Source organism: Ascaphus truei, chromosome 9, assembly GCF_040206685.1.
Source record: "Ascaphus truei isolate aAscTru1 chromosome 9, aAscTru1.hap1, whole genome shotgun sequence".
NCBI classification, from domain to species: Eukaryota; Metazoa; Chordata; class Amphibia; order Anura; family Ascaphidae; genus Ascaphus; species Ascaphus truei.
Window position 1 is genome coordinate 3,896,856 of NC_134491.1, and position 72,089 is coordinate 3,968,944.

Consider the following 72,089-nt stretch of genomic DNA (forward strand, 5'->3'; position numbering starts at 1 on the left):
AACTTTTGTTTATTCAACTATTGTGTCCTGTCTAGTGATATTGATCCCGGTGGTAAAGGTGTTAAAGTTCTGGTCTCCCGTGACACAGCATAATTAATATTTAGACTAGAAATCATCCTGTCTTCACATCCCCATCCCATTTAGTAAGGAAAGAATTTGGCATTCTTCTGCAAACAAGCACAGCACTGTTGTATCTCATCAATGAGTTTGTATATTCTGTCACCCCTCCCAGTCCTGTGGGCTGCCTGTGTGTTCTCCCCAATCTGACACCTAACCTCAGCCTCATGACTCGTGACCATCCCGGGTGTGGCTCAGATACATCGATCCCCGCCGTACAAGCCAAGCTCGGAGCACCAATAAATAAAATGTTCTTCCATAAAGCAGGCTGTAAACCTCACTGATTCTTATGTGTGAGAATTATGGTTATTTATATTACTGTTGTCAAAAATACACTTTCTGGAATTGAAAAACAGCCGCTGGCGAGGGGGGATTTTAACCCCATCAAAGCCAATGATGCCAGCTACGCACACACTGGGGTGAACACAGGCACAAAAACAGGTATTATTGTGTTGTGTTTATTTATATAGCGCTAGCCAGTGTACACAGCGCTTAACAGAGATAATATACAAGACATAATACAGGGAACATTAATATTAATACGTTTATAATATATAAAAGGAAACACTGGGGAAAGGAGTCCCTGTCCTAAAGAGCTTACAATCTAACTGGTGTATTGGAGACCCAGAGACAGAAGGAGTACATGCAAGTGCCAGGTTCATAGTGCAAGTTCAGGAGGGTGTGAGCTTGTGCAGGTGGTCAAGTGGTCCTGGTACACCACTATGGAAATGCTTCAATGTAAAGGTGTCTTCAGGCGGGTCTGGAAGATAAGGAGGGAGGGATGGAAAGTGAAGGGGAGAGAGTTCCAGAGGATGGGCGCAGCATGAGAGAAAGATGTCAGGCGAGACAAGAGGGACAGAGGAGAAGGAGCAGATGGATACCGAAATAGGAGAGCAGAGATATAAGGAGAGTAGAAGAGGAGATAGGAAATATCATGGGAAGCCGGATAAGGAATATGAGGGAGAGGGAGAGTAAGATATGGAGAGAGGGAGGTAGAGACAGACCTTCGAGAGTATAGTATCTATAGGAAGTAGTGCCGTACCCCGATCCAACATAATGTAGACCATCATTTAATAGCAATATCGAGGAACGGGTAGAAATACTCATCTGTGAGTGAATCACATCTCCTTGCTCCCCATGCTTCTGGCTGCACTCGGGTTCCGCGTCCTGTGGGTATGATGCACTGCAATGCCGGTGTCTCCCAAGGCCTTCCTTCAGTGCAGGTATGAAGCTGCAGCAACCACCATCATAAGGACCCTATACCTAATCATCACTTTTATATTTACCACCATCATCATTATTTTACTTGTCATTTTATATCACGTTTTATGGATTATTCATTTATTTTCTCAAACATGATCGTACCCATCAGTTACAAGGGTGCTTTCATTTCTATTGTTACAGATCTCAGAGAGAAGTACAGTGGTTTCCAACCTTTTTTTGGTTAAGGAACCCTATAGTTATATTGTGAAATTCTGCGGAACCCCAACTCTCTCTAATATCACGTATGAGATCTGATGCATTGAAAGGAACCCCAACCCTCTCTAATAGCGTCTGAGATCAGATGCATTGTAAGGAACCCCAACCCTCTCTAATTGCGCGTCTGAGATCAGATGCATTGTAAGGAACCCCAACCCTATCTAATAGCGTGTCTGAGATCAGATGCATTGTAAGGATGCCCAACCCTCTCTAAGAGTGCGTCTCAGATCAGATGTACTGTAAGGAACCCCAACCCTCTCTAATTGCGCATCTGAGATCAGATGCATTGTAAGGACCACCAACCATCTCTAATAGCGCGTCTGAGATCAGATGCATTGTAAGGAACCCAAACCCTCTCTAAAAGCGCGTCTATGATCAGATATATTGTAAGGAACCCCAACCCTCTCTAATAGACTGTCTGAGATCAGATGCATTGTAAGGAACCCCAACCCTCTCTAATAATGCGTCTGTGATTAGATGCATTGTAAGGAACCCCAACCCTCTCTAAAAGCGCGTCTATGATCAGATATATTGTAAGGAACCCCAACCCTCTCTAATAGACTGTCTGAGATCAGATGCATTGTAAGGAACCCCAACCCGCTCTAATAATGCTTCTGAGATCAGATGCATTGTAAGGAACCCCAACCTTCTCTAATAATGCATATGTGATCAGATGCATTGTAAGGAACCCCTTCTTCTGTATTTGGTACAATTTTCAAATTACCTGAACATTACAGGGGACCCTTTAGGGATGCCCGGGGAACCCAACGATTCCTAGGAAGCCAGGTTGAAAAACGCTGGAGTAGTAGGATTCTTATGTTTCAGTACAAAGGACTGTTTGGAAAGTTCTATACCAGCCCATTGTTTCTCTATGGGAGTCGGCAGCACAAATATACTGTGAGGCTACCAGCAGCATGCTAATAACATTCTCAATGGACATGCTTCATTATAGAGCAGTACTGAGAATGCCATGTGCAGTCCCAGCGGCTTTTGCCATCTCCCTTCTCTGCTCTTTATATAGAAGCAAGTTTAGCAAGATTTTGTATATAATGCAGTATATAGTGTAGTATGTCATGCGGTATGTAACCATACTCTCTTTATTACTGCATACTGTCATGTCTCACAGTTCATTGTACTGTGCTGCCCAATATGGTGGCTTATTATCTAGTATATATGTTGGAAAGTTGTTTGTCTGGTCGCTGTGCAGCATTTGGACACCTCCTAAGATTTCGTAACAACATTTTGCACGATGGTTCCTGAGATCAAGGAGCATGTTTTTGTTTGTTTGGATACAATCGGACACCATTTTGAATCAAGATGGCGGACTGAAACTTTCAAAACTGCACTGACTTTAAACAAATCCGGCAGGATTGTATTATATATACTGTATATACAGTGTATACATAGGTTTCATGGTCTTGGAGCTAAGGCTCTGACAGATGGGCTCTTTTATTACCATACATATATACCTTATACACAGACACACCATACACACAGACAGATATACTTACATATATATTCAATTGAAAAACGTTCAAGTGTAGGTAAGGTTTGTAAGGCAAACCCTTCAAAGTCTGGACATGTCGCAGTTAAGGTGACACACATCCTTTACTCCCCCCCCCCCATGCTTTGCTGATGTCACCATACATGACATCACATATGACATCAGAAATGATATAACTGATGACATCACATAAGACATGATCCCACCAAATCAGGGATTGGAATCCCACTGAACTTGCCCACCTCATCGAGCTATTAAATAAGTAACAGTCAAAATAATAATACCGCACCATTATTAGCATGTATGCTAATAGTATTCTTTAACCCTTTCAGTGCCACTGGCTCCGGCAATGCAGAGAGGGAATATTTAGGTTATTTAATTCAAGCGCTTGAAGAAAACAGTGGGTTACTTTTAATGGCCAGAGGTAACAGGAGCTGTGAGACCCTCATCTTAATACAGGGGTGGGCAACTTCAGTCCTCAAGGGCCACCAACAGGTCAGGTTTCAAGGATATCCCTGCTTCAGCACAGGTGGTGCAGACATTCTGACTGGGCCACTGGTTGATCTACCTGTGCTGAAGCAGGGATATCCTGAAAATCTGACCTGTTGGTGGCCCTTGTGGACTGGAGTTGCCCATCCCCTGGGTTAACCTATTCACTGCCCTTGCATGCAGCTCCTTAACAACTAGACTGACTCATTGTGTACAATGGGCTGAGCCCAACAGGACCTATATTTGATTATTTACAGGACACAGGCTGGTGCCCCCATTGAACGAAGGAAAGCTGTGTCAGTGGGCCCCGGAGAGGGGGAGATGTGCCGTGTCTGGGGCCCCTGGCCCCCCGGTGGGCAGAGCTCGCAGAGCAGCTGTTCCTGGGGACGCAGCGATTAGCGGGCTGGTAATAAGGATGCAGCAGCTTGCAGGCATCCTGCAATGGATGTGGGTAATTATAAAGATCCCCGGGGAGAATAATGACACCAGACAGGCGCATCTCTGCAAACTGCGGGGGCATAATTAAAGCAGTGGGGGAGGCTCTTAATGAGGGTAAAGAGAAGCAGATTTGGGTTCAGATGGGGGAATAAAACAGGGTCATATGACGGAGGGATCACCCCCCCCCCGAGATCACCCCCCCCCCCCTCATGCAAAACACCAATGGCACCCAGATTTCCCCATTTCCTACCTGCAGTGTTTAAAGGGATGTATACAGTAGGTTAGAGAGGTGGCACGGTGTAGTGGTTAAGGCATTCATCTTGCACACTTACACTCTCTCTCTCTCTCTGTCTGTCCCCCTATTGGGTCTCAAACTTTTCTATACTGCAGCCCACTTAAATTATTCGGAAAACCATTAAACTCAACATATTTTATATATTTGCAGCCTTTAGTGCACAGACGGGGGATGGGGGCACAATCTGAGAGCCACTGCCCTAATATTGAGCAAAGTGTGGTATAACACAGGTGCATCGCTACACTTCTCCCTACAATGCACAGAACGGGTGTGAGCCTTCCTCATTTATCTCCCCATCCTCCAATTCCGTGGGTAACTATCGCCCCTCTCTGGAGGCTGCATCTTTGGTTTCTTGGGGATAACAAAGTGTCTGAGTGTCATTTCTTATCAGGGAATGTGTCGGGTACCTGGTTGTAAATTCAGCTGTTTCTGCCAGAAGTGTCAAGGTGAGGAGGTACTTCAATAGCAGGTGATATCCTTCTCATTTGCACTTTTTACTGAGTCCAAGTACAGGTAAAAAAGACACCAAAACGCATCACCTATAATTGAAGCATTCATTCAATATCGTACAATTGCCCCCAGGACTGACAGCTACCAGAACCTATTCCATGCAGAACATTGTCCTAATAATGCCAGTGGGACGGCAGATCCCCGCTCCCTCCTGGGCTGTGCTGCTGTCCAGCGCAGGAGACCCGAAGTGAGAACACTTCACATGTTCTCGCTGCCAGCGGGGAGCTTTCAGCGCTGCTCGTTCAGCATTTTTAGAACAGCTGGAGGCCTGAGGATAACATTCCTCCAGTGCCACTGTATGTATTTCATACGGGATATGGAACAATATAGATCCTGAGCTCAGCTTGATGGGAAGTCAAGAGTGTGGTGTTTCATGAGGCAGAATATGACTCCAGATTATCAGACACAGACTCAGACAGTCCTGGGTTTATATCTACTGTAGGGTGACCTCCATCATGGACAGGCTCAGACAGTCCTGGGTTTATATCTATTGTAGGGTGATTTATTGACTGCAGATTACCAGGGACAGGCTCAGACAGTCCTGGGTTTATATGTAATGTAGGGTGACTTCTTGATTGCAGATTACCAGGGACAGGCTCAGACAGACCTGGGTTAATATATAATGTAGGATTTGAAAATCCACCCCCCCCATGGCACTTACATGTGGTAGCTGCCTCCTTGTTGCCGCCCTCCTTCTCGATTCGAATCCCAGCGTCACGGCCCCACATTGCCATGGTAACGCAACGTCGCGAGACGCCGTGTGACGACACTTTGGTGATCTCTGCGGTGTCATCTAGAGCTGGGATTCGAATGGAGAAGGAGGGTGGCAGCAAGGAGGCGACTGCCACATGTAAGTGCCTTCCCACCAGGCCCGAGACAGGGTTGCCTGGTGTCCGGTATTAAACCGGAGTGCCCGGTATGTGGTTACTCTGTTCGGTAAAAAATGAGAGGTAATGAGTGTCACAGTAATTTATGACAAGGTTATAATATACACACCAAAAATATAACTGGGTTGAATTGAACACGACTTAGATATGATAAATTAGAGTTTTATTCCTTAAAGAAGGTGAACACACAAGATATACAAAGAACAGGCAAAATATAGACACTTACTTAGGGTTGGAATGGGGATGATGAAGTAATCAGGAGCCAGGATTAGCAATTCATCAGCAATCACGAAAATACACAAAACACGAGGAACACTGAGGATAGGCTGGACACTGGTTTATATGCAATCTCCAGGCTATACCTTATTATTGAGTTCAGGCTATTGGAGAACAATTACCTGCACCCAATCTCTCCTTACCACCTCACCTGAGGGGCACCTTAACACCTGCCCACTGGTGGGTAATATTCTAAACAGGGGGCTTACTTCCTCAGCCCCCCTCCCACAAGCCTAGCGTCTTCCAGTCTAGCTGGGCCAGGATACCCTTTGTTCCAGGTGTGAATTACCACAATTAATCTCAAGCACCCATGTCCTGCATTCAGTTGTGCTTGCATACACAAGCAGGGTGGGGGAGTCTTTGATCAGGAGTTTTATGATCGACCATTTGTCTGCCATCCTGACCTATTAACATAGCAGATGGGCTCTGAGTTCTCAGACCAGACCCAAAATACAATTCATAGTTTAATATCTTCACATATCAAAATAATCGGTTCTGTTGGGCCCAGTGGGCTGATACTTTCCAATCCCACATGCCGGAGGGGGTTCTACATAGTGGCCAAGTTTCTGCTCCCTGCGACCCCCAGAACCGGAGATACACCAATGCAGGTTAAAACACTTTTTTTAATACAGGATTCTTCCCTTTAAAAATGAATCTCTGCTTTTCACTCTTTCCTCATTGAAATCAACGGGCTCCGCAGCCATAGACGTTCAATGGAGCAACTCCGCCGTTGAAGTCAATGGGTTCCGCCGCCATAGACTTTCAATGGGGCAACTCCGCCATTGACGTCTATGGGACTTCTCCGCCATAGCCTTTCAATGGGGAAATGCCGCCATTGATGGCTATGGGGAAACTCACCAATCTTTCCCTTTGCCCACACTCCGTCTGGTTGTTCGGAGAGGGCTGGGAATGGCCATGCATTCATGCCGGAACCTTGGCTACATGTAACCCAAATCCCAGCCCTCTGGTCCTCCCAGAACCGGAGATATGGACTTACACTTTTTACTGTTTTGGACTTAGCCGTTTTCACGCCACGCGATTTTCTCCCATTGGAATCAATGGGCGGCGCCGCCATAGGAAATGCATGGGCGAGCGCCGCCATTAGATTCAATGGGACCTCCGCTCCGCCATTGAAGTCAATGGCGCGACCCTCTTGTTGAGCTCGACCCTTTACGGGGGTCCTGGATTCTCGGACCCGGTGGTGGTCGAGTGTGGGGAGGCCTAGGAGCTAGGGGCAAAAATAATTTTATTTCTAGGTGCCCTAGAACCTAAGGTTCCCACGCCAATTGTCGATGAACTTGAACTCAGTGATAAAGCTCTCTTCAAAGACAAGGTATCCGCTTTTGCGGTCTGCGGTTTGGATGGCTGCCAACCTGTTCCTGGAGGTCGGCATCGAGTAATCCCCATTGAAGTCAATGGCCCCATTGACTTACAATGGAAACCGCCGCTCCTCCTCTTGGACGCCCCCTGCTGGTCTCCGCTAGAAACAGGTCCAAAACCGCCAGATCTGCCATTGGAATCAATGGAGCTGCAATGGTGACCTATGGAAGGCTGCAAAATGGAGCCTGAAAAGGCGGGAAAAGGGAACAAAGTGCTACAATCACTGAATTAACATTAACCCCTTCCCTCCCGCATCAACCCCAGTGTATGTGTTGGTGCAAACACTGGGATGAGAACAATACATTTTTTCAGAAGAATATACAGTTGGATGCTGAAGCAAGGTAAAAACACATTACTGGACCACAGTCCAGTTAACCCCTTGCTTCCCAAGTGAGAGCAGGGGGTGGCCAAATGGAGTGTAACCCCTTTAATGCCGGGCCAAACCCCCTCTCCCATGACAATGGGAGCCCTAACACTAGGGGAAATAGGTGAATTTTGGAGTCACTGCGGACTGTGGATTGTATTCTCTCCTTGACAGCTGTTTGTTCTGTGTAATTTGTGGAGTTATGATATTTGGCGCTGTTGTTTTATATTTTTGGATCCTGGTGTTAAATTGGTGGTATCACGCTCCCATCCCCCTTTTTTCTCTTTTTCTATATCCCTTCCCCTATGTTTTTTTTCAAAAATGTAAATAAAAAATAAGTTACAAAAATAAAAAGTGTGAGGTAATGCCACATACAGTTATATGTGGCCGTTATTACCTCTCTGGACTTAATACGGGGCGGCTGGAAATGCGGGGTTTCCCCCGGGCAGGGAGAGAGCAGGGCTGCTTCTGCTAGGGGGCTGGGCAGAGCGGAGGAAAATCATGGAGCAGAGACAGGTGAGGGTGAGAGGGTGAGGTGAGAGAGGATGAGAGAGGGGTAAAAGAGGATGAGGGGCGGTGAGAGAGGATGAGAGAGGGGTAAAAGAGGATGAGGGGCAGTGAGAGAGGATTGAGAGAGGGGTAAAAGAGGATGAGGGGTGGTGAGAGAGGATGAGAGAGGGGTAAAAGAGGATGAGGGGCGGTGAGAGAGGATGAGAGAGGGGTAAAAGAGGATGAGGGGCGGTTAGAGAGGATGACCATTACGTCATTTGTTCTAAATTTCACTCCAAGCGTGCACCAATTTGCATCAATTTGCACCATTTCATATTCTATTTCCTAAAAAAGCATGGGGAGGGCACTCCCTCCCACACCCACTCCCTCCCAAGACCCCTCCCCAGATTTTTTACAAAACAGAATATAAATTGGTGCAAATTGGTGAATACTTGGAGTGAGATTTTGAAAAAGTTACATAACAGTCAGGTCATTTATAAATAATATTCTTCCTCACCAACGATTCTCGGACCTTTCACCATTTTGTCCAGTATTTTTGGACAAGCCACCTGGCACCCCTAGCCCGAGAGTACAGCAAATGTATATGGGGCGGACATTTTTGCCCCAAAATATTGCCGCCCTAGCCTGGGCCTAATGGGAAATCTGCCACTGAATGTAGGGCGACGTCCTGACTGCAGAGTATCAGGGACAGGATCAGACAGGACTGGGTTTATATGTGATGCAGGGTGACCTCCTGACTGCAGAGTATCAGGGACAGACTCAAACAGCCCTGGCTTTATATGTAGGGTGACCAGATTTTGACTGGTCTGCCAGGGAATCGGGGAAACCCTGGTTGGCTCACAGCCATGCCTGCTAAGTTTAACATGAGTGCTGCGAACAGGATTTGGGCTCCTGGACAGGCTCCAGCCGGCAGTGCTCGATAACCAAGGTGCCCCCTACTCGACAAACCAATGGGACCAAGTGTCCCAGTCCGACACTGAGGGTGACACCCTGACTCCAGAGTAATAGGACAGTCTTTGCTTTTACAGGGTGACTAGTAAATTAATCTGTCATAATTAGGCTCACCATAAACACAACACGTATAAAACTATATGTTATATACTCTTGCCTAATTGTAAGAATGTTTCCTCTGTTCTGTATCCCAGGACATACCTGGAAAGAAGAAGTGAATTGCAATGTACCTTCCCTACCGAAACATTTGTGAGTAGATAAATACAGCTCCACTTACTTGGCCACCTATCAGAAAAGTGGCACTTCTGCCTTAATTAAAAGTGAGAGGTTATCAAAGCTGGAGGCAAACACACAGCATGTTCACTTTGGCTCCTTTCCTTCCTCCATGAATAAACAATCAATATTTTCACTGAGTCTACAAGCCCCTCTCTATGTGGCTAGGAGATCCTATCAGATCCTATCTGGAATTGAGCTGCACAGGTCCCCAGCGCAGACATTCGATGCTGATCCCGACCTCTCTATCAGGATAATCATTTCCAGGGCTATTTCTGGTGATTGGTTAATACCACTCTTTTGAAATCAATAAAGAAAACCTAAACTCTATCACTCGCACACCCTACACCACATCAATACCCATATCTCTTGCATCTGTCCCTCTGCCAGACCGTGGGACTTGGGGTAAATAACGGCAGGTGATAAAGTGCTGTAATTCTCATAATACTTTTTTTCCACCCTGGAAGACAACAAGCTGATGCTTCTCATTAGTTTCGTGACGATGATTGTTCATGGAAGCACTACGAACCCATCCACCTTTCTAAACTTCCAATGGAAACACGGGGCACCAGCTCTGTTGGGAAGACACGGATTTATTTATCATTTAAATACAAAAATAAGCACCATGCCCATGCCAGGCTGCCAATGGGCAATGGGTTAAAAGCCCGGTTGGCATAGCCGTGACACGTGGCTAGTGCTGCTATTCACATTGGGATAGAACAAACAAATTCCGCCCTGCTAAAGGGCACAACCGTAGTCATCCAACCAGTGCATCATCTCTGGTCTCCCCAACCTGGCAACCACCAGCTCCGCACAGCAGCGACAAGAACCCATACAAATAAAATAACGAAATAAAAGTATTGCTTCAATCTGGTTATTTTTTCCTTCTCTTTATGTGTATGTACCAATAGATACAGTGAGTGAGGACATGTTGTCAACGGAAAGGCCACATGGTGAGAGGCTCTCCAGCTTCCATGTGCCAGTAAATACAACGAGGTCTGCCTCCAACCACAAGTAATCCCCCGTCTCTCTCTCCTAACTAACCTGTGCTACCCAGAGGCTCCTTCGAGTGAGGTGGGGGTCTCCTGCGGGCCATGGTCTTCCCTGTCCGAGCGTAGGGGCCAACTTTGTGCATGGCGGAGCCCGGTACAAGACCAGGATACTGCTGCTGGCACAGCACAGCCATACAGCGCCGTAGGACGCAATGACATGAGACCGTTTTCCCAGCCAGGAAACTAGAATAAAAACTACTCCCTATAACCGTAATTCCAATCACGCTAAAGCCGTAGCTGAATCTGAGTTAGTGGAGCTTGGTCTGTTAACTGCAATTTAGAACCCAAACTCCCCAACGGACATTTCCATTGTGGCCACAGTAATTCGCAATCTGTGTTTTTATATTAACTGGTGGTCAAAGTGTGAGGCATCCAGTACATGGCAGCATATAAACTCACACAGTTCATGCATATTGTACGGAAAAAAGGATGTGCCTTACAAAGCCTTCGTTATCTGCTCTTAGAAAGTTCAAAAAAGAATCTCTACGCTCTTCCTTCTCGTACCGATCCCCCCACTTACTGGAACAATCTTCCCGAGTCACTCAAATCGGCTTCCTGCTTAAATTCCTTCAAGACTTCGCCTGTTTCCCATTCTAAGCACGTTTGTAACGGTGACTTGTAATCTTGTGACAAACAAATAATTTGGCGCCTAAATACAAATAAATACAGTGCAAATAGTAATCTGACCATATAAAAGATCCAGACTTAGAAACCTAAAGTCCAAAAAATATATAATATTAAAAGTCCGATCATAGAAACCTGAAGTCTTTCAGACGTGTTTTCACTTGTAATCTTATGAACTTTACTCTGTGCCCAGGACAGACCTGCAAGTGAGAAGTGACTCAATGTGCTTCTTTCCCTAGTAATATATTTTATATATAAATCAAATAAAAAATAAATAAAACATGAGCACAAGATTATTTAATAGGAAACATTTACAGCACATTGCTCCCCGGCAGCAATCTTACAAATACTGCTCTTTTTTTTATGCTTGAAACAATTGAAATGTTTCAGGGTTTAAAAAGAATAAAATTAAAATAATAATAATTCCATCCGCTAAAAATGAAAGATTGAAGGTAAGTAAGGAACTTAGGGGTGACGCTGACCTCCTGCGAGAGAGAAGGTCCCTTTTCGGGTGTAGTTACTGAACATGTGTTTTTTACTCTTATAAAGGGATGTTTTAATGGGGGCAGTGGGGGGGGGGGGGGGTAGGGGAGAGAGGGGGGGGTTGGCAGGGGAGGGCAGGGATCTGTGTAGGGCAGGGTGCCAGCCCGGCTGCGGTGTAGAGTTACTCGCGAAATGATTTGTAATTCTGAGTAATCACTTAGGACAAGCCATCTTCATTTTATCTATACATGACTGCGGGCCAAAGTCAATACTCATAGTAAAGTAATGAGATGAAGCTAACGGAGAGAGCTTTTATTAATGCTCAGAGGAGCACATCCGATGCTGCAGGCCCCTCCTGCAGGGGGAAGAATAAGCTACTTTCTAAAGCCGGACCGACAGGTCACAGAGGGTGTCGGGGGGGAGGATATTAGGTGGCAAAAAGAAGCATAAAAAGACAATGTCGTTGTTGTGTTTTTTAATTTATTTTTAAACTGAAGTTATTGGAGATCATTAGTGAAATTTCCTTTCCGTGCTTCCCCCCGGTATGATGTCCAAACTAAGAAAGAGAAACAGAATGGAAAGGCGAGAGAGTGAGAGTTCAATCCTCAAGAGTGCAAGCTCATAGGATCAGGGTTCTCATTACCTTCTGTAGCCACTTGCGCTTATTTGTAAGCCATTCTGTTTATGTAATATACAGAACTCTGTACTCTCATTGCACCGCGCAGCGGGAATATGTGGTCGCTTTACAAATAAACAATACTAATAATAATAACAGCAGCAAACTCCAGGTAATGAACATCAGATTTCTAAGTAATGGTCCAGGATTTTATAAAGAGGGAGAATGACCTGCTGACTGCAGAATATTAGGGACAGGATCAGACAGTCCTGGGTTTATACAGTTAGGTCCGGAAATAATTGGACACTGATACAAGTTTTGTTATTTCGGCTGTGTACCAAAATAAATTCAATTTACAGTTAAATAATGAATATGGGCTTAAAGTGCAGTCTGACAGCTTTAATTTGAGGGTATTCACATCGAAATTGGAGGAAGGGTTTAGGAATTACATCTCTTTAATATGTAGCCCCCTCTTTTTCAAGGGACCAAAAGTAATTGGACAATTGACTCAAACGCTGTTTCATGGACAGGTGTGGTCTATTCCTTCGTTATTTCATCATCAATTAAGCAGGTAATTGGTCTGGATTTGATTCCAGGTGTGGCATTCGCATTTGGAAGCTGTTGCTGTGAACCCACAACATGCGGTCGAAGGAGCTCTCAATGCAAGTGAAACAGGGCATCCTTAGGCTGCAAAAAAAAGAAAATCCATCAGAGAGATAGCAGGAGCATTAGGAGTGGCCAAATCAACAGTTTGGTACATTCTGAGAAAAAAAAGAACACACTGTGGGCTCTGCAACACAAAAAGGCCTGGACGTCTACCGAAGACAACAGTGGTGGATGATCATAGGATCCTTTCCATGGTAAAGAAAAACCCCTTCACAACATCCAGCCAAGTGAAGAACACTCCAGGAGGTAGGCATATCATTATCCAAGTCTACCATAAAGAGAAGACTTCACGAGATCAAATACAGAGGGTTCACCACAAGGTGCAAACCATTCATAAGCCTCAAGAATAGAAAGGCCAGATTAGACTTTGTCAAACAATATCTAAACAAGCCAGCCCAGTTCTGGAACAGCATTCTTTCTACAGATCAACCTGTACCAGAATGATGGGAAGAAAAAAGTATGGAGAATGCTTGGAACGGCTCATGATCCAAAGCATACCACATCATCTGTAAAACACGGTGGAGGCAGTGTGATGGCATGGGCATGCATGGCTTTCAATGGCACTGGGTCACTAGTGTTTATTGATGATGTGACAGAAGACAGGAGCAGCCGGATGAATTCTGAAGTGTATATGGATATATTGTCTGGCCAAATTCTGCGAAGTTGATTGGACGGCGCTTCACTTTACAGATGGACAATGACCCAAAATACACTGGCGACACACTTTATTCGAGCTCGGCTAGTCCCACGAATTCGGGTATACCCGGGTGTATTGAGGTTTGTGACTGTTTTCTGCCCGAGTGCATTGGGTTATTTTCCAAGCAGGGATTGAAGCATTTTATTCCCGCTGGCTGCAATACTGCACAGTATATATATATATATATACTGCATTACAATTCATGAATTTATGCCATCTGGTAGACACGCGAAGCATTGCAGCCTATTAAATCCTAATCATTATCATTTAACAGATCAGCCGCCCGTCAGCCAGGCATGAACCCAGGCTGGGAAGGCAAACGCAACGGGGCTTGTCAGAGGTGAGGAGCGGCGCATTCCAGGTATCTGCCAGGTACATACTGGGTATTTGCTCGAATAAAGTGTGTCGGTGCAGTATACTGCGAAAGCAACCCAGGAGTTTTTTTAAGGCAAAGAAGTGGAATATTCTGCAATGGCGAGTCAATCACCTGATCTCAACCCGATCGAGCATGCATTTCACTTGCTGAAGACAAAACTTAAGGCAGAAAGACCCACGAACAAACAACAACTGAAGACAGCTGCAGTAAAGGCCTGGCCAAGCACCACAAAGGAGGAAACCCAGCGTTTGGTGATGTCCATGCGTTCCAGATTTCAAGCAGTCATTGCCTGCAAAGGATTCTCGACAAAGTTTTAAAAATGAACATTTTATTTATGATTGTGTACATTTGTCCAATTACATTTAAGCCCCTGAAATAAGGGGACTGTGTATGAAAATGGTTGCAATTCCTAAACGTTTCATACAATTTTTTTGTTCAACCCCTTGAATTAAAGCTGAAAGTCTGCACTTCTATTGCATCTCGGTTGTTTCATTTCAAATCCATTGTGGTGGCGTACAGAGCCAAAATTATGAAAATTGTGTCAGTGTCCAATTATTTCCGGACCTAACTGTATCTAATGTAGTAGGGTATTTTTTATTATAATTTTTTTTGACAAACATATCAATACAAAAGCAACAAACTTAAATTAAAATATACAATTTAACAGAATATTTAATACAGAAAATATTTACACACATATCTGAACACCCGCCCATCTTCTCCCCCAGGACTTTGTATCCCTCCTGTCTTTCTCCCTCTGCTGTATCTGTTCCCCTGCACAGGTTACAGGCACGAGAACCTTTTCTGTGCAGAGAAGACTGCGGGTGATCCACAACCTGTAATTAACCAGCCCATTAATTAACACCACTGTGCTACCACTGTAACCCTGCAAGTGATCCCTAAACAAACCACATACCACCTCCCTATAAATTTGGCATTTTAATTCTGGCATCCGTAAGGAGGCGGCCATACTCTCCCACATCTCTGCTGCGTAGGGGCACTCCAGGAGGAGGTGATCCATCGTCTCTACGACATAAACACAGGAATCTCTGGGGTTGTTCATGTCCTCAATGTTTTTATATTTGAGGTTTGCCCTTACATACAAATGCCCATGGAAGGCAAACCAGAGAGTATCCTGAATCCTAAAAGGGACTCTTGGGTCTAGCAGATTTTGTAAAGCTTCTTTCTGGTCATCTACATCTACACCACAATGTTTCAGATCGAATGTCTGGACACATACCCTACTCAATACCACCTAGTGAGTTTTTTCCTGGGTACAGAAGTAACTTCTGATACTGTGACCTTACACTTATTTAAAAACTTGTAGGTGATCATGTATTCTGGCATGTATATCCCTCACTATAATTATTTTGATATTCCTTCCATCTAGCCAGCCTTTCAGGGGAGATACCCACTTCCTAAAAAAAACGCATGCCAAATCTGGTCATCTCTATTGAAAAAATTCTGCAAATTAAAATATACAAAAATTAGTGAGAAAAATAACCAAGGGTTCACCATTCCCAAACCTCCTTTCTCACTGGGCAAATACATTATGTCTTTCGTAAACACATGTAAACAATGTCCCAGAGCAAGTGAAAAAAAAGCTATATAAAGTGATTGTAACTTCCGCAGGAGGAGGAAATACAAAACTTAAATAGATAAAAATAGGAATATTGTGACCCCCTGACTGCAGATTATCAGGGACAGGATCACACAGCCCTTGGCTTTATATGTAATATAGGGTGACCCACAAACTAGATTATCAGTATCAACCAGTGCTTATGCAAGTTATTTCATTACAGTTCTGCTAAAGTAAACTGCAATTTACAAAGAATAAAAGTTGCAACATCAGACCTGGAGATATCACTTGTTACCCTTTCCCTGTTGAAGAATAATTGCTGGCCCTGTGCTGGTTTGTCGCTGGCTGAGAGAGGGCTGCAGTGACCAGGTCCAGATGAAGGAGCACAGAGTTTGGGGGTTACAGATGGGATACACCTTGTATTCAAATGTTGGAAAATTACCCCTACTTTCATTGCCTCATTGCGAACCTGTAAGTATGTTATAGCCAAATGCCCTGACCATTCAAAAGAGGAGGAGGCTTCAGTCATGCTCTCGCACATTGGGATAGAGATGAAGTGGGAGCAGAATCCCACAAATATATATATATATATCTATATATATCTAGATATAATATTTATATATATAGATATCGATAAATCATTTCTTATAGAGAGAGATTACAATAAACAGCCTCACCTTCCAATGGTCACCCTCTTACACACATCCGTTGCTTCCATAGACTCAGTACTATCCCCCTCTGAACATGGGAGTTATGGGTTAATGTTCTGTCCATTCAGGCTCTGAGTATTCTTTGTCATTAGGGAGATATAGCCCGGGGTAATGAGCTGTAATTGTGCAGACACCAGCCCTTGGTCTTCATTACTTTGCCCATTTCATTGACATGGATAAGGTTCTGGTCGTTTCTTCTGTGCAGAGGCCCAGATCATGCACAGCCCCACAGATCTGGGACTTTACCTAACTAAAATTAGATTGTAAGCTCCGTGGGGCAGAAACACATGCCTGAAAAATGATTTGTGTAACACTATGTATGGAATAATAGATTGTTAGGGAAGTAATAATGCAATATTGGCCCCTCAGGCAGCAAAGGGGTTAAAAATCAATAAGGCCCCAGGTCTGCCCATGTAAAACAAGTCATTACATTGTATTGAAACAGTTGCCTGCGGCCTGCAAGCCGGGCAGACACGTGCAGTGCTCACACATGTTATCCCAGCACAGTGACCACCCCGGGGGCTGAAACCCTCTCTCCCACACCCTGCTTGTGGCCCCCATTTCTGGGCTCAGACAGGCAGGGCTCCCGTTTAGCTCTCCAGCCGCCCTGCCTGCGCCATGCAATATTAATGCCTCTCCTGCACTAAGTGGTTAAAGCAGCCGGAGCCCGCAGCTCAGCAAACAGTTTGAGGCCAGTCCCCCTCCCCACTACCTCTGCTTTCATACATATTTTACACCCCGCCTCCGGCTACATCTCTCCTTCCTTTCTCTTGTTTGTTTTTATTATTTTAACACCTTTGTTTCAGAAGGAGCGGGGAATCTCTCAAAGTCACGTCCGTCAGGATCCAGGGGCCACAGGTTTGCCACTGCACGAGATAACTCCCACTTCAAAGGCCAGTCCTGCTGCCCAAGCAGAGGTTCCCATGTCACCAGGTGGGGAGGAAAGGACAGAAAAGTAGGTGCTGGGGTTTCACTTTGTGTCGCTAAATAGACCGTTGCTATGCAAAAGGCAAAGTACGACGGTGAAGTGTAGAGTGATACCAAGTATAACTGTACATTGCATCTCCTGAGCGCAGCCATGCTGCACTGTATGACACTTAGAACAAATATAATATTCCACTGTGTAATGATGCTGATATTATTCATACATTGAGCCTTGAACACACACTGCTTTCTAATGGTTCACACGCTGCAAAATACACACATAAAGCATGTTAGGGATGGTGACCCTCTGCGGATACAGGGCATTGATTGAGATACTCACCATCATTATGCAATGTGTTATCAGGGGTGGGGGAGGTTAAAAAAAAGAGCCCATTTAAAATAAAGTGGCCTTTATCCCCTACACCAGGGGTGCTCCACTCCAGTCCCCATGACCCTCCAACAAGTCAGGTTTTCAGGATATCCCTGCTTCAGCACAGGTGGTGCAGTTTTTGACTGAGCCTCTGATTGAGCCACCGGTGCTGAAGCAGGGATATCATGAAAACCTGGCCTGTTGGGGGGACTTGAGGACTGGAGTTGGGAACACCTGCCCTATACTAGCAGACAATGCACTGGCATGGAAGTGGTTAATAGACCCCACATCCCTGGCACAAGCGCCCCTGGGTTCATTCTGTGACATGCTGCTATCTGGTCGCACACACGGCTGATCCCAGCAATTAGTTGCCTCCGCACCGACACAAAGATCAATAATAATGAGATGTGCCAGGACGCCTCCCTCCCCCCCCCCCCCCCCAGCAAATGTGCAAGAGACGCAGCTTGGGATGTCATCAATCACGAGCGGCGGTGACAGCGCCTGGCCTCACCAGTGCAGGGATGTTTTAATAAGGCATCCATTAAAGCCCTCAAATAAATTGCAATTTGAAAACAGAAGAGGATCCGGGCCAAGTTTTTCTCATCCATCTTCCTGCGTGTCGTGTAATGTAATTGCGTTGTTAATTTAGCCAGGAACTTTCTCCGTTTGCTGTTCCACTGTCACTGCATCATTTCCCGAGGGACGCTATGTGCGGAGGGAGGGGGGGGGGGGTGTCAGTGTGTGTGTGCGTATGTACACGTGTTGTTGCCTGGATGTGTATATATAAATATATATATGTGTGTGTGTGTGCAAGGTTCAATGTGTATATGTGTACAAGAGTCAGTGTCTGTGTGTGTGTATATACATATATATATATATATATATATGTGTGTATATATATATGTGTATATATATTTATGTGTATATATATATATATTTGCGTGTATGTGTGTATATATGTGTGTCTGAAGGTGCAAATATCCGTTTGTCTGCACACACAAATATGCACGTTGGTGCAATTGTTTTGGTGTGTGTGTGTATGTCTTCGTCTTCATCTTCAGTTCTCATCGATCCACAGCTGGATGAAGCCTCCCCAATGACCTTCCGGGTATTGCAGTTGCCTCTCTTCTCTGTGTTCCTCCAACAAATGTTCTAATTCCATCTTTCTTTAACCCCTCTATATTTCTGTTCCTCAGACGTATGCACATGTCGCTGAGGCGGGGGCCTGAGACCTTATGAATACAATACGCACCACGTGTGGCATAGAGCCAAACAACGGAACACAACTACAACAGCACTGGGTTATATAACTGACTTTATAGGTATGTAAGAGTAGTATGAACCCTTGTGATCCTTGGGTACAGGATCACCGCATATAAATCACAATAATCAACATTACATTTACCACAATGGCATGCGTGGATGTATTAGTCAGTAACTAGGAGGTCTCCCTATCCTGGCTGATGTGTGGCAGGCCTGTGCTTCAAACAGGAAGGTTACTTCAGTACCACTGTCTCCTATGACCATTGGGGGATCCCCTCTGTCGGCTGTTGCTCTTCAGGTCTGGTCCTGGTCACCAGCTGCTGGGCTCGCTCCCACACTGTAGGACGCTCTCCACCTGCCCCGTCTCTGCACTTTCATGTAGAGCAGGCCTGCACATCTCCAGTCCTCGAGGGCTGCAATCAGGCCAGGTTTTCAGGATATCCCTACTTCAGCACAGCTGGCTCAATTAGTGGCTCAGTCATACTGAGCCAGCTGTGCTGAAGTAGGGATATCCTGAAAACCTGGCCTGTTTGCGGTCCTCGAGGACTGGAGCTGTGCAGCCCTAATGTAGAGCAACACATGTGTGTCCCGTGTCGCGGGAAGTCTTTCAGGCCCGCGCAGATCTCTCCTCCACTGTCATGGCTGCCCCCTTTTAACAGCTTCCCTTCAGTCCCTCCTTCTTCACCTGCCTCTCTACTGGCTTATCATAGTCATACGCCCATTGGAGAGGAGCCTGCTAGGGGGCAGTGTGCATGTGTTGCTTGCCATACACAGGGGGTTACACTTCCGTCTTACTTTTGTTCGTCGTCTTCGTGTTTTGATATCTCTTGGAATTCAGTTTAGTACAATCTCAGTCCAACGATGGTCGTTTCTTCATTCGATATCTCTGGCCCACCACCATCTTAATTTTGTTCCCCTTGTGATGATGTCAAAGACTTTTTTTCACATTCATTCTTTTTGTCAATGGCATTGTATGGTGTGGAGGATCAATATTCTGGTCTTTGAATACTGGTGAGTGATACTAGCAATATGTCTAAGTATTAGTACTAGAAAGTGTCGAAAACACAAGAAGAAGAGATGTACCGTATGAGGTTTCAATTGCTTTGTGAAATTCATCCATGAACAACAAAGTAAAATTTAGTATAGGTTGAACTTGATGGACGTATGTATTTTTTCAACCTCATCTACTATGTAAAGATGTAACACTCTAAATTATACATGTGGCAACTTTATATTTAACTCTTTTGTTACATAGAAACATAGAACATGGCCCCCGTGTCTGCCCATTTCCCTATCTGCTGTGAAACCTCAGACCCTATTTGATCCTTGGGGATTTCTAGGATTTAGCCTGATGTCTGTCCCAAGCATGTTTGAATTCTCTGACCATTGTACCCTCGACCTTTGCCTATTCCGTTTACTGACCCACCCAAACAAACACCGTGGTTGGGTACAAATGACCACAGCCTTTTATTAAAATAACACCAACATTCCTTGACCTGGTCAGCAAGTAGACCCAACCAGTGAACCTGATTATGCTCACCGCTGCTACGTGACCCAGTGAGCCCTCTTGGTTCATAACACCTGTGGTCCCTCTTAGGCTGAGTCCATAGAGACTCCAGCCGTGTGGAGGCGCACGGAGGCTGAGGGAAACCTTACTACGCGCGCAGTCCGGGGGCGGGCCAGTGACGTCACAGAGCTGGTTCGCCCTCATTGGGCGAACCGCTCACGTGACCAGCCCTCTGTTCCCGTGAGCGCTTAAACTAAAAAAAATTGTCGGCTACGCTTCCACACGCCTGCGGAAACGTGCCTGAGCCCCTGCTAAAGCCGCTCTCATTGCGGCTGCAGGGGCTCACTGGCAAGAGTGAGCGCAGCTCAACGTAGGTCAGCGTCTAAGCGCTAACCATGCCCGTGGCCTAAGGCTGCCCTTATAGTGCCTGGCGACGGCTACGTCGGTCCAAAACAAATACATGGACTCCGTCGCAAGCGCTTATAGTAAACGCGACAGTGACGGAGCGACCAAAAATTTTGAAGCCGGGTAATTTTGATTTTTTAGAGACTGTTGCTACATGTGACTGTCTCTAAACCAATCAGAGAGCGCTGCCCACCCCCTTTGTGACGTCACTGGCCTTGTCGCCAGCGACGTCGCTTAAAACGAAAGTTTCACTTTCGCTAGTGGTGACGGGTGACGTCATCGGTCGCCGTCGCCGGCACTATAAACGCGGCCTTAGGAGTACAGCCCTAGGTCCGCTGCACTTGTCCCCGACCTTGGAGAACATCCTTTGAACCACTTACATTCCTCCACATTAGCCACCTGGGCAAAACTTACCAGTCCGCACCCCTCTAACGCCAAGGCCATTTAACTCCTCAAACTTACCTCACCGCCACCAACAGCAGCTCAGGCTCCTTCAAACCATCCGTGGCACAATCTCGGACCATACACACTCCACTGCCGGGAATGTTACCATCAACTGGACCACATCCTACCAGATTGCCCACCTACATGCAGGACCACCATATCCGGGTCCTCTCTTCATATAATTTCCAGCAGGAGCATCTGCACCCAACCTAGCCCCTGTTGCCCTAACCAGTGAATCCTTCATCTATCCCCAACCAGTCTGCCTCCATTGCAGCCCTATCTGAAAGGGGTGAAACAAAACACTTAGGGTCCCACTCCGCCACCGCATGGCAGCTTTTAAAAACCCTACGAACTGAGCAGAAACTTGCTGCCAGACCACCAGGTAATCCGCCACTAGTCCCACCGGACACAGTGCATTACCATCCATCTTCAGTAACTCCATCAAAAACTCTTTACCCCTCTGATCTGTTTTGATCATCAAATAAAAAACTAATTTCCTCTACCCCACTGTAACAGGGGACTTATCCCTGTTCAGTAATGTGCCTTTAATCTAGCAGTGTGGTAGTTAATTACTAAACACCACCTGCCTGATTAGATTGTTTACAAAAAGCCTGCCTTTGAGACAGGAAGTGACTACACCTTAGCTCTGACCGAGAGCTGACCTTTGGAGCTGACCAGTCTTGAGCTCTGCACAGCAGAGCTGATTTCAAGACACAGAGAAAACTACTACACCTGAAACTGAACCAGGAAGTGAGAAGATTTTCCCTCCAAGAAACAGATAAGACTTTTATTCTTAAGAGACTGCTTATATCTGCTTATTCATGTTACACTGGCGACACACTTTATTCGAGCTCGGCTAGTCCCACGAATTCGGGTATACCCGGGTGTATTGAGGTTTGTGACTGTTTTCTGCCCGAGTGCATTGAGTTATTTTCCGGCAGGGATTGAAGCATTTTATTCCCGCTGGCTGCAATACTGCACAGTACATATATATATACTGCATTACAATTCATGAATTTATGCCATCTGGTAGACACGCGAAGCATTGCAGCCTATTAAATCCTAATCATTATCATTTAACAGATCAGCCGCCCGTCAGCCAGGCATGAACCCAGGCTGGGAAGGCAAATGCAACGGGGCTTGTCAGAGGTGAGGAGCGGCGCATTCCAGGTATCTGCCAGGTACATACCGGGTATTTGCTCGAATAAAGTGTGTCGGTGCAGTATATGTTTTTTGGGCTGCGAGAAATGCTTGACTAAGGGAGATGTGAATTATTGCATAGTGTTTCACTAGAAATATTCCCAAATGAATAGAAGTTTTGTTCCCCCCGTGTTTGGATGGATTTCCTGATGAAAAGGAAAAGGCACAATAAAGCCTTATTATAATTTCACATTATAAACGTCTCCAAATTGTGTACCTCTGTGAACGTCCGTCTACATATGGTGTCCGAGGTGGGACAAGAGGTGTCTTTGTAGTTAAAAAGGACCAGAGATTTTTATGTGAATTTTTTTTTATGCTTTTTGCCTACAAACAGTCTAAAAAAAAAAAACCTCATGCAGCAGAGATCGGAATTAAAGGGATACACACCACTGAAACCACACTGCACTGAAACTTACAAAAACCCAGAAGAGACTGCTGAAGTAGCTAAACCTTAATTTGCCTATCACAAAGTGTAATATGGTCATTGAAATAGGGGTTTTGCCTTTCAGCCATAGTCAGGGTTCAAGAAGTGAGTCAGCCCTTGAAAAGGGATAGGTGTTTGTTGTTTTCAAAAGTTTCGCTGAAGCAGTGAATACAGATGGTGACCCACGAGTGGTACTGATTTTGCAAATAAAGGTTGCCACACCGCATAGGGCTACCAGCTGTGAATGGAGTATATGCAGAAAAGTGTGAAAATTGATATAAGACTGTGCTGAAGCAAGGGAATTTTTAGCAAACAAATGCTGAGTGTAAAATTGCCCTATAGGGGAAAAAGTGCTTTCTGAACAGTGTAAAATGTTTTTCAAAACCAATTGCTGAATGTTTAGTCACCCTGCCGGGAATGAAAGAAATAGTCCACTGCAAAGAATGTTTTTTTTTTGCAAGTAAAAAAGTCGGCCTATATATATCTTGGGAGCAAAAACAGACACCCAAAGTGTGAAGTGTGAATGCCATAATACCCAAAGATGAGACTGAAAATTACTGAACTCAGGCAGAAAACCAAATTCTGTTGCTGATTGCACCCTGCAAGAAAATGGTGTAAAGCAAATAGACTTTTTTACCTAGCAACTGCACAACTTGTATACAGTACCTGATGAGAGAAAATGCATGCACAGTACTGCTGATATTGTAAAACTTATCCAAGAAAGAAAAAGTCTACATAGATGCCTGTGAGAGCTACGACCTCTACAAGCAAATTATGCCCATCTGTAGGACTACCACAATTGGGGGTTCTAGCAAATACAGTGGCCACAGCTGCAATAGTGCCTCCTGAGGTCAGGAAGAAAATTACACCTGATAGCCTAAAAATGGAGGACAAGATGCAGCGTTCCTGTAATGAACCCTACCCCACGGAAGAGTGGCCCTTCCAGTCCAATAAAGAGGAAGATATCTCTTACGGGGAACCCGAACCGAGTCACACCCACAAAACACCCCAAGAATGGTGGGGGTGCCTGAACTCGGCACGAACAGAAAAGACCGTCCCCTTTGATGACGAATATGATCAACAGGACACAGAGTGGGAGCAGCAGATCACCCAATATTTCTGTCAGCTAAAGCAACTGCAAGAAAAGCCTGGCGTACAGTATATAATGAAGCTGCTAAAATTTCAAATGAAGATGGAGACCCCAATATCCCTGAAGGGACGGTGTCATCCAAATCAAAAAGGCGGAAAAAGAAAAAGAAAAGCAGTTCTTCACTTACCGTGGAAGGAACAGACACGTCCGCAGATCCTGTGGAGGAAAAGGGGGACTGTGTTGTCCTGCAGCCTAGAGAAAATGGAGAATTCGTCCCACGGTTAACCGAATATCCAGAGGGCCCAAGGCAGAAGTCGTGTACACCAAAGAAGTGTGTGTCCGGTGCCAACAGTGAGGAACCCTCAACCAGTCATCCCAGGGAAGCGGAGCCAGAACCAGTGAGTGACGATCCCTTGACCAGCCCTGAAGACGCCCTGAAAATTGCCAGGCATGACTGTGATCTGCTCTGTGAAGAATTAGGAAGTGAGAGAAAAAATAATGCTGAGCTGCAGAAGACTGTGCTCGCAATTTACTCTGCGGCCAAGACCGAATTGGAGGATCTCAAGACTGAGCTAGATACTGCAAAGGCTACAATTTCCACCATGGAGGAAAAGCAGAGCCAATCTGATAAAATGGTGGCTACGCTAAAGCGGAAGTATGAGGAGGCACTGAAGCAGATGACAGTCTTCCAGCAAGAGGTTCACACTCTTCGCATAGAGCTGAATGCCTCACAACAGGAGGTCAACAGTGTCCGGATAGAGGTGGATGTATCTCAGAAAGAGGTTCAGACACTCTGCAGAGCACTGGATGCCTCACATCATGAGACCAACAGCTGCTGCACAGACCTGGAAGTTTCCAGAAAGGAACTACACAGTCTCACTGAGGAGCTGGACATTGGAACTAAAGAAACTATTGGTAATCTTGAAACAGATCTCAAAGTCTCTCAGAAGGAGCTTCAGACCCTCAACCTAGAGAAGGAAGTCTCACGCCAGGAGACAGTCATTCTCAAAGCAGATGTGCGTAAATGGAAGGAGGACTGCAAAGGGGCCCTGAAGAATACAGAGACTGAAAAAGGAGAAAATTCAAGATTAAAAAGAGAAAACTTAAAACTGAAAGAAGAAAATTTTCAGTTAACAGAAGAAGTCAAGGAAAAGTTTGACGCAGAGCACCGACTGCAGAACCAACTGCAAGGTCTGCGTACACACCTCCAGTATGCTGAGGAGAAGCAGCAAACGCTACAGGAAGAAAAACTGCAGGCTGCTAAAGAGGTACAAGCGCTGCAGGAACGTCTGAATACCCAGTACGTCCCCACAGAGCAGTATGAGGAGCTAAAGGCCACGCTGCATGTCTTCAGAACATCGTTGGAAACGGAGCTTCGATACCAGGTGACTCTGTATGAGAGGGAGCGTGAGAAGGCTCAGAAACTGGAGCAAGAGCTGGAGAGACAGAGAGACTGTTCCATTCCCTTGAGTCAGTACACCAAGGAGAAAACAGACTCAGCGGCAACCTTGACGACAAAAATTACAGAGCTCCAGAATATGAAGGAGACTGATACAGATTCCTCCAATACGGAAAAAGGTATTGGCTCTGCCCAAGCACCAGTATCCCACAGTAACTAATGCCCGTAAGGACAAGGGTACAGTGAGAGTTGGGGACTCCACGCAACTTCAAAACAAAATTACGAAGTTTGAGCCACCAAAGAAAGCACTAGCCAAACCTACAGCTGCCCAACAGACAACAAACAGAGGTAGGAGTGCAGAATCAAAGCCAGAAGAATCCTTAGCTGAAGAAGCTGAACTGGCGACTCCGTGGTGTGGAGAAGCTGCAGAAAGACCACTTCAAGAGCAGAAAACTCTAAGGGCTAGTCCTAACTGCTCTACAACTGTTGCCATACACTTTGTCTACAAAAAGAGGAGTGCCTGACGCAACAGAAATCTCAAGACCGCGCACGCGATAAAAAGACTTTACGTGGAAAAAGTCCTCCTCGAGCGACTGAGGAGTGCTGATCTCAAGCATCTTCGGGAGGAGACAAAACTAAACTGGAGAAAGGGCTCCAATCCAAGCGGGACAGAGGGTTCTCTTCCTCCATCCACTCTCATTCAAGTCACAGAGATATCTAGAATGAGTGGAAGGATGGGCTTTGGCCGTGGTAAGCCCGAGCTTCCCACAAACAGGGGAGGTATGTAACAGGGGACTTATCCCTGTTCAGTAATGTGCCTTTAATCTAGCAGTGTGGTAGTTAATTACTAAACACCACCTGCCTGATTAGATTGTTTACAAAAAGCCTGCCTTTGAGACAGGAAGTGACTACTCCTTAGCTCTGACTGAGAGCTGACCTTTGGAGCTGACCAGTCTTGAGCTCTGCACAACAGAGCTGATTTCAAGACACAGGGAAAACTACTACACCTGAAACTGAACCAGGAAGTGAGAAGATTTTCCCTCCAAGAAACAGATAAGACTTTTATTCTTAAGAGACTGCTTATATCTGCTTATTCATGCTATATGTTTTTGGGCTGCAAGAAATGCTTGACTAAGGGAGATGTGAATTATTGCATAGTGTTTCACTAGAAATACTCCCAAGTGAATAGAAGCTTTGTTCCCCCCCCTGTGTTTGGATGGATTTCCTGATGAAAAGGAAAAGGCACAATAAAGCCTTATTATAATTTCACATTATAAACGTCTCCAAATTGTGTACCTCTGTGAACGTCCGTCTACACCCACCAAAACATCTTCCGCTCTTAAGCCCATGGGCCAGCTCTTAGCTGTGCTTAACCAATTCCCCCACCTGAAGTGCTGCAAAAACGCTTGTAACACCTGTATGCCAGCAGACCTGGCCAGTCCCCAGTACTGAGGTGGGTAAGGTTATAACACGCACCCAGAGCAGTGAGGGCGTGCCCGGAGTGTGGTAATGCGTTGCCGGGCCTGTTGAGAAAGGGTTAACGTATACTTGCAACGTCCAGGATGCCAGCGTTTGGATAGTAATGTCCGTGTGCCAGAGTTCAGGGGTTATAGAGAGCAGCGTGGTGATGTCCGTAAGCCAGTGTTCAAGGATTGGAGAAGGCAGCGTAGTAGTATCCAAATGCAGGGTTCAAGGGCAGGAGAAAGCAGGGTAATCCAATTCAAAGCAGAGTTCAAGCCAGGGAGATCCAAAGGTAAGCAGGGACAGGAACCAGCACTGAAAGAGACAGGAGAGCCAAGCATACAGACTGCACACACAGGGGTCACAAGAAGCTATGCAGAGCAATGAGCTAGAGGACAGACAGGGATTATAAAGGAGGGAGCACCAATGGGAGAGGAAGGAGGAGCAGAGGGTTGAGTGAGAGGTTGCAGGGATAGGTCAGAAGGAGCAAGGGAGGAGACAGGTGAATCACACAGGGATATAGCTTGTACGCTATGGGAGGCGGAGCCAGGAATCTGGGAAGGCCTATACCTGGAGCGTGTGCACGAGCCCTCTGTAAGGGTTGGATGCGCGCGCACAGTGTGTGCCATGGGTGCGTGAGAAGTGTCGCGCCGCGGGGGCGCTCGCCAAGGAAGGTGAGAGAGCAGGAGAAGCGACCGAAGGAGGTAATGTGGCAGGTGGGGAAATAGAGGGACGCCGCGAGCTGTGAGTGCCGCGGAGGGGATCGGGTGCCTGGAGAGGTGTGCACAGCTCGCGGGGAACGTGCGTGACAGCTGGACGCGCGTCCAGGCACGCCGCAGAGGAACAGGTGCGGGAGGAAGAAGGGACAGATGGACGAGGAGGCGAGGGAGGAAGGTCAGAGGCAGAGGGAGCAGGGGTGACTGGGACACATTGGGAAGCACGAATCCCCTGAACCGTCACAGTATCCTCCCCTTGAGGATCGTACTCCGGACGATCCTGCCATTGCTTCTGGGGGAATTTCCGATGAGTTTAGGAGCGTGAATATGACGAGAAGGAATCCAGGAACGCTGCTCTGGGCCATAACCCTTCCAGTGAACGAGGAACTGTAACTTGTTTTTGGACCAACGGGAATCGATAATGGAGTGAACCTCATATTCCTGCTGTCCGTGAATGGTCACAGGGTTAGGTCTTCGGGAACGATCCGAGAAATGAGCGCTTTGGATAACCGGTTTGAGTAATGATACATGGAACACAGAAGGAATCCTCATGGTGGGAGGAAGTGCCAAACGGTATGCGACCGGATTGATCCTCTCAAGGATCTTAAAGGGATCCAAGAATCTCGTGGACAATTTCAGAGACGGGGTCTTGAGCCTTATATTTTTTGATGACAACCACACTCTATCTCCAGGTTTAAACGAAGGACCCGGTTGGCGTCGTCGATCTGCCTTTGTTTTTTGTCTTGAGACGATAGTTTGTAGGGTCTTAAGAATCTTCCTCCAAGAGTTTTGAAGAGTAGAGACATGAGAATCCGCTGCTGGAACACCAGACGGGGGGGAGGAGAGGGGAAGACTGCTAGGGTGAAATGCAAAATTAATGAAGAAAGGGGACTCTTGCGTAGATTCATTTTTAAGAGAGTTAATTGCAAACTCGGCCCAAGGTAATAGATCCACCCAGTTGTCTTGAGATTCGGAGACGAAACATCTGAGATACTGCTCTAAGGTCTGATTCATTTTTTCCGTTTGACTGTTGGTCTGAGGGTGGTATCCAGAAGAAAATAGAAGGGAAATCCCAAGTCTCTGGGAAAACGCACACCAAAATTTAGAGATGAATTGAGAACCTCTGTCAGAAACAATAGAAATAGGAACACCGTGCAATCTGAAAATTTCCTTAGAAAAAATATCAGCCTAAGTAGCAGAATTAGGGAGACCCTTGAGGCGAATAAAGTGTGAATGCTTGGAAAATCTATCTACTACAACAAGAATGGTATTCATTCCTTTAGAATTGGGAAGCTCGACAATAAAGTCCATAGAGATGTGTTTCCAAGGTTGCTCCGGAATGGGAAGAGGCATGAGGAGACCAGAAGGTTTGTGATGGGCGGATTTACTCTGGGTACAGACCAAACAAGCTCTGGTGAAATCAAAAATGTCCTTGTTCATCCTAGGCCACCAAAAGGTCTGTTTAATAAGGTCTGCTGTCCTCTTGAAGCATGGATGACCGGCCGATCTAGAAGAATGTCCCCAAAGTAGAATCTTGTGGCGAAAACGTGGAGCTGCGTATAAGCGTGCCTCTGGAACCCTAAATCTCCTGGGAATGTGAATGTGGCAGGACGGCCTGTAGCCGAGGTCAGGGAACAGTCCACACGTATAGTTTCAGGATAATGAAAACGTTCAGTGGCTTTATTTCTCCACAGCATACATAACATGCGGGTACACTGTCCCTTTAAACAAAACAAATCCTGCTCCACATTGGGAGGACTGACTAACACACCAGGCCTATCTAGCAGGCTGGCTGGCTAAACCATAACCAAACCGTAAGTGTCTTTTAAGCAGTCAGGAAAAACAAATGAACAATTCTCTTACTTTGGTTGCAGTAGTTAGCTTGATGTATCCGTCTGGCTAGCAGCACATATAGCCATGTGCTCTGGTCTAAGGCAGGCAGCTACTGCCAGTAACAACATCATCTTATACCTTGCTGCTTATCAGGTGTCAGCTTACATCCTGATTACCTAGCTTCCACCTGAGTTAACCCTTATGAGTTCTGGATGAAGCATTCAGACATATGTCTCCCAGGCATAACTGATAGGGGTTGACTTCACCCTGTCACACACCTCCCCTGTTTGTGTGTGACTAGTGTCCCACACGGCTGAAGTCCGACCCTCCACTCCTTCTCTTGACAACAAAATCAGCATTTCCATGGTCCTTTCCAGGTCTATGCTGAATATCAAAAGAGAAGGGTTGGAGGGCCATGTACCACCTGGTCAACCTTGAGTTTGTGTCCTTCATGGTGTTTAACCACTTCAAGGGCGCAAGGTCAGTGACCAGGGTGAAGTGTACTCTGGTGACATAATGTCTCAAGGCCTCAATTGCCCATTTTACAGCGAGGCACTCCTTCTCAATGATGGAATACCTCACTTCCCTTGGGAACAGCTTCCGGCTGATGAACAGTATGGGGTGTTCAACACAATCAAATTGCTGGGACAGCACTGCTCCCAGTCCTACCTCTGAGGCATCCGTCTGGATGATGAAGGGCTCTTTAAAATCTGGGCTCCGAAGAGCGGGGCCCTCTGACAGGCACTTTTTTAGCATGTCAAAGGCGTCTTGGCATTCCCAATACCATTTAACTTGGGTCGGGGCACTCTTTTTTGTCAGATCTGTTAGGGGTGCAGAAATTTCTGAAAAATTGGGGATAAACCGCCGGTAATACCCTGCTAACCCCAAAAGGGAGCGTACCTGTGTCTTTGTCTGTGGGGTGGGGACTTCCTTTATGGCGGCCACCTTGCTAGCTAGTGGCCTTACTATCCCTCCCCCAACGGCATAGCCCAAGTATTTTGTAGTGGATTTACCCAGGGCACATTTTTTGGGATTTGCAGTGAGCCCTGCTTCTCTTAAGGACATTAGGACTGCCTTTAAACTTTTTATATGAGACTGCCAGTGTCTGCTATAGATGACAATGTCATCCAAGTAGGCCGCGGCATATGCCCTATGGGGTCGTAGTACCTTGTCCATTAATCTTTGGAACGTGGCTGGAGCCCCATGTAACTCAAATGGCATAGTGACAAATTGGTATAAACCGAGAGAGGTGGAGAAGGCAGTTTTGCATTTGGATTCTTCCGCTAGAGGTATCTGCCAATATCCTTTCGTGAGATCTAGGGTGGATATATACTCTGCTTTACCAAGCGAGTCAAGCAATTCATCCACCCTAGGCATTGGGTATGCATCAAATCTGGATACAGCATTTACCTTTCGCAGATCTACGCAAAACCTCACCTTCCCATCTGGTTTAGGGACCAACACTATAGGGCTACACCATTCGCTGTGGGACTCCTCAATCACGCCCAATTCCAACATGTCTATTATCTCCCTCTCTACCAGGTATTTTCGGCCCTCTGGCAATCTATAGGGATAGGACCGTACTTTTACGCCAGGTTCTGTCTCAATCCTATGGGACACTAAATCCGTCTGCCCTGGCAGCTCAGAAAAAACATCTGGGAACTGGTCACATAATTCTAGTAGGTCTGACCTTTGTTCCGTTGTTAACTGCCCCCATGGGAACCTGATGGTCATTGTACGTACTACCCGTTGGAAGCTGTGGACCCAAATCCGTCTCTCCTTCCCGAGGGTGGATGAACAGCGATCTCATCGTTTTCCAGGGTTTCAGGAGGTTTACGTGGTAGATTTGTTTACCCTTCCTGGACCCTGGTTGAGAGATCTCATAGTTCACCTCCCCGGTGCGGCGGAGAACTTGGAAAGGACCCTGCCACTTCGCAAGGAGTTTACGCTTGGATGTCGGTAGTAGTAGCATCACTTGGTCCCCAGGTTGGAAGACCCTCAAGCGAGCATTTTGGTTGTACTGCCTTTCTTGACGTTCTTGAGCAGATTGTAGGTTTTCCTTAGCAAACCGACCTATCATGTCTAGGCGGTTTCTAAGGTCCATGACATACTGAAGGGTATTCTTGGAGGGGGAGGACTCCTCCTCCCAGGATTCCTTCAGTAGGTCGAGAATACCCCGAGGTTGGCGTCCATATAGGAGCTCAAACGGGGAGAAGCCTGTGGATGATTGGGGAACTTCTCGTACCGCAAACAACAGGAAAGGGAGAAGTTCATCCCAAGCTCGCTTTTCGGTGTCCACAAACTTTCTAAGCATGGTTTTTAAAGTACGGTTAAACCTCTCTACCAATCCATCAGTCTGAGGATGGTAGACTGAGGTCCTGACGGATTTTACCTCCAATAACTTCAGGACATCCTGCATTAACTTTGCCATGAAATTTGTTCCCTGGTCAGTTAACATTACTTGGGGCAGTCCTACCCTAGAGAACAGTGCTAACAGCCTGTGAGCAACCTGTTTAGCAGTGGCTGATCTCAGAGGGAAGGCCTCAGGATATCTAGTGGCATAATCTACAACAACGAGTATAAATTTATGTCCCTTCGCAGAGGGTTCTAAAGGTCCGACCAGATCTACCCCAATTCTCTTGAATGGGACGGCTACCAAGGGCAGAGGGACCAAGGGAGCCGGCTTCTGTCCTTTTTGGCTAGTTAACTGTGAAGAAGTCTCCGGGAAGCGCAATATATGTAAAGAGAAGATATATAATGATAGTGCAATATTGTTTAAATTAGGATCAGAATATGATGACTTGACTCTCTACTAAATACTCACAAACGTGAGAAATTTTGGAGGCACGTAAAGGTATCTTTTGGGATGCTATAGTTGTCACTGGGCGAACAGGAGATCCAGAAATCAATATTTCCCCCGGATATATGGGCTCCCAAGGACCTTGTTAAAAGATACAACTGGACATAGTGCAGACTGTATACTGTATACAGTTTTATGGATGGTAAGTAAATGATGTTACACTCACATGGTTTCAATAAAAAGCAAGCATTTCGATCGCAATGGATCTCTGTAGCCGGATGGATGGTAACTCCGCTTCCCCTTTCTCGTGGCGTGCGTTCCACCGGTGCGTTCCAGTCAACCGGAAGTGATGTCATCCGCTGCGTCCACTTCCTGGGGTTCCGGCTGCAGGGTGGATGAAGACCGCGGCAACATCTAGGAAAAGCAACAGAGGTCCTGTGGCGGTGGCAGCATCAGAAGTCTGTATTCAGCCGGCGAGCGTTTCATGATGTCACCATGTATGCCTGGCCAGTAAAACCGGGACGAGATGCGGTCCGTGGTCTTATCTCTGCCCAAATGACCACCCCATGGGAGAGTATGGGCTAGGGTGAACACTGTTTTAATCAACCCTTTAGGGACTAGCATCTGTCGAATGACCTCCCCTGTTTGTGTAACCTTATTCACACGATATATAATGTCATTTAACAGTTCAAAATGTGGAAACACTTTTACACCTTGTTCGTCCATTATCTTGTTGTCGACCTGTACCACCTTCTCATATTGTCTAGCCAGAGCTGGGTCTTCCCTCTGCCTATGACAGAAGTCAGGAAGATCCAGGTCTGGCATAATTCCCGTATCTATCTGTTCCCCACCCTGGTCATCTCCGGCCATGACCTGCAGTCTTTTGGGCTGACTAATGCAAACCGTGGAGTGTAAAGTCCAAATCAAAGTCCTTTGGTGATGGTGATAAGCAAAGTGCAGATTTTCTCCAAGACGTGACGTGATATGTGAAAAAATAAAGAGAAAATTATAGTGCAGTATGTCAGAATGAGGACATAAAAACATATAACACTAACAACATATAACAAACAAGACAGACTCACAACAACAACTAGCCAGACAGAAAATAATAAAAAAGCTATTTATTAACAACTAATGCAGGATTCTGGAGGGTTTCACACACTAATCCGGGGGGGCAAAATCGTTACCCTACTCACAGGATGCAGGATGTTGGAAAGCAGCAGGACTGGAAGCACTTTCTGTGGATCCAAGATGGCGACCGGAGCTCACTCTCTGGCGTCCCCACGTGTGGCAGATGCTGTATGGATGCTGTATGGAGCTCCAGGGGCGCTGGAACAGTGATGCTGCTATGCGTGGCACGCTCTCTCCTCCTGTCGGTTTCCAATTCTCCTACTCTCCTGCTACCCAGCCGTGCGGTATACTCTCCACGAATCAATTGCTTCTAAAAAACGAATCTTCCCAACGCGTTTCGTGCGCATGCGCGCACTTCTTCAAGGGATGTCAACCAAAGGACTTTGATTTGGACTTTACACTCCACGGTTTGAATTGGCGCCGGCTTATCTTTTTTCTTTCTTTGCTTAGTTACTGACTGTACAGTCAGTTTTTGTCTGGCTGCCATCATATAATAATTGTGTGTTCTAGCGCTGTTTTGCACCGTCTTTTCTGTTTTTGGGCTGACTAATGTTACCAAGAGTCCCAGCCTTTCTTAACCAGTCCTCTTTTTCCGCACGTCTCTGTTTACGTGTCTTTGAGACGTGGTGTCTCCGGGGAAAAATCTCTAGGGAAAAAGGAAACAAGTCTCCGGGCTTCTCCAGAACCAGAGAAGTAGGCTCCGTAGGAGTAGGGACCAACAATGTTTCGAAGTAGGGCCAGTCTCGGCCAAGTAGAACAGGAGCAGGTAGCCAGGGAGCAACTCCCACTGGTAGGCTAGCCTCTTGATCCTTGATACACAGTAGAACGTTCGCGGTCGGGTATCTCTTTGTATCCCCATGGATACATTCGATATTCCAAGGAGAGTCATAGGATAGTCTGTTTCTTGGAATTAGGCCCTCTAGGATCAGGGTTTTTCCAGATCCCGAGTCCAGCATGGCTTTTACTATTTTCCCCTCCAAAGATGCTGGGACTAACCATGGATTGTGGTCCACTCGGAGAGAAGCTGTGGCAGTGGTTCTGCCATATGAACAGTCCATCTCCTCATCTCCTGAGTCCGCAAACTCGGTCGTCAGCGGAAGCTCTCGACGGGGTTCGGTGTTTGGACTTCTCCGCTGTTGGATTGGATCCTCCCTTCTGGTTGGTGGTAGTATCCTCTCCACCGGATGGGTGACGGAAGCCCAGGTTTTCGGGGAATACTGTGGGTGGCGGCCTCCCTTGAGTGATCCAATAGCCTCGGACCCGGGACGGGCGTCTCTGCGGGAGTTTGTACCATGAACCCTCAGAGATGGGAAAGGGTCTTCCGATCGGGTTGACTGGACCTCCCGAGCTGGCTGGTTGTAGACCCCTCGATTGTCTGCTCGCCTGCCTCTGGTATCACCGGAAGCAACTGGTGTTTGCACGGACCGTTCCCAGCTATCCTGTTGGGTGTCGTCGCCAAGGAAGTTTTCCACCAAGTGGACCGCTGAATCCAGGGAAAATGCAGCGTGTCTTTTTACCCAGGAGCAGGAGGAGGGGGGCAGTATCTGTATGAACTGCTCGAGCACAAACTGTTCAAGGATCTCTGCCTTGGTATGCTTCTCCGGTTGTATCCACCTGGTACTTAAGTCTACTAAGCGGTGGGCTACGACCCGGGGTCTGTCTCTGTTTGTATATTTGACTGTCCGGAACCGCTGACGGTAGGTCTCTGGAATAAGGCCTAGGTGATCCAGAATAGCAGCCTTTAGTTGCTGATAGTCCATGGCCTCGTCTGCTGGAAGAGCTTGATAGGCTGCCTGAGCTTCTCCTATGAGGAGTGGAGCCAGAGTCGTTACCCAGCGTTCAACTGTCCAGCCGTGGGCCGTGGCTACCCTTTCAAAAGTGAGGAGAAATGCCTCTGGGTCGGTTGGCTTCATTTTAGGCAGCATCACCGGTAGGTTATTTGGAATCCCTGGTCTGCCTGGGGCTGGGCCTTCGACCAGCATTTGGAGTAGCCTTTCCTCTCGCCGGGCCTGTTGCTCATCTTGCTGGGCTTGTCGCTCAGTTTGCTGAGCTTGATGTTCTGCTTGCTTGACCTGCCATTCTATTTGACGGGCCTGTTGCGCAGCTTGCTTCTCTGCTAGCTGGAGCTGTTGCTCAAGGAATTGAGAAAAAAAAATTTCCATTTTTTTTTCTGTGTGGCCCTTCAGATACAGGGGCCGTCCGACATCCCACTTCTGACACCACCTGTGGCAGGACGGCCTGTAGCCGAGGTCAGGGAACAGTCCACACGTATAGTTTCAGGATAATGAAAACGTTTAGTGATTTTATTTCTCCACAGCATACATAACATGCGGGTACACTCTCCCTTTAAACAAAACAAATCCTGCTCCACATTGGGAGGACTGACTAACACACCAGGCCTATCTAGCAGGCTGGCTGGCTAAACCATAACCAAACCGTAAGTGTCTTTTAAGCAGTCAGGAAAAACAAATGAACAAGTCTCTTACTTTGGTTGCAGTAGTTAGCTTGATGTATCCGCCTGGCTAGCAGCACATATAGCCATGTGCTCTGGTCTAAGGCAGGCAGCTACTGCCAGTAACAACATCATCTTATACCTTGCTGCTTATCAGGTGTCAGCTTACATCCTGATTACCTAGCTTCCACCTGAGTTAACCCTTATGAGTGCTGGATGAAGCATTCAGACATATGTCTCCCAGGCATAACTGATAGGGGTTGACTTCACCCTGTCACAGTGAACCTGGGCTTTGTTGATTTCATCCAAAACATCAAAATTATTGGCAGAAATTATGCACTTGGCGGGGAGAATAGATTCAGATGATTCGTTAGAGTCATTCTCCGTAGCGAACTGGTGAGAGAGAGCGTCTGCTTTGATATTTTTGGTACCGGGAATATAAGAAATGGTATAGTTGAAACGAGAGAAAAATAGTGACCAACGAGCCTGACGAGATCCTAATCGTCGAGCCCCCTCAATATACAGTAAATTTTGTGATCGTGAGGATGGCAATAGGCTCCTTGGTGCCTTCGAGGAGATGCCTCCACTCCTGAAGAGCCAATTTAATGGCCAATAGCTCACGATTCCCGACATCATAATTTCTCTCGGCTGACGAGAACTTCCGAGAAAAAAACCACAGGGATGGAGCTTCTCCCGGGGAGAGGATCTCTGAGAGAGTACTGCACCGGCTCCCACATCAGAGGCGTCAACTTCTAACGTGAAGGGAAGCGAAGTATCAGGATGTTGTAGGATGGGTGCAGAGACGAAGGCCTTTTTGAGAAACTCGAAGGCGTCAATGGCTTCAGGAGACAAGTCGTAGGATCAGCACCCTTCTTAGTCAAGGCGGTGATGGGTAAGGCAATGGTAGAAAAATTACGGATGAACTTCCGGTAATAATTGGCAAAGCCAAGGAAGCGCTGCACGGCCTTGAGAGAATTCGGCAGCGGACAGTCGAGGACAGACTTCAATTTCTCTGGGTCCATAGAAACACCTTGGTTAGAGATAATATAGCCTAGGAAGGCTGTGGACGTCTGATGGAACAAACATTTCTCCATTTTTGCGTAGAGGCGATTAGCACGAAGCCTAGAGAGTACCAGTTTGGTATGGCGAATGTGCTCCTCTAAATCCTTAGAGAAAATGAGAATGTCATCCAAATATACGATAACAAATGTTCCCAACACGTCCCGGAAGATATCGTTCATGAACTCTTGGAAAACGGCAGGAGCATTGCATAGCCCGAAGGGCATCACTAAATACTCATAATGTCCAGATCGCGTATTAAACGCGGTTTTCCATTCATCCCCATCTCTTATACGGATGAGGTTATAGGCCCCTCTTAAATCAAGTTTGGAGAAGATAGAGGCTCCTTGTAGACGGTCGAATAGTTCAGAAATTAGGGGAAGAGGATATCGTTTTTTTACCGTAATTTTGTTGTCCGCGAAAGTCGATACAGGGTCTTAGGGATCCATCCTTCTTCTTCACGAAGAAGAAGCCTGCCCCAGCGGGGGAGGTGGAGTTGCGGATGAATCCTTTCTCCAAATTTTCTTGGATGTAAGACGTCATAGCCTCAGTTTCAGGAACGGATAAAGGATACGACTTCGACTTCGGGAGGATGGTTCCTGGAATTAAATCAATAGGACAATCGTAGGGACGATGGGGAGGCAGTACCTCAGCTTGTACTTTATTGAACACATCCAGGAACTCATGATACACCGTCGGCAGAATGGGCAGGTTTGAAGGGATGGTATCCAAACCAGCGAGCACAGCAGCAGGAGGAGTGGTAGACACTGCCTCGGATGAGGTAGGCCATTGGATAGGTAAGACGTCGGTCCAGTCAATGCACGGATTGTGGAGCTGTAGCCAAGGCAATCCTAGAATAACCTGGATAGTAGGAGAATGGAAGACATCAAAAACTATTACCTCCTTATGACCATCCGCAGTGGTCAATGTAAGTGGGATGGACTCCCAGATGATGAAGGCTGGCTGAAGCGGACATCCATCGATAGCTTCAAGACCAATGGGCGCTTTTCTCTTGACCAGAGGGATTTGATTCACAGAGGCGAAGGTGTGATCCAGGAAGTTACCGCCAGACCCGAAGTCAATGAAAGCTTTTACTTCTAATAGAAGGTCAGGGCCCGCCAGCGTTACAGGAAGCATGAGTTTCTTTGGGAGATCCTTAGAGAGAGAGGGGCAAGAAGAGATTGTATCCAGTAAAAGCCCCTCTACCTTTATTGGGTGTTCCCGTTCCCGTTTCCCGGCTTCAGGGGACAGTTCTGGAGCCGATGTTCTGGGGAACCACAATAGTAACAGAGTCCCTTCTGACGACGTCGCATTCTCTCCGAAGCCCATGGTTGTTGGCTACCGATCTGCATTGGCTCAGGAGCGTCCAATGCCAGGAAGGGCGAAGGAGAAGACCTATGGGAGACAGACGGGAGAGGAAGAGAACGGGTACAGTGTCGCTCGTGACGTCGTTCTTGGGTACGTTGATCCATACGTATGCTGAGTGTAATTAGTTGTTCCAGGGAGGACTGCCGGGCGTGAGCTGCGAGATCATCTTTTAAAGTATCAGAGAGACCGTGCCAATAAGCTGTGGCAAGTGCCTCGTCGTTCCATAGAGGGTGCGGAACTCTATTGCGTACTTAGCAGCAGACCATTGAGCCTGTGTGATATGAAACAGAGAAAAAGCGGCCGCCTCCCGGCGTACGGGAGTGTCAAACACTTGTTGAAATTCATGCCTAAATTTAGGATAGTCTTGGGTCTACTCAGGTTGTGCTCCCAGAGGGGAGAAGCCCAAGCGAGGGCGTCGCCAGTGAGTAAGGCATAAATGTAGGCCACCTTGGTACGGCCGGTAGGAAAAAGAGAGGGAGACATTTCAAATTGAACCTCGCATTGGTTTAGGAATCCACGGCAAGCGAGAGGGTCCCCATCATACCGGTTGGGAGGTGGTATACGTGGTCCTGAGTTACCTTAGGTCACTGAGACAGGAGGTGACGGGGCAGCTGGGGTTTCCTGGAGAGACAGATTAGCAAGTTGTTGCGAAACAGTGGTCAGTTGGCTACTGACAAATTGTAAATGTTCCAAGGAAACACCTTGACCCACCTCAGGGGGGTCTGCATTTATTGGGCTCTGCATAATGTAACGCCTGTATGACCGCAGACCTGGCCAGTCCCCAGTACTGAGGTTTGTAAGGTTATAACACGCACCCACAGCAGTGAGGGCGTACCCAGAGTGTGGTAATGCGTTGATTGATGCCCCCTCCGGTTACGACAGGTGGTGAGTCAAGCGAAATGTCCTGGGCCCTTCTTCGGCACCACCTGCAGATATATTTGCAAATCTGGCAATAGGTCCTCCATACGACCCAAAGCCACCTCCTTCCCAAGCTTCTCCCTTGGAGTCTTTTGGCATTCGGAGGCCACCGTACCTGGACTTTGGGGAGCTGACGTCACATCATCCCCCAGCCCTGAGAGTACGAGGAGAGATCGGGAGAGCCGTGCGCACGAAGGACAAGCAGCCATTTACAAAAACCAGAGCCAGGTTATAGCGCGCCTCAAGTCGCTCACTGCCTGAATCAGCGGGCAGCGTGTGAGTGTTCCCTTCCCCCCTGTGTTGTTTGTGATCTGCAGTAAAAAGTGAATAAGCTACAGTATTTGCATTTCTACAAGTGTTTCTTTATGCATGAAGTCACAATAAACACAAGAACAAGGGATTCCACACTGCAAGGACATGGAGAGAACGGCTGCAGGAGACCAGTGATATGTTTGGTTTTTCATCATTGCACAGTTTATTGTCACTATTTGCATTCATTTATTTGACCACTTGCGCCACAGACACCTACTTTTTTGCATCTTGTTCTATGCGGCTTGAATAACCGCAGGTATCTGGCAGCACCCGGTGTTTCCACCACTGTAATTCACTAATCCCATGTATTGGGACCTTTTGATACAAGGTTTGTTCACACATTGCAGGCACGTGATTCACAGTTTTGGTATATGGGTTTGCGCTTCATTTATCTTTATTCCAAGCTTCTCCCTAACTACCCTGGATTTTCCTGCACTGACTTCAAATTCTTCAGGGGAGAAAGACTCTGCTCCTACCTGAAAAGAATCCAACACACCCCCTGAAAACCTCAGCTGCTGCAGCGGCACTGACACCACCTTGTCTGGATAGTAGTGAATCCAACAAGCCTTCTCATCTACTCTCACTGGAGTCATCACCCTTCCGAGGAGACTCGTTACCTGCGATGCCCCCTCTATTATGCGTTCTCTTCCTAAAGCATCTAAATACAGTACGTGCCATCCACCTCTGCAAGACAAGCACTCGTGCTTGAAGAGGCATTACGCCCCCCAGTTACACCCACCTGTGTTAAAAGCCCAACATACTCATTGCCTATGCACGGCTGGCAGCCCTGAGTGCCCTCTGCTGCCTGTCAGACTTTGAAAGGGGGATGGATGCTGTGGCATCACCTTTGACAACGACAAGTCCATGTCCGGCAAATGAATTTATTTTTATTTATAAAAATGTTTTACCAGAAAGTAATATATTGAGTTACTTCTCGTTTTGTCCTGGGCACAGAGTTATAACAATACATGGTTACATTAAATGAACAGGGTTATACAGTCAATTCATAGACATTTAATGGACAGATAGAGTTGGAAAATTGGGTACAGGGGATAAAAGGGCTGGTGAGTTTCAGATTGAAATAGAGCAGCTTTAACATCACTAAACATCAGCGAACATCAGCAAATGGCTCACACCCTTTAGCTGCCCTTCCGCTGCACCAAAGGCTGTCCGCCTTTGGGGCGACGAAGATGTACACTGAAGGTGTTCAGATTGAATGCAGCTGTGGCTTCAAAGTCCTTTGACTTCCTGGCTCATTAACATTCCAGTGGGTGGAGTGAACGTTCCACATAGTACAAGCAAATGTTAACCCTTAGCATGTTGGTTCTGTACAGAGGGGAGCAGCTCTTGAGGAACCCCATCAGGCGTCCATCTTTGGGGGTGACGCAGATGTACACTGAAGGGGTTCAGATTGAAATCCCATCTCACATACTTTTAACTGCCTGCGCTCCCTCAAACCCTCGTCATATTTCCATCAAGCGATCCCACCGTACACCTTATACACTTCCCCAATAGTGTTCAAGTACATAAAAGCACTGAACTACTCTGGGGAGGCTTCTCGCCCTTTATGCTTGCTAAGACTATGAACGCCTCCAAACAGTTCCCAAAAGTCTTGGCTACCTGCTTCTTTTTTTTCTCCTCATCCTTACTCTCCCCTTCCTTAACCAACAAATCCTTATACCCTGGCAACAATGTTCATATTTCCACATACTGCCCATCCCAAATTTTATTAAAAAAATGTGTGGCCTGCAGTAAATGAAAACCCAGCGGACTCGCCACACACATACCCTATTTCCTCGATTCTAAGACGCACCTTTTTTCCAATTTTCACATGTCTGAAATCGGTGTGCGTCTTAGAATCGGTGTATTAAATTTTTTTTTTGAAAGTGTCCACAGTACTAACCCCCTCTTTTTACTTACCATGTTTCAGGAGAGGTCCCATGTCAACAGAGGATGTAGTGGGTGGCGGCAGCAGGAGAGGTCCCACATCTGCAGATGGTTAAAGATGGACAGTGAGCAGGAGTGTGGCGGCGGCAGGACAGGTCCCAAGTCTGAAGGTGAATGAAGATAATAAGACAGCGAGTGTGCGGTGACAGGAGATCATAATAGCAGGAGATCTGAGCAGGAGCAGAGCAGCATAGGGGAACAGCTGGGGATGGTCAACTTCTGGTGTTACAGTGTGCTCATTCCCAGATGTTCCCCTATGCCGTGTTCTGCTCCTGCTCGGCTCTCCTGCTATTATGATCTCCTGCCGCTGCCACCACCCACCCGCTGTCTTCTTATCTTCATTCACCTGCAGACTTGGGACCTGTCCCGCCGCAGTCCCGCCCGCTGTCCATCTTCAACCATCTGCAGACGTGGGACCTGTCCTGCCACCGCCGCCGCCCGCATCATCCTCCGCTGACGTGGGACCTCTCCTGAAACATGTTAAATGAGAAGTAATTTTCCTCGATTGTAAATGCCAAATCGATGGTGCGTCTTACAGTCGAAGGCGTCTTACAATCGAGGAAATATGGTATCACTTTCTTTAAAGCTACTATCCGACAACCGCCTTGTCCTTCGTAGCCTGCTCCGCTGACGTAATCTGCTCCCTTGTTATCCTCTTCCCCGGCCCTACACAACTGGCCTTGTTGACCAGCACTGCTGACTGAGAGCCACTGGAACACCCACTAATCTCGACATGGGTGGGACAGGTCAACCCTCAACCCTGCTTCCTCTGCATGGGAGCTGCTACTCCTACCTTATGACCTACCCCAAAATACACAACCCAGAGGGATCTGGAGATCCAGACCCAAGCTGCCCCAACCCCATGACCAATATGGGGGGGCACCACCCATGCCCTCACTACTGCCCCAATTACTGAGCTTAGCCAAAACCTTGCAGAGGGAATTTAACACCTCCCCTAACCCTACCCCCCTCCACCAGATCCTCCTTCCCAGACCTCCAGTACCTGAACCTAGTAGACTAGGCACCAGCCCAGCCATTGCTATCTCTGTCACTCCACTGACCTATCGTTGGGCCGCATGTCTTCCACCACCCTCGCAGACAACCCACTCTAATCTTTAGCCGCAGGCCTACGAACCTCTTCTGACCCTCACTGCTGCCGCAAACTCTCCTCCCTCTCTTCCAGGCCCCTGCTGCAGCTACACTGCTTCCCACCTCCTATTAGTTCACAGAGAGGGGGGAACCTCATCGAGGGTCTATCTCCACATCTGCCCCCTTCCCACAGACTTTCAGGCCTGTCTCCCGGGCTACCTCTCTCTGTGACCTGCCTCCTCCGGGTGCCTCCTCTACTGGACACATGCCCCTGACTTCCTGCAGCCTGCTTAGGCCTCTGCTCCCTTGGGGTCTGCTGGGACCCGTGCTTCCTTGGGACCTGCTGGAGACTCTGCTTCTTTGGAGATTGTTGGGTTCTGTACTACCTTGCGGGTTGCTGTGGGCTCTAAGCCCTGGGGGTCTGCTGGGGCCTGTGCTATGCCTCCCTTACTCTTCGTCTCTCGGGCTAGTCTTTTCCCTCCCACCTTTCCTGGAGCCGCACTCCTGGCTGCAGGGCTGCCATCTGGGTTGAGCCACTCCGAGGTACAGGACCTCTGCCGGGCCCGACACTCTCCCCCACTGCCAGTGCAGAGACCTCTGGGACTGTGCGCCCCACGCCACTCACCACTGGCCTGACTGGCCCCTCTTCCTCCTCAATCACACTGGCTTCCGAAGGAGGTATATAGCCTGGAAGGGATCCGATCATGCTTTGCAGCCCACCGGAGCTGTGCTACTCCACTCCTCTTCTGAGCTCCCGAAGTGGCCTCACATGGTCCTCAGTAGGGGGGACAGATGTCCAGGTGCTCTTCTCCATCTCTGCTCTTCCAGAACTCAATTTGGGGCCCATTCTGTAGGAATATAGATACTGCCAGGACTCTTTTTGGGAGGTGATTGGAGGATGGGAAAGGTAATGCACAAGCCACTGCCTCTTAAATAACTTATCCCTTCTCCTCCTCCCTAACACATCACTCCATGGCCCCTTGGACCAAAGGTCATGCTACCTTTCCCCCCATTGGTCTGGGTTTTCTTTACTGTATTAGGCCTTACCAGGTCTGCTGGGAGGCCATTCCACAAATCTGCCATCCTTTCCATACAAAGCCTGTTCCCCAAGCTGCCTCCTCCAGCGCCAGAGAATGACCCCGAGCTGCCTCTCCAGCGCCAGAGAATGACCCCGAGCTGCCACCCTCCAGCGCCAGAGAATGACCCCGAGCTGCCTCTCCAGCGCCAGAGAATGACCCGGAGCTGCCTCCAGCGCCAGAGAATGACTCCGAGCTGCCTCCTCCAGCGTCAGAGAATGACTCCGAGCTGCCTCCTCCAGCGCCAGAGAATGACTCCGAGCTGCCTCCTCCAGCGCCAGAGAATGACTCCGAGCTGCCTCCTCCAGCGCCAGAGAATGACCCCGAGCTGCCACCCTCCAGCGCCAGAGAATGACTCCGAGCTGCCACCCTCCAGCGCCAGAGAATGACCCCGAGCTGCCTCCTCCAGCGCCAGAGAATGACTCCGAGCTGCTTCCTCCAGCGCCAGATATGACCCCGAGCTGCAACCCTCCAGCGCCAGAGAATGACCCTGAGCTGCCTCCTCCAGCGCCAGAGAATGACCCCGAGCTGCCACCCTCCAGCACCAGAGAATGACTCTGAGCTGCCACCCTCCAGCGCCAGATAATGACCCCGAGCTGCCTCCTCCAGTGCCAGAGAATGACCGCGAGCTGCCACCCTCCAGCGCCAGAGAATGACCCCGAGCTGCCACCCTCCAGCGCCAGAGAATGACCCCGAGCTGCCTCCTCCAGAGCCAGAGAATGACCCCGAGCTGCCACCCTCCAGCGCCAGAGAATGACCCCGAGCTGCCACCCTCCAGCGCCAGAGAATGACCCTGAGCTGCCTCCTCCAGCGCCAGAGAATGACTCCGATCTGCCTCCTCCAGCGCCAGAGAATGACCCCGAGCTGCCTCCTCCAGCGCTAGAGAATGACCCCGAGCTGCCTCTCCAGCGCCAGAGAATGACCCCGAGCTGCCTCCTCCAGCGCCAGAGAATGACCCAGAGCTGCCTCCCTCCAGCGCCAGAGAATGACCCAGAGCTGCCTCTCCAGCGCCAGAGAATGACCCCAAGCTGCCTCTCCAGCGCCAGAGAATGACCCCGAGCTGCCTCCTCCAGCGCCAGAGAATGACCCCGAGCTGCCACCCTCCAGCGCCAGAGAATGACCCCGAGCTGCCTCCTCCAGCGCTAGAGAATGACTCCGAGCTGCCTCCTCCAGCGCCAGATAATGACCCCGAGCTGCCACCCTCCAGCGCCAGAGAATGACCCCGAGCTGCCACCCTCCAGCACCAGAGAATGACCCAGAGCTGCCTCCCTCCAGCGCCAGAGAATGACCCAGAGCTGCCTCTCCAGCGCCAGAGAATGACCCCAAGCTGCCTCTCCAGCGCCAGAGAATGACCCCGAGCTGCCTCCTCCAGCGCCAGAGAATGACCCCGAGCTGCCACCCTCCAGCGCCAGAGAATAACCCCGAGCTGCCTCCTCCAGCGCTAGAGAATGACTCCGAGCTGCCTCCTCCAGCGCCAGAGAATGACCCCGAGCTGCCTCCTCCAGTGCCAGAGAATGACCCCGAGCTGCCTCCTCCAGTGCCAGAGAATGACCCCGAGCTGCCACCTTCCAGCGCCAGAGAATGACCCCGTGCTGCCACCCTCCAGCGCCAGAGAATGACCCCGAGCTGCCACCCTCCAGCGCCAGAGAATGACCCCGAGCTGCCTCCTCCAGTGCCAGAGAATGACCCCGAGCTGCCTCCTCCAGCGCCAGAGAATGACCCCGAGCTGCCACCCTCCAGCACCAGAGAATGACCCCGAGCTGCCTCCTCCAGCGCCAGAGAATGACCCCGAGCTGCCTCCCTCCAGCGTCAGAGAATGACCCCGAGCTGCCTCCTCCAGCGCCAGAGAATGACCCCGAGCTGCCTCCCTCCAGCGCCAGAGAATGACCCCGAGCTGCCTCCTCCAGCGCCAGAGAATGACCCCGAGCTGCCTCCTCCAGCGCCAGAGAATGACCCCGAGCTGCCTCCTCTAGCACCAGAGAATGACCCCGAGCTGCCTCCCTCCAGCACCAGAGAATGACCCCGAGCTGCCTCCTCCAGCGCCAGAGAAGGACCCCGAGCTGCCTCCCTCCAGCGCCAGAGAATGACCCCGAGATGCCTCCTCCAGCGCCAGAGAATGACCCCGAGCTGCCACCCTCCAGCACCAGAGAATGACCCCGAGCTGCCTCCCTCCAGCGCCAGAGAATGACCCAGAGCTGCCTCTCCAGCGCCAGAGAATGACCCCAAGCTGCCTCTCCAGCGCCAGAGAATGACCCCGAGCTGCCTCCTCCAGCGCCAGAGAATGACCCCGAGCTGCCACCCTCCAGCGCCAGAGAATGACCCCGAGCTGCCTCCTCCAGCGCTAGAGAATGACTCCGAGCTGCCTCCTCCAGCGCCAGAGAATGACCCCGAGCTGCCACCCTCCAGCGCCAGAGAATGACCCCGAGCTGCCTCCTCCAGTGCCAGAGAATGACCCCGAGCTGCCACCTTCCAGCGCCAGAGAATGACCCCGTGCTGCCACCCTCCAGCGCCAGAGAATGACCCCGAGCTGCCACCCTCCAGCGCCAGAGAATGACCCCGAGCTGCCTCCTCCAGTGCCAGAGAATGACCCCGAGCTGCCTCCTCCAGCGCCAGAGAATGACCCCGAGCTGCCACCCTCCAGCACCAGAGAATGACCCCGAGCTGCCTCCTCCAGCGCCAGAGAATGACCCCGAGCTGCCTCCCTCCAGCGTCAGAGAATGACCCCGAGCTGCCTCCTCCAGCGCAAGAGAATGACCCCGAGCTGCCTCCCTCCAGCGCCAGAGAATGACCCCGAGCTGCCTCCTCCAGCGCCAGAGAATGACCCCGAGCTGCCTCCTCCAGCGCCAGAGAATGACCCCGAGCTGCCTCCTCCAGCACCAGAGAATGACCCCGAGCTGCCTCCCTCCAGCACCAGAGAATGACCCCGAGCTGCCTCCTCCAGCGCCAGAGAAGGACCCCGAGCTGCCTCCCTCCAGCGCCAGAGAATGACCCCGAGATGTCTCCTCCAGCGCCAGAGAATGACCCCGAGCTGCCTCCTCCAGCGCCAGAGAATGACCCCGAGCTGCCTCCTCCAGCGCCAGAGAATGACCCCGAGCTGCCTCCCTCCAGCGCCAGAGAATGACCCCGAGCTGCCTCCTCCAGCGCCAGAGAATGACCCCGAGCTGCCTCCTCCAGCGCCAGAGAATGACCCCAAGCTGCCTCCCTCCAGCACCAGAGAATGACCCCGAGCTACCACCCTCCAGCGCCAGAGAATGACCCTGAGCTGCCTCCTCCAGCGCCAGAGAATGACCCCGAGCTGCCTCCCTCCAGCGCCAGAGAATGACCCCGAGCTGCCTCCTCCAGCGCCAGAGAATGACCCCGAGCTGCCTCCCTCCAGCGCCAGAGAATGACCCTGAGCTGCCTCCTCCAGCGCCAGAGAATGACCCCGAGCTGCCTCCCTCCAGTGCCAGAGAATGACCCCGAGCTGCCTCCTCCAGCGCCAGAGAATGACCCCGAGCTGCCTCCTCCAGCGCCAGAGAATGACCCTGAGCTGCCTCCTCCAGCGCCAGAGAATGACCCTGAGCTGCCTCCTCCAGCACCAGAGAATGACCCCGAGCTGCCTCCTCCAGCGCCAGAGAATGACCCCAAGCTGCCACCCTCCAGCGCCAGAGAATGACCCGAGCTGCCACCCTCCAGCGCCAGAGAATGACCCCGAGCTGCCACCCTCCAGTGCCAGAGAATGACCCCGAGCTGCCACCCTCCAGCGCCAGAGAATGACCCCGAGCTGCCACCCTCCAGCGCCAGAGAATGACCCCGAGCTGCCTCCTCCAGCGCCAGAGAATGACCCCGAGCTGCCACCCTCCAGCGCCAGAGAATGACCCCGAGCTGCCTCCTCCAGTGCCAGAGAATGACCCCGAGCTGCCTCCTCCAGCGCCAGAGAATGACCCCGAGCTGCCACCCTCCAGCACCAGAGAATGACCCCGAGCTGCCTCCTCCAGCGCCAGAGAATGACCCCGAGCTGCCTCCCTCCAGCATCAGAGAATGACCCCGAGCTGCCTCCTCCAGCGCCAGAGAATGACCCCGAGCTGCCTCCCTCCAGCGCCAGAGAATGACCCTGAGCTGCCTCCTCCAGCGCCAGAGAATGACCCCGAGCTGCCTCCTCCAGCGCCAGAGAATGACCCCGAGCTGCCTCCTCCAGCACCAGAGAATGACCCCGAGCTGCCTCCCTCCAGCACCAGAGAATGACCCCGAGCTGCCTCCTCCAGCGCCAGAGAAGGACCCCGAGCTGCCTCCCTCCAGCGCCAGAGAATGACCCCGAGATGCCTCCTCCAGCGCCAGAGAATGACCCCGAGCTGCCTCCTCCAGCGCCAGAGAATGACCCCGAGCTGCCTCCTCCAGCGCCAGAGAATGACCCCGAGCTGCCTCCCTCCAGCGCCAGAGAATGACCCCGAGATGCCTCCTCCAGCGCCAGAGAATGACCCCGAGCTGCCTCCTCCAGCGCCAGAGAATGACCCCAAGCTGCCTCCCTCCAGCACCAGAGAATGACCCCGAGCTACCACCCTCCAGCGCCAGAGAATGACCCTGAGCTGCCTCCTCCAGCGCCAGAGAATGACCCCGAGCTGCCTCCCTCCAGCGCCAGAGAATGACCCCGAGCTGCCTCCTCCAGCGCCAGAGAATGACCCCGAGCTGCCTCCCTCCAGCGCCAGAGAATGACCCTGAGCTGCCTCCTCCAGCGCCAGAGAATGACCCCGAGCTGCCTCCCTCCAGTGCCAGAGAATGACCCCGAGCTGCCTCCTCCAGCGCCAGAGAATGACCCCGAGCTGCCTCCTCCAGCGCCAGAGAATGACCCTGAGCTGCCTCCTCCAGCGCCAGAGAATGACCCTGAGCTGCCTCCTCCAGCACCAGAGAATGACCCCGAGCTGCCTCCTCCAGCGCCAGAGAATGACCCCAAGCTGCCACCCTCCAGCGCCAGAGAATGACCCGAGCTGCCACCCTCCAGCGCCAGAGAATGACCCCGAGCTGCCACCCTCCAGTGCCAGAGAATGACCCCGAGCTGCCACCCTCCAGCACCAGAGAATGACCCCGAGCTGCCACCCTCCAGCGCCAGAGAATGACCCCGAGCTGCCTCCTCCAGCGCCAGAGAATGACCCCGAGCTGCCTCCCTCCAGCGCCAGAGAATGACCCCGAGCTGCCTCCCTCCAGCGCCAGAGAATGACCCCGAGCTGCCTCCTCCAGCGCCAGAGAATGACCCCGAGCTGCCTCCTCCAGCGCCAGAGAATGACCCCGAGCTGCCACCCTCCAGCGCCAGAGAATGACCCCGAGCTGCCTCCTCCAGCGCCAGAGAATGACCCCGAGCTGCCTCCTCCAGCGCCAGAGAATGACCCCGAGCTGCCTCCAGTGCCAGAGAATGACCCCGAGCTGCCTCCTCCAGCGCCAGAGAATGACCCCGAGCTGCCTCCAGCGCCAGAGAATGACCCCGAGCTGCCTCCAGCGCCAGAGAATGACCCCGAGCTGCCTCCAGCGCCAGGGAATGACCCCGAGCTGCCTCCAGCGCCAGAGAATGACCCCGAGCTGCCTCCTCCAGCACCAGAGAATGACCCCGAGCTGCCTCCTCCAGCGCCAGAGAATGACCCCGAGCTGCCTCCTCCAGTGCCAGAGAATGACTTCTTGTTCTAGCTCTTCTCTTTTTCTGAAATATCCTTCCTCCTGTACCTTGTTTAATCCCTGTATATATTTGAAAGTTTATATATAATACCCCCTCTCCCTTCTCTCCTCTATAAACTGCACAGATTAAGGTCCTGAAGTCTTTCCTGATAAATCTTGTGCTGTAGACTAGGGTGCACAAACTGGGGGGCGCGGGGCGCAGTGGTTGCAGAGGCCCCGCACCCTTCCCCAATGCATGTAAAGTAAATGCCGGGGGAGGTGCGAGGCCTCTAACTCACTTACCTGCTCAGTGCCGGGTCTTCAGCAACGTGCCCCCCCATGGCAACGCGCGTCAAATGACGCGGCGGGGTCATGTGATGTGACATGACATTTGATGCTGGGTCCTTGGAGAGGGGCAGCGCAACCACTGCGGCTGCCAGGCAGGGGGTGCAGCTCAGGAAGTTTGCGTACCCCTGCTGTAGACCATGCACCATTACAGTAGCCCTTCTTTGCACAAATCTCCAACTTATTTAAGTGCTTCTAGAGATCTGGTCTCCAGAACTGAACACAGAACTCTAGGTAATAATCTATAAAGTGGCATCAGCCCATAGCTATTACTGCTGCTAATATCTCTCCCTATACACCCTAACACCCCGCTGCTAATACCTCTCCCTATACACCCAAACATCCTGCTGCTAATACCTCTCCCTATACACCCTAACATCCTGCTGCTAATACCTCTCCCTCTGCACCCTAACATCCCGCTGCTAATACCTCTCCCTATACACCCTAACATCCCGCTGCTAATACCTCTCCCTATACACCCTAACATCCCGCTGCTAATACCTCTCCCTATACACCATAACATCCCGCTGCTAATACCTCTCCCTATACACCCTAACACCCTGCTGCTAATACCTCTCCCTATACACCCTAACATCCCGCTGCTAATACCTCTCCCTATACACCCTAACATCCCACTGCTAATACCTCTCCCTATACACCCTAACACCCCGCTGCTAATACCTCCCCCTATACACCCTAACACCCGCTGCTAATACCTCTCCCTATACACCCTAACACCCGCTGCTAATACCTCTCCCTATACACCATAACATCCCGCTGCTAATACCTCTCCCTATACACCCTAACACCCTGCTGCTAATACCTCTCCCTATACACCCTAACATCCCGCTGCTAATACCTCTCCCTATACACCCTAACATCCCGCTGCTAATACCTCTCCCTATACACCCTAACATCCCGCTGCTAATACCTCTCCCTATACACCCTAACACCCTGCTGCTAATACCTCTCCCTATACACCCTAACACCCTGCTGCTAATACCTCTCCCTATACACCCTAACATCCCGCTGCTAATACCTCTCCCTATACACCCTAACACCCTGCTGCTAATACCTCTCCCTATACACCCTAACATCCCGCTGCTAATACCTCTCCCTACTGTATACACCCTAACACCCTGCTGCTAATACCTCACCTATACACCCTAACATCCCACTGCTAATACCTCTCCCTATACACCCTAACATCCCGCTGCTAATACCTCTCCCTATACACCCTAACATCCTGCTGCTAATACCTCTCCCTATACACCCTAACATCCTGCTGCTAATACCTCTCCCTATACACCCTAACATCCCGCTGCTAATACCTCTCCCTATACACCCTAACACCCCGCTGCTAATACCTCTCCCTATACACCCTAACACCCTGCTGCTAATACCTCTCCCTATACACCCTAACATCCCACTGCTAATATCTCTCCCTATACACCATAACACCCCGCTGCTAATACCTCTCCCTATACACCCTAACATTCCGCTGCTAATACCTCTCCCTTTGCACCCTAACACCCTACTGCTAATACCTCTCCCTATACTCCCTAACATCCTGCTGCTAATATCTTTCCCTATACACCCTAACACCCCGCTGCTAATACCTCTCCCTATACACCCTAACATTCCGCTGCTAATACCTCTCCCTTTGCACCCTAACACCCTGCTGCTAATATCTTTCCCTATACACCCTAACATCCTGCTGCTAATACCTCTCCCTATACACCCTAACATCCCGCTGCTAATACCTCTCCCTATACACCCTAACATCCCGCTGCTAATACCTCTCCTTATACACCCTAACATCCCGCTGCTAATACCGCTCCTATACACCCTAACATCCCGCTGCTAATACCTCTCCCTATACACCCTAACACCCTGCTGCTAATACCTCTCACTATACACCCTAACATCCCGCTGCTAATACCTCTCCCTATACACCCTAACACCCTGCTGCTAATACCTCTCCCTATACACCCTAACATCCTGCTGCTAATACCTCTCCCTATACACCCTAAAATCCTACTGCTAATACCTCTCCCTATACACCCTAACATCCCGTTGCTAATACCTCTCCCTATACACCCTAACATCCCGCTGCTAATACATTTCCCTATACACCCTAACACCCCGCTGCTAATACCTCTCCCTATACACCCTAACATCCTGCTGCTAATACCTCTCCCTATACACCCTAACATCCCGCTGCTAATACCTCTCCCTATACACCCTAACATCCCGTTGCTAATACCTCTCCCTATACACCCTAACATCCCGCTGCTAATACCTCTCCCTATACACCCTAACATCCCGCTGCTAATACCTCTCCCTATACACCCTAACATCCCGCTGCTAATACCTCTCCCTATACACCCTAACACCATGCTGCTAATACCTCTCCCTATACACCCTAACATCCTGCTGCTAATACCTCTCCCTATACACCCTAACATCCCGCTGCTAATACATTTCCCTATACACCCTAATATACCACTGCTAATACCCTCTCTATACACCCTAACATCTCGCTGCTAATATCTCTCCCTAAACACCCTAAAATGCAGCTGTTAATACCTCTCCCTATACAGTTATACAAATGGGAAGGGAAGGGGGAAGGACACTCAAGCTACTGTCAGAGGAGAAATAGGGTGCTGGAGCTAATAACATGTGAACACAAAATCCTTATAAGCGAATACGGTAGAAAGATGGCCCCTATTTTAGCACTCCTAAAATGTAATGGTAAGGTAAATATAAAATCAAACTTTATTAGTGAAATATTAATAAAATAATAGTGGACAAACTCACAGAAATCACCTACATACATATACTACTCACTACTGCCAAACAGTATTTTTAGCGGGCAGCTATTAGATATATATAGCTGAGACAAGATATGTTGAAATCATGTCCCCATTTTTTCTAAACGCGATAAACGCCACTAGCTGAAGGCGTAATGTGAGATAGAGTGTAGGTGTGTAAATGTTAAAAACTCCTTATGTAGCAGGAGTGGTGTTAGGAGATAGAACACCAGTCTCAACCATGAGTAGAACCCCAATCAAACTGATAATTAATACCAGTGCAGTGCTCAAAAATAATGCACAATACGTTGACTTGACCTAAAAATAGTATGTACTAGCTGAGAGACCCGGCGTTGCCCGTGAGTTAAATTTCCCGCTAGGAGGGGGGGGGGGGGACAGTGGACAGGAGGGGGGGGGGACAGTGGACAGGAGGGGGGGACAGTGGACAGGAGGGGGAGGACAGTGGACAGGAGGGGGGGACAGTGGACAGGAGGGGGAGGACAGTGGACAGGAGGGGGGGGGGGACAGTGGACAGGAGGGGGGGGGACAGTGGACAGGAGAGGGGGGACAGTGGACAGGAGGGGGGACAGTAGACAGGAGGGGGGGCAGTGGACAGGAGGGGGGCGACAGTGGACAGGAGGGGGGGACAGTGGACAGGAGAGGGGGGACAGTGGACAGGAGGGGGGACAGTAGACAGGAGGGGGGGCAGTGGACAGGAGGGGGGGACAGTGGACAGGATGGGGGTGCAGTGGACAGGAGGGGGGGGACAGTGGACAGGAGGGGGGGGGACAGTGGACAGGAGGGGGGGGACAGTAGACAGGAGGGGGGGGGTTGCTTAAAATATTCCGGGTCCCTCTTCTCCACTCCCCCTGTATGTTTTTCCGCTCCCCCCTCCCTCTCCGCTCCCCCCCCCCCCCCCCGCATGCGCAGCTCCGGTCCCCACCCTACAGTGTCTGACACACACACAGTGTCCCCCACACACACACACAGTGACACACACACACAGTGACACACACACACACACACACACAGTGACACACACACAGATATGTCACCTCTCCTTCCGGGGCGCCGCCATCTTAGGCACTCGGCGCCGTGAGGCAGCTGCAGGCTGCCTGCCCACTGCCTGTCCCCCCGCCGGGGAGGGAGGTGAGTGAGCGCCGGGGAGGGAGGTGACTGAGCGCCGGGGAGGGAGGTGACTGAGCGCCGGGAGGGAGCGGGACATTGTATAATGTCAATGTAAGGTACATGTTGTAAGTTGGTGTGGCGGCCATTTTAGAAAGTTAATAAAGAGTGCGTAGGTGAAGGTACGTGCGGCCATTTGTGTAATAGAAATTAAAACTGCGCACGCCATTATTTTAATATATATTTATTGTAACATATGTGTTTTTAGTAAGGCATAAAGGTAAAGTGCAGGGCTACAGGGAGTGTTCATCGTGCGTGGTAGTGTCGTCGTGTGTGTGCGTTTGTCCGGCCATGTGCACAGGGGAGTAAGCATGAGTGTTAGCTACAGGGGAGTAAGCAGTGGTCAGTGTGAGTGTGTGGGTTGACAGTGAGTGTGTGTGTGTGTGTGTGTGTGTGTGTGTGTGTGTGTGTGTGTGTGTGTGTGTGTGTGTGTGTGTGTGTGTGTGTGTGTGTGTGTGTGTGTGTGTGTGTGGTGTGTGTACACAGGGGTGACAGCATGACTGTGAGTTGTGGGATGACAGTGACTATATGTGTGGGGTGACTGTGTGTGTGTGTGTGTTGTAAACTTACCAAGGACTCCGCAGGGGTTCTGTGGGCGTATGCTGTCAGTGCAAGTGTGTGAGAGTGAAGTAGGTGTGTGTCAGTGATGTCACTGTAACTTTTGGCCAATGAGAGTCGTGTGGGAGGTGTGTCACAGTGGGGCGTACCTCTTGGCCAATGAGAGTCGGGGTGGCCACGGACCAATCAGATTCACCGCAGCTAGTACCAACCTTTCGATTTTATATATTAAGATTGAATTGGGGGAGGATGTGACAGTCATATACTGCCTACGTTATGTATGCTGTATGCATGAACTCAAGCATGCAGGAGGTTAAACTCCTAGCTAGGCAAGCGGCTAGGGTGTTGCAGTTATTTGCTGATTGCAAGGGCTTTAAAAAGCAGTCAGCAGTCTGACAGAACTGAGTCTTACCCCAACCTGCAAGGACACCCGGTTGGAACAGTTCCCAGGCCTGCGGTACTCAGGGACTGTTGTTCGTTCCAAACCCACAGCCTGAGAGGATCACAGAGATAGACTTTGGGGGTTGTCACTTACAGAGGTAAAAGGGCTAAGTATTGGTAGAGAGCTTAGCTCTCAAACCTGTCGTTAAGGAACTGACAAGTATATTAGTTAGTGCTCCAGGGGGAGCTATGTATTTTGTTCTTGTTCCTGTTCTGTTTTGTCCCTTTTTGTTAATAAACTTGATAAGCGAACCCTTTGTTTCCTGCCTTAAAATAAGAGAAAAGACTGTGCAAAGTGACTGACTTTCACAATATGCATGTACAGTTAGGTCCGGAAATAATTGGACACTGATACAAGTTTTTGTTATTTCGGCTGTTTACCAAAGTATATTCAAGTTACAGTTAAATAATGAATATGAGCTTAAAGTCCAGTCTATCAACTTTAATTTGAGGGTGTTCACATCCAAATTAGAGGAAGGGTTTAGGAATTACATCTCTTTAATATGTAGCCCCCTCTTTTTCAAGGGACCAAAAGTAATTGGACAATTGAATCAAAAGCTGTTTCATGGACAGGTGTGGGCTATTCCTTCGTTATTTCATCAATAATTAAGCAGGTAAAAGGCCTGGAGTTGATTCCAGGTGTGGCATTCGCATTTGGAAGCTGTTGCTGTGAACCCACAACATGCGGTCAAAGGAGCTCTCAATGCAAGTGAAACAGGGCATCCTTAGGCTGCAAAAAAAAAAGAAAATCCATCAGAGAGATAGCAGGAACATTAGGAGTGGCCAAATCAACAGTTTGGTACATTCTGAGAACAAAAGAACGCACTGGTGAGCTCTGCATCACAAAAAGGCCTGGACGTCCACAGATGACAACAGTGGTGGGTGATCGTAGGATCCTTTCCATGGTAAAGAAAACCCCCTTCACAACATCCAGCCAAGTGAAGAACACTCTCCAGGAGGTAGGCATATCATTATCCAAGTCTACCATAAAGAGAAGACTTCACGAGAGCAACTACAGAGGGTTCACCACTAGGTGCAAACCATTCATAAGCCTCAAGAATAGAAAGGCCAGATTAGACTTTGTCAAACAATATCTAAACAAGCCAGCCCAGTTCTGGAACAGCATTCTTTGGACAGATCAAACTAAGATCAACCTGTACCAGAATGATGGGAAGAATAAAGTATGGAGAAGGCTTGGAACGTTCATGATCCGAAGCATACCACATTATCTGTAAAACACGATGGAGGCAGTGTGATGGCATGGGCATGCATGGCTTACAATGGCACTGGGTCACTATTGTTTATTGATGATGTGACAGAAGACAGAAGCAGCCGGATGAATTCTGAAGTGTATAGGGATATATTGTCTGCTCAGATTCAGCGAAGTTGATTGGACGGCGCTTCACTTTACAGATGGACAATGACCCAAAACATACTGTGAAAGCATCCCAGGAGTTTTTTAAGGCAAAGAAGTGGAATATTCTGCAATGGCCGAGTCAATCCCCTGATCTCAACCCGATCGAGCATGCATTTCACTTGCTGAAGACAAAACTTAAGGCAGAAAGACCCACGAACAAACAACTGAAGGCAGCTGTAGTAAAGGCCTGGCAAAGCATCACAAAGGAGGAAACCCAGCGTTTGGTGATGTCCATGCGTTCCAGATTTCAAGCAGTCATTGCCTGCAAAGGATTCTTGACAAAGTATTAAAAATGAACATTTTATTTATGATTGTGTTAATTTGTCCAATTACATTTGAGCCCCTGAAATAAGGGGACTGTGTATGAAAATGGTTGCAATTCCTAAACGTTTCATACGATATTTTTGTTCAACCCCTTGAATTAAAGCTGAAAGTCTGCACTTGTATTGCATCTCGGTTGTTTCTTTTCAAATCCATTGTGGTGGCGTACAGAGCCAAAATTATGAAAATGGTGTCAGTGTCCAATTATTTCCGGACCTAACTGTATATGTATGTGTATGAGGGGTGGGTTGCACTTACCTGCTGGCCCGGGGGATTCCTTGAAGAGCAGCCGTCCTCCTGCAGCATCGCAGTACTGCAGGAGGAGGGCGCTGGTCCAGGGGCTCTGCAGCATCGCAGTACTGCAGGAGGAGGGCGCTGGTCCAGGGGCTCTGCAGCATCGCAGTACTGCAGGAGGAGGGCGCAGGTCCAGGGGCTCTGCAGCATCGCAGTACTGCAGGAGGAGGGCGCTGGTCCAGGGGCTCTGCAGCATCGCAGTACTGCAGGAGGAGGGCGCAGGTCCAGGGGCTCTGCAGCATCGCAGTACTGCAGGAGGAGGGCGCTGGTCCAGGGGCTCTGCAGCATCGCAGTACTGCAGGAGGAGGGCGCAGGTCCAGGGGCTCGCAGCATCGCAGTACTGCAGGAGGAGGGCGCAGGTCCAGGGGCTCGCAGCATCGCAGTACTGCAGGAGGAGGGCGCTGGTCCAGGGGCTCTGCAGCATCGCAGTACTGCAGGAAGAGGGCCGCTCCAGAAAGACACGCTCCTCTCACTCACTCCAACACACACCTTGGGGTGAGGAGCGGTCCTGCGCTGGTCCAGGGGCTCTGCAGCTTCCTCCTCCAGTTGGGTGGTAGTTGGATCCTGGAGCCGACAGGAGGGGGGAGAGTATTGCAGGCGGTCAGGGAGCTGGGGAGCTGCAGCACCGGCCCACCGCACAAACCCACCCCCATCACCCGACTGGGCAAGCCACCCATGTGTGTGTGTGTGTGTGTCTGGGTCTGTATGTATATATATATATATATATATATGTGTATGCGTCTGTGTACCGATCATCTACGTAGAGCTTATCTCTTCCCCAGCACAAGGAAGCAGGCACTTGTGGCACAGAATGAGTTAAGTTGTGTGTCCTACAGTCAGGAGGTAAATATAGCAGATTATACCTGGGTTAATGAGGACCTCAGGCCTGCAGCGCTGTGCTGCTCCCAACCAATGGGGCTCAGGTCTCTGCAGGGCACTTTGTCAACTTGTTGTAAACATGTCCGTTAGTCGTAAACAGATCATTAGGTGGAGTTAGAGCCAGGCAATTAATGACAAATGTGCAGGGCCAGAAAGCAGCGGAGACATGTGAGGGGGGCCATATATCCTGGCACTAATCACAGTTATATGGCCCCTATACATTTCATAGCACCTAGGACAGCTCCAGACATACAGTAATGACACATATGTGCAGTATAATTAAAGTCCCCATACAGTTAGTAACAGGGTCACTGATGGTGTGAGTAACAACACATGGGAACATTGCAAACATCGAAGTCCAGATATAAATGAAATAAAAGCCCTTCTAACTGCCCTTTAAAGTAGGGGAAATGTGACGTACCGGGGGTACACAGGACCACTACTGGTTTTGTTACAAATGTACACTCCACTTTCTTTGTAAAGATGCAGGGTTGTCTCCTTCCTCCCCTTCCCAAATCTCATTAAAATCTTTGTACAATAGTGAGGGTTGCCACAATTTTGAACCACGGTACAGTCATTCTTCTTAAATTGCCGATTAAAAAAAATAATCCAAACTGGCGGAAGATTCTATGGATCCGCTTCCCATATTGCAATGGGAATCACAGTCTGTTGGGGTATTGGTCGTTCCCTGGCACCTCCGGCACTGGAGGGGTTAAACCTGTCATTCCATCCTGTACCTGTTGATGCGTCGCTAGAAATGAAATGGTTACGAGGGACCCTGCTCTCCCCGCCCCCCTCCCCCCCCCCCCACCACCGAGGAGACTTGAATCCTCTCCGTAATAAAGATGTTTTATGGTGGCAATAAGGCCACTGCGGGGTGTGTGGTTATCGTAGTGTAATCGAGCCCTGGGGGTATCGCTCACACTTGGCTGTGCTTCATAACACCCAGCGCGTCTGTTTTACTCGTGATAACGGCGCTCCGTAATATGGCTCCATGCCTAATAACTCTCTCCTCATGCAGAACGCTTGTTGCCGACCCTTGAGCAAATTTTTGCTCGGCCGCGACACCGATCTCTCTGGAGGGAGCTGGCAGCTTGTGCTGCTTCCTCCTTAACCCTTCGCTGTCATACAGCTGAACGAAGCAATAACCTTTGACGTGCTGGGGTCCTGAGGAGCAGGTCCCTACAGCGCCAACGGTGTTAACCACATCGCTGCCAGAAGGGCGCTATACCTTTAACATACAAAAGCAGTGTGTTGTTTGCCACGCTGGTAGCGAAAGGGTTAAGGTTACAACTCAACATTCGGTATATTTCTCTTTCTTTTTAATCCCGATCTCCCGCCAGCTTTGCACCCCCATAAATCCTGTCCCCGTGCTACAGCAGCCATTCCCCCTGCACGGTTTGTTCTCGTACGTGCATGAAACGGCAAGAACCCCGGGGAACCCCTCCAGTACCTGAGATGTCGGGAGTGGGGGGGGGCTACAGAAAGTTGTAACGTCATCAGGATATAATATTGCTACTTTGTATTGATGACCTTGTGGTTATATATGTATCAAAGAAATGGCAAAATATTAAAAGACTTTGTTAACGGCAAAGGGGGGGGGGGTCCACGCAGGCCACGGGGTCCACGCAGGGGATACAGGGTTAGCTCAATGGTACCACTCGAGTCAGGCAAGGTAAGAAAGATATGATTTATTTGGGGGGGGGGGGGTGCTGTTTTATGCAGAGTTGGTCAGTGCCCGTGCTAAATACGGCGCATGCAACGTGCCTGGATGAACCCTACGCTGTGCTGACTTCAATGGTGTTTCTCTAACAAGATGTGGAACTGTAAGTGGGTAAATAGAAAAATGACTTTGCGACAAAGTGTCGGCAACACGGAAAAGAAACAATTAGCTGCGGAAGTTTAACTGGTGCGGTCATGAAAAGACTAAAATAAACACTGCCACGGATATAGAGACCTCCTATGGTGACATGCAGTAGAGCTGGTGCACGATCTTAAACCCACTTCAGAGGCTAGCAGCTTGTCCATAGAATCATTTCTGCCTCTTACTTATTGTTTTCTCACTGCAATAAAAAACAAACAGCAACAAAAACCAGTAGAAAGTAAAATAATTACAAAATATATTGGGTTAATAAATCAGAAAAGGGAAAGCGTGTCGGAACAGCCTCATAAAATCTTATGGCTAAATAATGCCCACAATCAGTGTTCTTTGTTTAACATTTTATGTGTATTGATAAATGAAGATGCATTTAAATAATTCAGACCAAACATTAGCTGTGAGCACGTCATTAATAAATAATGTTGCCAGGAGGAGGAGGAGGTGGGAGAAGAATACAGATAATATTAGCTTAAAGCAGCAGTTCATGGCTTCCCTTCCAACAACTGGCCTGCATTATAGCAAAGCAACACTGAGTATTACCAGCACTTCCAACTGATTACAGAGCCTCCTGCTCAACAGTATCAGCTCCCTGTGAAAATGAACGTGTTGCTGACACCCACTACATGCCCTAAACCTGCCCCAAACATGCACAAGGCACCACTAGCAGAGGAAGGCCACTGCTGTTGGGTAATAGGTAGGCTGAGTCCATAGAGAGAGAAGCCGCGCTCCTCTGCGCTGACGCTGAGGCTCGCCTGCTCGGTCAGGAGCGATTCCATGGACTAGCAGGCGAGCCAGCATGCGTGATAGGGGGGCAGTGGTGCGGCGGGGCAATGACGTCGCTGGGCCAATAGCCCGCGGAGCGCCGACGTCATGAAGCGACTTCGCGCTGATTGGGTGTTTTCAGCTGACAGCACACTGAGAAACAGGCTCTGCTGTCGGCTGAAAATCCCTGCACCTCAGCACGCCTGCGGACGCTCGCGGGAGCCTGCTCTAAAGACACCGTCATTGAGGATGCCAGGGCTCATCGCGGAGCGTCCGCGCGGGTCAGCGCGGCTTCCCCTGCTATGGACGCGGCTTTAGACGGCAGAGGCTGAGCAGTGAAGCATCCGTCATGTTTGTAATCAAAAACAGACTGTTACATTTAGCACTTTGCAGCTACAGTATCACAGGCTATGGTCTACTTCTTTTTGGTGCCTGAGGAACCAGAAGATCAAGTGACTAGGAACTTTCACTGGGATTTAAACCAAGTTCACCCACTTCAAATGCAGTATTCTTACCTCTAGGTCAGGGGTGCTCAACTCCAGTCCTCAAGACCCCCCAACAGATCAGGTTTTAAGGATATCCCTGCTTCAGCACAGGTGGCTCAATCAGTGGCTCAGTTGAAGACTGCACCACCTGTGCTGAAGCAGGGATATCCCTACAACCTGACCTGTTGGGGACTCTTGAGGAGTGGAGTTGAGCACCCCTGTTGTAGGTTACTCTTTCAGCCCATGGGGATACAGAAGATGAAACAGTGGCCTGCTTTGGAAGCACATTGTCACGTGAAGACCCAAAGTTGTAATTATGGTAGGGAAAGGAACCCTTCTGCAAGATGACACACTGACAGAATTACACTATCAACAAACAGGTAATGGGGACCAGGTGCCCATCCCTCAGCATCTCTCCCCAATATTCATACCTTTACATTACTGGCCTTACCAGTGCTGGATAAACAAGTATGATAAAGGCATGTGCTGCTGCTGCTTCCAGCAGGGAAAGGGTTAACTGTTTACGGATGCAAAGAACAACAAATAATAATCCTAAGTGCTAAACCTGCACATTCCCCCCTTCCCCCTCAAGAGTCGGAATTTAGGGCACATACAGTATGCTGTGGAATGGAATAGAGGGGGCAGGAGGTAAGGAGCTCCCACCCCCACCCTGTGGGAGTGTTCAGCTTTTGAAGTGTCCTCACCTGACAGAGGAAGAATATGCCTCAGCTGACAGGTGATACCTAGGGAGGTTTTGGGGGATGAAGAAAGGCGTCTAACAGCTGGCGAGGCAGGTACAGCAGGGTCCCAGCCGGATTACTCTGATGCCCACAACAGAGTATCAGAGTATGAATGATAAAGACTGTGCAAACATCAGAGCATCAGAGTAGCAATAATATGTGTGCCCACCTGTTCCTCAAAGAGGGCACCCTAAGGAGACACTACTCAACCCGATGAGATAAAAACAAGATACAAGTTCAAAAACAAAGGCTGGTATCTTCCCTGAGACTACTAATTTCAACATGGCAAACCCTCAACACTCAGACAGGGGAGAGAAGACAGACAAAAGGAAAGTGAAACCCCCCTAACCAAGGAGAAACTATGTACAACATAGCGATGGAAATTGCTAAACAAACCACAGAATTGGTCAAGAGCTGGACTCTCCAGGCCAACACAAGAGAGCACGCGGGCAGTAACCATGAACATGCTGGACTTCCAAGACAAAGTCAGAGTTTTGCCAGCCAGCGGGAAATGTTAAGAGATACAATATCAATGAAAACGCCTTCTAATCTTTCAAGACTTCTCCATGGATCTCGCAAAAGAAGGAGGGAATCTGCTCCCGTTTACTCAACCTACACCAACAGGGAAATCTGGGCATCTGTATCTCACCGACAGGGGAATCTGGGCGTCTATATCACAGACAGGGAAATCTGGACATCTGTATTTCACCGACAGGGAAATCTGGGCATCTGTATCTCACCGACAGGGGAATCTGGGCTTCTATATCTCACCGACAGGGAAATCTGGGCATCTGTATCTCACCGACAGGGGAATCTGGGCGTCTATATCACAGACAGGGAAATCTGGGCGCCTGTATCTCACCGACAGGGAAATCTGGGCTTCTGTGTCTCACCGACAGGGAAATCTGGGCGTCTGTATCTCACTGACAGGGAAATCTGAGTGTCTGTATCTCATCGACACGGAAATCTGGGCGTCTGTATCTCACTGACAGGGAAATCTGGGCTTCTGTATCTCACCGACAGGGAAATCTGGGCGTCTGTATCTCACTGACAGGGAAATCTGGGTGTCTGTATCTCACCGACCGGAAAATCTGGGCGTCTGTATCTCACCGACAGGGAAATCTGGGCTTCTGTATCTCACCGACAGGGAAATCTGGGCGTCTGTATCTCACTGACAGGGAAATCTGGGTGTCTGTATCTCATCGACACGGAAATCTGGGTGTCTGTATCTCACTGACAGGGAAATCTGGGCTTCTGTATCTCATCGACAGGGGAATCTGGGCGTCTGTATCTCACCGACAGGGAAATCTGGCCCTCTGTGTCTCACCGACAGGGAAATCTGGCCTTCTGTATCTCGCCGACAGGGAAATCTGGCTTTCTGTGTCTCACCGACAGGGAAATCTGGGCTTCTGTGTCTCACCGACAGGGAAATCTGGGCTTCTGTATCTCACCGACAGGGAAATCTGGCCTTCTGTGTCTCACCGACAGGGAAATCTGGCCCTCTGTATCTCACCGACAGGGAAATCTGGTCCTCTGTATCTCACCGACAGGGAAATCTGGCCCTCTGTATTTCACCGACAGGGAAATCTGGCCCTCTGTATTTCACCGACAGGGAAATCTGGGCTTCCGTGTCTCACCGACAGGGAAATCTGGGCTTCCGTGTCTCACCGACAGGGAAATCTGGGCATCTGTATCTCACCGACAAGGAAATGCAAATTAGGTTTAGTTTGGACATTGTCTTTGCCTATAATTAGCTTTATACACAAAACAACACAATATACCGGCGCCTAGATGAATGGAACCCATACAACACCTAAGGTGATCTCTGACCAAATGATAGTTCAGTCCTTAGTGTCCAAACAGTATCCAAATAGATCTTGATTGATGTTTCATGACATGTGGGAATAAACAAAAAGAAAACTCATAGTGCAACACTGACACAAAATAAATGGACAGAAACACTGACCACAAACAACACACAAACCAACATGAACCACAGAATAGCTAAGAAATTAACTGGTGCTATTTAATAATAAAAATATTGCACAGACAAAACCAATGTCTAAAAAGTAAAGAAGACAAGCTCTGGAGATCCTGTCCGGAGGGTATAAAATTGGAATCCTACCCCCGATAGGATGATAGTAAAACAGCGTAATCAGCAGCTCAATCTCTCCCTTCGTGCTAGATCCCGAGGAGGGGACTCCACAAGGTACTTTCAAGCCACGGAACACACAACACCCAATGAGAGCCCCCGCACGAAGGAGCAGGTAGCGGATTGGCCGAGATTTCGTGACGTCACTCACTGGCGCGAACGGGACCGGTATTTAGGTGCTGGGGGTTTTAGCAATAGCATACACCTTGATAAAGGGCACACGGCCCGAAACGCGTGGGTGTGGTGCTGTTGGAGTTGTCTGAGGGCTTTTTTTGTTTGATCCTATCATGAAATAAAAGGTTTTTCTTTTTTAACCTGTGAGCCTCCTCTTGCTTTTTTGTCAGTGCGCTGCCTGCTCTCTCTTCTTCCTTCTATAAGAGTAGGGGCCAACAATGTTCCAAAGTGGGGCCAGTCTCGGCCAATTAGAACAGGAGCAGGTAGCCAGGGAGCAACCCCTACTAGCTGTCTAGCCTCTCGATCATTGATGCGGAGGAGAATGTTCGCCGTCGGGTATTTCTTTGTGTCCCCATGGATACATTCGATATTCCATGGAGCTTCATAAGATAGTTGGTTGTTTGGAATTAGACCCTCCAGGATCAGGGATTTTCCAGATCCCGAGTCCACCAGGGCTTTCACTGTTATCCCCTCCAGAAATGCAGGGACCAACCACGGATCGTGGTCCCCTCGGAGAGAAGCCATGGCAGTGGTTCTGCCACATGAACAGTCCATCTCATCATCTCCTGAGTCCGTAAACTAGGTCGTCAGCGGAAGCTCTCGACGGGGTTCGGCGTTTGGACCTCTCCGCTGTGGGACGGGATCCTCCCTTCTGTTTGGTGATGGAATTCTCTCCACCGGATGGGTGACGGGAATCCAGGTTCTCAGGGAATACTGTGGGTGGCATCCTTCTTTGAGTGATCCAATGGCCTCGGATCCGGGACGGGCGCCTCTGCGGGCGTTTGTACCAGGACCCCTCCGAGATGGGAAAGGGTCTTCCGATCGGGTTGACTGGATCTCCCGAGCTGGTGGGTTGTAGACCCCTCGATTGTCTTCTCTTCTGCCTCTGGCATCACAGGAACCAGCTGGTGTTTGCATGGACCGATCCCAGCTATCCTGTTGGCTGTCGTCACCAAGGAAGTTTTCCATCAAGCGGACCACTGAATCCAGGGAAAATGCAACATGTCTTTTTACCCAGGAGCGGGAGGAGGGGGGCAGTATTTGGATGAACTGTTCGAGCACAAATTGTTCAAGGATCTCTGCCTTGCTATGCTTCTCCGGTTGGATCCACCTGGTACATAAGTCTACCAAGTGGTGGGCTATAACCCGGGGTCTGTCTCTGTTTGTGTATTTGACCGTCCGGAACCGCTGTCGGTAGGTCTCTGGGGTGAGGCCTAGGTGATCCAGAATAGCAGCCTTTAGTTGCTGATAGCCCATGGCCTCGTCTGCCGGAAAAGCCTGGTACGCTGCCTGAGCTTCTCCTATGAGGAATGGAGCCAGAGTCGTTATCCAGCAATCAACTGTCCAGCCATGGGCCGTGGCTACCCTTTCAAAAGTGAGGAGGAATGCCTCAGGTCTTCGGTTGGCTTCATGTTAGGCAGCATCACCGGTGGGTTATTTGGAATCTCCGGTCTGACTGGGGCTGGACCTGGAGCCAGCACTTGGAGGAGCTTTTCTGTTTGCAGGGCCTGGTTTTCTGCTTGCTGCTTAATCAGCCATTCTGTTTGCTGGGCCTGCCTCTCCTCTCGCTGGGCCTGTTTCTCATCTTGCTTGGCCTGGTTTTCTGCTTGCTGTTTAATCAGCCACTCTGTTTGCTGAGCCTGTTTCTCTGCTAGGTGGACCTGTTTCTCCAAGAACTGAGAAAAAAAAATTCTCCATTTTTTTTTAATGTGTGGCCCTTCTGATGCAGGGGCTGTCCTTTTATCCCACTTCTGACACCCCCTGTGGCAGGACGGCCTGTAGGTGAGGTCAGTCAATAGTCCACAAGTGGAGTTTAAGGTTTAAAGTAAATGTTAAGGGGTTTTATTTCTCCACAGTAGAACGTAACATTTGGGCACATGGTCCCTTTAAGTTTAAGGCAACACAAAATATAGCAGCAAAATAAATCCTGCTCCATATTGGGAGAACTTAGTAACACTGCAAGCCTATCTATCAGGCTGGCTGGGTAATCCATTACCAAACTGTAAGTATATATCAAACAGTCAGAAAAATAATGTGAACAGTTCTTACTGGGACTTTAGAGCTGTAGTTGTGAATCTGTCTGCATAGCAGCTTGTCTAGGATAGTTTCTGAGAGAGAGCCACCTGATTACCAGCAATGATTTGCTTATATGTCATGTTGGTTGTCAGGTGTGTTGGATCCCTTCTGATTACTCAACCCTTCCTCCTGGGTTAACCCTCTGAGTGCTGCATGAAGCACTCAGACCTGTCTCCCAGGCATAATTGTTAGTGGCTGACTTCACCCTGTCACACCCCCTAATATATCAGAGAGAGGAGGGGTGTCCCCCCTAATATATCAGAGAGAGGAGGGGTGTCCCCCTAATATATCAGAGAGAGGAAGGGTCCCCCCCTAATATATCAGAGAGAGGAGGGGTGTCCCCCTAATATATCAGAGAGAGGAGGGGTGTGTCCCCCTAATATATCAGAGAGAGGAGGGGTCCCCCCCTAATATATCAGAGAGAGGAGGGGTGTCGACCCCTAATATATCAGAGAGAGGAGGGGTCCCCCCCCTAATATATCAGAGAGAGGAGGCGTGTGTGTCCCTAATATATCAGAGAGAGGAGGCATGTGTGTCCCTAATATATCAGAGAGAGGAGGGGTGTGTGTCCCTAATATATCAGAGAGAGGAGGGGTGTGTGTGTCCCTAATATATCAGAGAGAGGAGGTGTGTGTCCCTAATATATCATAGAGAGGAGGGGTGTGTCCCCCTAATATATCAGAGAAAGGAGGGGTGTGTCCATAATATACCAGAGAGATGAGGGGTGTGTGTGTCCCTAATAGATCAGAGAGAGGAGGAGTGTGTCCCCCTAATATATCAGAGAGAGGAGGAGTGTGCCCCCCTAATATATATCAGAGAGGAGGGGTGTGTCCCCCTAATATATCAGAGAGAGGAGGGGTGTATCCCCCTAATATATCAGAGAGAGGAGGGGTGTGTCCCCCTAATATATCAGAGAGAGGAGGGGTGTGTCCCCCTAATATATCAGAGAGAGGAGGGGTGTGTCTCCCTAATATATCAGAGAGAGGAGGGGTGTGTCCCCCTAATATATCAGAGAGAGGAAGGGTGTGTATCCCTAATACATCAGAGACAGGAGGGGTGTATGTTCCTAATATATCAGAGAGAGGAGGCGTGTCCCCCCTAATATATCAGAGAGAGGAGGCGTGTCCCCCCTAATATATCAGAGAGGAGGCATGTCCCCCCCTAATATATCAGAGAGGAGGCGTGTCCCCCCTAATATATCAGAGAGAAGAGGGGTGTCCCCCCCTAATATATCAGAGAGAGGAGGGGTGTGTGCCCCATATATATCAGAGAGTGGAGGGGTGTGTGCTCCATATATATCAGAGAGAGGAGGGGTGTGTGTCACATATATATCAGAGAGAGGAGGGGTGTGTGTACCTAATATATCAGAGAGAGGAGGGGTGTGTGTCCCTAATATATCAGAGAGAGGAGGGGTGTCCCCCTAATATATCAGAGACAGGAGGGGTGTGTATTCCTAATATATCAGAGAGAGGAGGCGTGTCCCCCCCTAATATATCAGAGAGAGGAGGCGTGTCCCCCCCTAATATATCAGAGAGAGGAGGGTGTGTCCCTGTAAGAGACGTGTTCAGAGGTATGCAATGGAGACTGTTTTAAGGTGAAATTAAAATAAGGCTTTATTGCGCCTGTTGCTTTAAACACAGCAAACATGTAAATCAGCAAACAAAATCCGCTCCACTCTGGAGTATATATACACTTGTGATCCAGTTCTCTCTAACTGCATGGTTGGCCCAGCGATTCACCAGCCCAAATCATAGAGATATTCATATACTTAGATTGACATAGATAATAGTCTTAAAAGAAAATTCTTATCTGTTAGCTGGGTTGCTGTAGGGGAAGGCTTCTTTGTTCTCCTGGTGTCCACACCCGTCTGTGATAAGGCAATGTCAGGATCCAGGCATAGAAGTATTATCCCCTGTGTCTTGTTGTCAGCTTGCAGTCTCTTTTGGCAGGCTCAATACGTCTGTCTCCTTGTTCAGCCCAGTTGTGGACTAAGGAGTCTCACTTCCTGTCTCAGAGGCAGGCTTTTTCTAACCCTGCAATCAGCCAGGTGGTGTTAGTTAATTGCTTACCAGCAGTTAACCACCACACTGCTGGATTAGAGGCACATTTGTGAACAGGGATAAGTCCCCTGTTACAGTCCCTAATATATCAGAGAGAGGAGGGGTGTCCCCTCCTAATATATCAAAGAGATGAAGGGTGTGTCCCCCTAATATATCAGAGAGAGGAGGGGTGTCCCCCCCTAATATATCAGAAAGAGGAGGGTGTGTGTCCCTAATATATCAGAGAGAGGAGGGGTGTCCCCCCCTAATATATCAAAGAGATGAAGGGTGTGTCCCCCTAATATATCAGAGAGAGGGGTGTGTCCCCCTAATATATCAGAAAGAGGAGGGTGTGTGTCCCTAATATATCAGAGAGAGGAGGGGTGTGAGTACTTGGTGTCCTTGTAAAGGAAGGAATACTGAAGGTGTTAGCTTAGCTTTGTGGGTGAGAGTACGCACACATTCCTGTGAATAGCACAGTAACACATTTTCTTTATGTTCAGCATTATTTAAATATCACAGTTTATAAAAAAAAGAATAACAATCTCAGGAGAGAAATCTCTGCTGAGTGATAGGAAACGGAATTGTGCAGTACAGAAGGTTACATTTCAGACAGATACCCAGCATCATCACCCAGTGCCGCATGTTACATTCGAGAATGTTGGGATTTTACAGATACATAGGGGCCTATTCTCACAGCTCCGACAGGTGACAAAGTGCTTTGCTGTTCTGTAAGCCTTTCTCACATGTCCAATCCGTGCCTAAAGGCACTGTTAGAAGCGGTTTTACTCCGGCTCTGCCAATCCCATCTGTTTGCCAAAAATCCTCCAATTCGCATTTATTTATTTTTTTACAAAAACTGCTATTCACGTAGCACTGTTATGCAAACTGCTTCTAAAACCTCACATTTTTATAACACCACCCCAAGGCTGGCGAGATTGGTATTACAAATTCCATCCAGAGCCTGAAATATGAGCTTGGCTGAGAGAGGAAAACCCATAAGCCAGAACTGGGTATGGAGTTAGCACCAGCTCTGGTCATTCCCCTTCTAAAGCAAGTATGAACAAGGGAATGGGGGGATAGGGATACCCTCTCTCTGCTACTGGATAGGTGCCAAGCAGGGGAGGCGGTGCAGTGCTGGGACAGAACAATAGTAATGCAACCAGGAAAGAGGACCCAGACTAACTTGCACTCATATCCCCAGTAGGAAAATGACACGAAGATAAAAATATAGTTTTAATGGTATCAATATTGAAATAAAATTAAGGCTCCTAAATAACGGCGATGTAGGTAAATGCACCTATAGAAAACTGTGCCATAAAAGCCTGCTGAAACGGTAGGATCTTATATAATAATGTCCTTCCGCTCCATACAGATGAAACTGATTGACAGGTCTGTCTAGATAGTAGATCCTTTAACATATGAATATGTACTTGTAGTGTGTACACATCCTATGTGCAAGTCCCATACAATGGGATGAACTGATGGAAGTCCTCCTGTAGTAATTAAAGTAGTGCTACTGGCCGCTAGGTGGCGTCTGCTGATGGACTCATGTGAACCAATCGATGTTCAGTCTGCCCCCCGTCGGCACGTAATAATATCCAATATCCCTGTAGTATTACGGTGTGTCCCATGTGAGCGGGTTGCCTCTCCGCCCCGTGGCTATCTTTTCTACCAGGTAAGTATAGACATAGACTAATTTGCCTTGAGAAAACGCGTGTAACACGTGAAACGTACGTCGGCGTGAGCATATTTACCTTAGCAATACTGAATATATACTATACGGAAGTGGTCCGTAGCACCACTACTAAGGCATGGCCGGCAGAGCCTTTATTTTATTATTGATACCATTAAAACAATATTTTTATCTTCTTGTCATTTTCCTTCTGGGGATATGAGTGCAAGTTAGTCTGGGTCCTCTTCTTGGTTGTATCGCTTCTAAAGCAAGTACAATCCGGGCTGTTTGGGTGTTAAACTGTGCGGTTTGGCACGTTTTACAGAAGCGGTTTAGAAGATGCGATTTCAAACCGACAACAGTGACATCTTCTGGGCTACGAGAATAGGCCCCATATTATCCTACTGCAGCATATCAACCGTTATGAAATGGATCAGCTTTACGTGAGAATAAAAGATGCAGGAATGCTCTTCATCCCAGAGAGGTATCTGATCTTGGCTGATGCCTGCAGTCCCTGCTCTGCCATGAGGTAATGGTCCCTGTAATTGGATGAATGTCCACCCCCAAACAGAACGTATCTGCTCCATGATCCCCTTGTGTGAGATACAATTGAAGCTCTCCTATCAGCCTTTCCTTTATAGATCACAGTGTGCAGCCCCTAAATTACCTCTCGCCCTGGTGCTGTGATGAGCTGCAGAGGGATAAAGATGTGGGATGACTGGAGGGGGTTTAAACACTGAGAGGATGAGAACAAGAACGTGTGTGTGTGTGTGTGTGTGTGTGTGTGTGTGTGTGTGTGTGTGTGTGTGTGTGTGTGTGTGTGTGTGTGTGTGTCTGGTGTATCAGTGTGTTTGTGTGTCTGGTGTATCAGTGTGTTTGTGTGCCTGGTGTATCAGTGTGTGTGTGTCTGGTGTATGTGTGTGTGTCTGGTGTATCAGTGTGTTTGTGTCTCTGGTGTATCAGTGTGTGTGTGTGTCTGGTGTATCAGTGTGTGTTTCTGGTGTATCTGTGTGTGTGTGTGTCTGGTGTATCAGTGTGTGTGTGTCTGGTGTATCAGTGTGTTTGTGTGTCTGGTGTATCAGTGTGTTTGTGTGTGTGTGTCTGGTGTATCAGTGTGTATCTGTGCCTTTCTGCGTCCTGGGATTATGATGACCTTGGACATAAACATGTACAGTATAAATCAGTATAAATCAGCATAAAGTATTAACTGGTTATCTCCAAATATCCAACGTTTCTTTTCTTAATGAAAGTTATGGTTGCGTATGTTGCTATGTACCATCCAGGAGACAGACCCGCCAGGCAGAGGTCACAGTTCCGAGGTCAGGGCGAGACAGAGGCAGAATGGTATGGGTGAGGTAGTCCGGAAGCAGGCAAGGATCTAAAGCCACGCCCATAGTGTGACCGACCACGCAAGTGGTGCGCACAACAGGCCACACCTCTATGAGGCAGGTCATAGGCCATAGAGCTTGCGATGAAGCGCAACGGCGCGGCAGCGTTTTGAGCCGACAAACAATTTTGATTTTGTCGCGCGATGGCCGGGTCACAGGAGCGGTTCAGCCAATGATGGTAAACCAGCCTCGTGATGTCACAGCCACGACTCCGCCACCTTTCCATGTCGCTGTGGAAGTCAGTCCACAGATCACTTGGCCGCCAGACGCGCGCACGGCCACTATATCCGAGGTCTAAGACAGGCAAGACAAGGCTTCCAGCAGGAGACTTGGCAAGGAGTACCTTGCACAGGCAAGGAGGAGAGGGGAATGAAGGCCGTATAATGGAACAAGGCAGGTGAGAGCAATCGGCTCAGGAAGAGGCTAACTTCCTGCCTCGGTGGCCATGTTGGTAGAGGCAGGAAAAGTCAGAAGGCATCCATGTTGAAGATACTCATAAAGAAAAGGAGAATAAAATAATCATAATTGGCCCCCTAAAAAGAAATATGTCACCCAGTGTCTTCCAAAGAGTAAGACTGCCCCTGCAGCTAATCGTCTGTAGTGTGCATCTCACTGGATCTGCACTCCAAGCCTCGTTATCGAATGCATGTTCTGTGCATTCCTCCAGTGGTCATTTGGTCATATCACTGCTTGGCTCTCTAGTTGACTCTGGGCTGTCCCTTTCCAACGCATTTCGCCAAATAGATTGGTTCCATCAGTGATTCCCTTTCACATATATCAAGTAAACAGATATTGTAATGGTAAAAAATGACAGCTTATTTATGACACATGAGCAGAGAAGGGGACAGATTCCCCGATGAAGCCAATCTATTTGGCAAAATGCGTTGGAAAGGGACAGCCCAGAGTCAACTAGCGAGCCAAGCCATAAGCTGACCACATGAGCACTGGAGGAACGCACAGAGCATAGATTCGATAACGAGGTTTGAAGTACAAATCCAGTGAGATGCACATTACAGACGCTTAGCTGGAGGGAGTAGAGACAGCTGATACACAGCCAGAGAACATACTGTACAAGCAGAGAATGCTGCGAGGAGATAAGAGCTGCGGCTTGGTGGGTTTCAAAACAGCCACCCAACCGACCAGCCCAGTAGAACGGAGTGTCCACGGAGGGTTCTGTCGTCCTATTTGGTTCATCATTACTCTGCCTGAATTTCTAGTTTGTTTGTGAGTGAGACCTTTTTTATATACCAATATATTTTTGCATTGACATATTACACTATTGGTCTCCTTGTTTCTTCCTTTCTCTCCATTTTTTGGGTTTGAACTGTTATATGTTGTTTGTTTGTTAGGGGTATTTGTTTTATTTTGTGTGTCTGTATA

At 48.9% G+C, this 72,089-nt stretch overlaps 1 long non-coding RNA gene across 1 annotated transcript; it reads right to left on the reverse strand.

The window, feature by feature from the left end:
* Positions 1 to 32,321: 32,321 nt before the first annotated feature.
* On the reverse strand, positions 32,322 to 56,730 carry LOC142502235 (uncharacterized). The gene is made up of 3 exons (XR_012803686.1): positions 56,425 to 56,730; positions 43,014 to 43,236; positions 32,322 to 32,526 (listed from the first exon to the last, which is right to left on the reverse strand). It is a non-coding gene; the product is annotated as an uncharacterized LOC142502235 (long non-coding RNA).
* Between the last annotated feature and the right edge of the window lie 15,359 nt (positions 56,731 to 72,089).